This window comes from Sorghum bicolor, chromosome 2 (genome assembly GCF_000003195.3).
Source record: "Sorghum bicolor cultivar BTx623 chromosome 2, Sorghum_bicolor_NCBIv3, whole genome shotgun sequence".
In the NCBI taxonomy this organism is placed as follows: Eukaryota; Viridiplantae; Streptophyta; class Magnoliopsida; order Poales; family Poaceae; genus Sorghum; species Sorghum bicolor.
The window spans coordinates 37,053,729-37,114,676 of record NC_012871.2 but is presented as its reverse complement, the minus strand read 5'-3'; the positions used below and the strand labels follow the sequence as shown (position 1 = coordinate 37,114,676).

The following is a 60,948-nucleotide window of genomic DNA, read 5'->3' as shown; positions in this document are numbered from 1 at the left end:
TTACCTCTTGGAAGATCGGGCCTGACCCTCATCAATTCTGAAAATTTTTTGGTTTTGGATACTGTGACATTTTCGTTTTTATTTGACAATTATTGTCTAACTATAAACTAATAACTATACTTAAAAGATTCATCTTATAATTTACTAATAAATTATATAATTAGTTTTTATTTTTATGTATATTTACTATTTCGATTCGTTGAGAAATCTTCCTAGTGCTTTACACCGACCCGTTGGGGGCAACCAATCACGCCTTACTTCACCTCGTCTTGCTCCACGACGACACGCGCATCCGATACGATTCCTCGCCTTCTCTCCCCGGCGATCACGCCAGCGCCCCCGAAAAACCCTAACTACCCGGAGCCTCTGCAGCGACTGCCTCAGGCGACGGCGCAGCGACCCCAGGCGGAGGCAGACGGCGCAGCGGGTGGCCCCCTGCGGGGGCGGACGGCGCGGCGGAGGTCTTTGCCTTCCCGGCGATGCGAATTGCGGTATGAAGCTCAGGCGGCGACGCGCGATAGAAGTGGTACGTTGCCTTGGCCCCTCGGTTACCCTACTACCACTCGATCCCCGCGATCTATGTGCGGAACGCCTGATCGCGGCGGTTGCGAAGGCGAACGGATTAGGGTATTGCTCACAGGTTTCTTTCTACTGGTGCGGCTTAGCTCGTGGTGTAGATTCTTGTTCCTTTTAGGCGGTTATGAAGTTGCGTGCCAGGGTACTTTTGGTGTTGGTGAGCCGCTAGACTGCCATCGTGGCTTTTGTAGTGTTCTACAATCCTTGCAACAGTAGTTTGTGATTACAAGATGTCTTAGATCTGCAGTTGTCCAAACCTCGTATGTGCGGTAGTTAAACCTGAATTAGGTTATTGTCTGGAGTTCTACTACCTGTGAGATTTACCGCTGGTAGTGGTGATTCCAGTTCCTGGTGATAGTAGGTTTTTCGGGTTTAAGTATGCTACAAGCCCATGGTTTTTTTTTAATTTATTTTCGGGGATCACAGGGTTCTTTGTGTATTATATTCAGTCTCCACAATCCTTGCAACAGTAATGATGTCTTTATGATTACAAGAAGAAACTTTGGACCTCACATGCAGGGGCGGAGCCAGGATTTAGACTGGTGTGTGTGTGTGGAGGGGGAGGGATCATCAAGTGTTTACATAAAAGTATATGGTTCTACCATCAAATCTGATGTCGGTTTAAAATATTATCGACTTTGATGTTGGCTTCAAAAACTACAATAAATCATCTTTAATCTTTTCATCTCAAAAAAAATGCTAAATGTTCAAATTGATGAAAGAAAGGAACATCGTTCTTAGGTTAACAGTTTACATCATATTTACTTTATTTAGACACTTAACATTAGATAGTTAGGAGATTTATTTGAGGAAAACAATTTAGAATTGCCTGAGAAGACATTATTTACTTATAATTTCTAGTGATCACTAGGAAGTAATAATAAGAAGATATATTAATGAAAACACACGCCTCTGCCCTGTTTCTACTTAGATATATGTTTCATATAACACAAACTCATCCAGAAGGCTTCATTTTTCTGAGTATCAAACTGTTTGATGCAATCTTGGTGGGGTTCTTTGCTTTAACGTGTGTCATAGATCTGCAGTTGGCCAAACCTAGCATGCGTAGACCTGGATTTCTCTTCTTTGGTTCTTTTTATGTCTCTTGATGTTTGCAAAATGCATTTAGTTTAACAAATAAAAGCTGTGTAATTAACACCTGTTATGATCAACATTCTAAGACTTTGATGAGAAATGTTTAGAGGCAAAGGTTTTCAAATGAGAATAGTATGAGATGTATTGTGCATTGATCCCTACTAGATCAGGTCCCAACTGATCTTGATGTGGAGTTAGAGACTTAGCTAGCTTTGGTCCCTCCTCCGGTTTTGGACAAAAAATTTAAATTGATAGATTGCACCTTAGAGTCCCCATATTTTGCATTATTGTCTCAGGCCCCTAAACCTTAATAGAACTTGAATTGAACTTTTATATTCATATCAGATATCACCTTGCACCCCAAATTCCAGTTACTGCCTCGTCCCCTCGAATCTGCACGGTTGCCTCACCTCTTCCTTAGTGTTAGGGTGAGACGACCACACAAGTCCAGGGCCTCCGGTGCAATTTTCTCTATTAAAATCAAGTCCCAACTTCTTCCAATGGCACATTGAGATTTGAGTTACTAAATCTAATGGGAGCATGGTTTCTGTTTATAACTCATCTGTTAATGAAACCTAAGCAGAGTGTGATATTATATGAAACAATTGTGTGCACAAGTTGGTTGCATTTGCTTATTGCTTTACATATGATCGTTAATCTAGCATGTAGCAGATCCTTTTTTTCCTATCTTGTACCTTTCACCAATGTATGTTGTTTTGTTTGCAGCCTCCAAATATAAAATCTTTCATCAACAGTGTTACCACCGTTCCTCTTGAGAATGTAGAATTGCCACTGAAGAATTTTGCATGGGAATTCGACAAGGTGTGTACATCAGACTTTTTATGTATAGCATCTTTTGTGGTGATGTTATTAATTCTAATCTCTTGCTACCAAATTGGTGTAGGGGGATTTCCATCACTGGGTAGATCTTTTCAATCACTTTGATTCTTTCTTTGAGAGTTATATCAAATCAAGGAAAGATTTGCATCTTGAAGATAATTTTCTTGATGTGGATCCCCCATTTCCTCGAGAAGCAGTCCTTCAAATTCTCCGAGTATCGAAACTAATATTGGAAAATTGTACAAATAGACACTTCTATATTTTTTTTGAGGTCAGCACTTTATGCATGTCCTGTTTATCTGCAGACCTACTTCTTTTTCCCTTTGTATTTATATTTACTATAAGGGAGCAGCATAACTTTCTGGTTTTATTCATTTCCAGTAATATACTGCTAATTTATGTATTTTTGGTTACAGCAGCATCTGTCTGCCCTTTTAGCATCTACAGATGCGGATATTATCGAAGCAAGCTTGCAGACATTAATGGCTTTTGTGGACAAGTCAGTTGGGAAAAGCTCAATACGCAATGCATCTCTCGCTTCTAAATTATTTGCCTTCTCTCAAGGTTGGGGTGGAAAAGAAGGTGGCCTTGGATTAATAGCATGTTCTCTGCCCAGTGTATCTGATCCAGTTTCCACTGAGGTTGGCTCCACTCTCCATTTTGAGTTCTATCGTGCTGCTGATAAATCAGAGAAATCCCAGTGTCTAGAGAATGAGAACAGGTTGGAAGTAATTCATTTATTGAATGTCAATGCTTGCAAGGAGACAGATCTTGAAATACTAGACAAATTAATCAAGGATTACAGTGTGCCACAAGCTTTAAGGTTCCCTCTTCTTACAAGACTGAGATTCGCAAGGGCATTTGACTCTTTAACATGTCGACACCAGTATATCTGTATCCGCCTGTATGCCTTTATTGTTCTTGTCCAAGCAGGCCATGATTCGGAAGGTCTATCAACATTTTTGAGCAATGAACCCGAATTCATTGATGAGCTGTTGTCACTGCTTAGCTACGAGGATGAGATACCAGAAAAAATTAGGATACTGGGAATCCTTTCATTAGTTGCACTGTGCCAAGATCGATCTCACCAGCCTACTCTATTGTCCTCAGTAACTTCTGGTGGTCATCGTGGTATCCTTCCTAGTCTCATGCAGAAGGCAGTGGACTCTATCATCAATGGTTCTATGAAATGGTCCATAATATTTGCTGAAGCACTCCTCTCGCTTGTATCAATGCTGGTATCATCAACACCAGGTTCTCTAGCTCTACAAGATGCAGGCTTTATACCCACTATTTTGCCTCTTCTCAAAGACACAAAAACACAGCATTTACATTTAGTTGGTACAGCAGTGCATGTCATTGAGAGCTTCCTGGATTATCACAATCCTTCTTCAGCATTGTTCAGAGATCTAGGTGGACTAGATGACACTATTGCTCGTCTTAAGATAGAAGTATCTCAAATTGAGGTTGTTTCAAAAAAAATTGAAGAGTCTCATTCTAACAATAATGGAAAAAAGGTTGAAAGCTGTCCACCTGTGCAAGATGTACAGCCTTCATGTTCTGAGTCCTTGATTTTGTATCATAGAAAGAACTTAATGAAAGTTTTACTACGTACAATATCTCTGGCAACATATGTGCCCGGTAGTTCTGCACGTGTTGATGGTTCAGAAGAGAATGTGTTACCCCCATGTTTATGTAAGATTTTTAAGAGAAGCAAGGACTTTGGTGGTGGTGTTTTCTCACTTGCTGCAAATGTTATGAGTGATCTCATACATAAAGATCCAACATGCTATACTGTTCTTGATGCAGCTGGTTTGCCACAAGCATTTCTTGATGCCATAATGGGTGGTGTACTTTATAACTCTGATGCAGTCTCATGTATACCACAGTGTTTGGATGCATTGTGCCTGAACAGTAATGGTCTTCAATTGGTAAAGGACCGCAATGCTTTAAGATGTTTTGTGAAAATCTTTACCTCTAGATCATATCTGAAAGCTCTTAGTGGTGACACAACGGGAGCCTTATCAAGTGGACTTGATGAATTAATGCGTCATGCATCATCATTACGATCCTCTGGAGTTAGCATGTTTATTGAAATCTTGGACACTATTTCTAAAGTAGGGCATGGTGGAGACTCTATTTCCTGTAATAAAGAATCTGATAATTCCTCTGCAGCTGTTTCCATGGATACTGATGTGGAGGTAGCTACAACACAGAGTGAGGGTGTACCTCCTGAGGTAGGATGCTCAGTCAAAACAGTTGATGCTCCTCTAGATGCTTTGACATCGTCATCCATTGAGTTATTTCTTCCTGAGTGCATATGCAATGTTGCTCGTCTCCTTGAAACTGTTCTGCAAAATACTGATACTTGTAGGCTATTTATTGAGAAAAAAGGCATTGAAGCTGTTCTTCAACTCTTTAAGTTGCCATCAATACCTGTATCTGTTTCAATTGGTCAGAGTATTTCTGTTGCATTCAAGAACTTCTCACCTCAGCATTCTGTTTCTCTTGCACGAGTAGTGTGCTCATTCTTTAGAGACCACCTTAAAATGACCAATGAATTGTTCGGTTCGATCTCTGGAACTAAGCTGCTTGATAGCGAACCTACAAAACAATCAGCTCTTCTGAAGTCACTTTCTACCCTTGAAGGGCTTTTGTCTCTTGCAAATTTTCTCCTGAAGGGAACTGCCATTATGGTCTCAGAACTGGCTTTTGCTGATGCTGAGATATTAAAGGAATTGGGGAAGGTTTATATTGAAGTCACATGGCAGATATCTTTACTCAGTGATTCTAAGGTGGATAAGCAAGAGGCAGATCAGGATGATTTGGCTGGGGATGCTTCCATTTCTGAAAGGGATAGTGACGATGACACAAACACAGCACCATTTTCAAGATATACGAATCCTGTTTCAGCAAGGGCATCTTTATCACCCTGGAGCATGGAGCAAGATTTTGTTTCAACTGTGCGATCCGCTGCCAATATGCACCGCCATGGTCGACACTCATTATCCAGGATAAGTGGGCGCCCAAATGGAGTGTTTGATGCAACAAATACTGATGTGGATGGTCCTTGTTTTCCAGAAGAGACATCAAGGAGTCATGATGCTCTAAAGAAAAGCCCTGATGTTGTTGTTTCTGAACTTCTGACGAAATCTGGCTATACCATGCGTTCCTTCCTTTCTAGCCTTGTCAAAGGATTAGCAGCTCGCCGTCGGGCTGACTCTATCCTTAACCCAGCTTCGAGAAGTCTCGTGACTGCACTAGCACAATTTTTCCTTAGTGCTCTTGGTTTCTCTGGACATTCTACTGCAGGTTTTGAGATGTCTTTATCTGTGAAATGCTGTTACCTTGGAAAGGTCGTGGAAGACATGGCTGTGCTTACATTTGACAGCAGACGTCGCTTATGCAATTCTGCACTCGTTAATAGCTTCTATGTGAACGGAACATTCAAGGAAGTTCTAACGACCTTTGAAGCCACCAGTCAGCTACTATGGACACTTCCTTTCTCTGTCTTGGCTGCTGCCACAGATCAAGGTTCCTCTGTTAGTGAGAAGGTCTCTCACAATTCCTGGCTGCTGGATACGTTACAGAGTTACTTTAAATTTCTAGAATATTGTGTGAACTCTACATTCTTATTGTCTCCATCCTCTTCTCATAATCAGCTTCTTGTCCAGCCTATTGTAACTGAGCTGTCAATTAATCTATTCCCTGTGCCCTCAGATCCAGAATCATTTGCTCGCATGCTCAAGTCTCAAGTTCTTGATGCAGTTCTTCCTGTTTGGAATCATACAATGTTTCCTGAGTGCAGCCCAGCTCTTGTTACCTCCCTGGTGTCAATTATGAACAATATATGCTCTGTTGTTGGAGATATGAAGCAAAACCGCAGTAGTGTTGGAGTTGCCAACCAGCGTGTTACTAGCCCCCCTCTTGATGAATCTGCTATTGCTACAATTGTTGAAATGGGATTTTCAAGGGCTAGGGCAGAAGAATCTCTTAGAAGCATCAGAACTAACAGCGTGGAGATGGCAACAGATTGGTTATTCAGCCATCCAGAGGAATTTGTTCAGGAAGATGTGCAGCTTGCACAAGCGTTAGCCTTGTCACTTGGAAGCTCCATTGAAACACCCAAGGAGGATGGGAGCCATAAGAATGATACAGCCATTGCTGAAGAAAAAAGTGTATTTGTGCTCCCTTTGGATGACATCCTTACTGTATCGACAAAGCTTTTCCGCTCTAATGATTCCACCATGGCTTTCCCATTGACAGACCTTCTAATGACAATATGCAACCGGAATAAGGGTGAATACTGCAAGCGAGTAGTACTGTATCTTTTTGAGCAACTAAGATGTTTTTCGTCAGATACCACGGGTGATATGGGCGCTTTGTATTCTGTTGCTCATTTGTTGGCTTTGCTTTTGAGTGAAGACAGTGGCATACGTGAAATTAGTGCTGAAAATGGTGTCATCTCCCAAGTTCTTAACATGCTAGAAAGTCTTAAATCAAGGACAGACCAGACAGATCAGACTTGGAATTCTATCAGTGCTCTGTTGCTTATATTGGATAACATGCTACAATTTAATCCAAAACTCTATATTGAAACAATGGATGGTATATCCAAGTCAATTTCTGATGCATCCAGTGCTGACAGTAAGGCAAATCCATTACCAACTGCTGAAAATAGAACTGAGATTATTGATTCAGCAGATGATGCAAGTGCTAATGTCTGTAGAAAGGTTTTGGGGAAATCTACTGGCTATTTGAATGATCAAGAGAGCCAGAAAGCACTGGTTTTCTGCTGTGCATTCATTAAGCTATGTGTGCCTGCAACAGTTATGCAAGCTGTGCTTCAGCTCAGTGCTCGCTTGACAAAAACACATGCTCTTGCTGCCCACTTCTTTGAAAGTGGTGGGTTAGCATCTCTTTTAAATCTCCCAGGCACTTGCATCTTTCCTGGCTTTGAGGCCTTAGCATCTGCCATTGTGCGCCACCTCATTGAGGATCCCCAGACCTTGCAGAGTGCCATGGAATTGGAGATACGACAGTCATTAAGTAACCGTGGGAGTCGTACTCCTCGCTCATTTCTGACAATTATGGCACCACTGATATCTAGAGATCCTGTGATCTTCATGAAGGCTGTAACTTCAGTCTGCCAATTGGATTATTCAGGAGGGAGAATGAATGTAGTGTTGTTGAAGGACAAGGAGAAAGACAGGGAGAAACAGAAAGTTCCTGTAACAGAAAGTGGTGTGCCATGTAATGAGCCTGTTCGGTTGACTGCTGAGGTTAAATCAGTTGATACACCAAACAGATGTTCACGGAACCCCAAAAAGGTTCCTGCTTGTCTTTCTCAAGTGATTGATCAGCTTCTTGAGATCATTATGAGCTATCCATCTGCAAGCAAAGAACATCGGTTTGATGGTTACTCCCTGTTGACTCCAATGGATGTTGATGAACCAAATACGAAGGGCAAATCTAAAGTTGATGATGACCAAGAGCTGGATGGTGATGCCCTCTCTGAGAGATCTGCCTTGCTGTCAAAGTTTGCATTTGTCCTTAAGTTGATGAGTGAAATACTCCTCATGTATGTGCATGCAGTAGGGATAATTCTGAGACGGGATACAGAGATATCACAGGCACGAAGTTGCGATCAAGTTGCTGGACACAGTGGTTTACTGCATCATATATTCTATCTGCTACTTCCTCTACCTTCGATCAAAATGGCTGATGCCTCAGATGATTGGATTGGTAAGTTGTCTGAGAGAGCTTCCTGGTTCTTGGTAGCTTTATGCTGCAGATCTGCTGAAGGTCGTAGAAGGGTTGTTTCTGAAATTGTAAAGGCATTTAACTATTTCATTGGTTCAGCAAGCAACACCTCCAAAGGATCTTTAATACCTGACAGAAAAGTTTTGGCTTTATCTGAGCTTGTGAATTCCATATTGTCGCGGAATAGTCAGAGCAACTTGCCTGTTCTTGGTTGCTCACCTGATATTGCAAAACCTATGGTAGATGGTGGAATGGTGCAATCTCTTTCTGGTTTGCTGAAAGTAATTGATCTTGACCACCCAGATGCTGCAAGGGTTGTCAACCTGATATTGAAGGCTTTGGATAGCCTCACTAGGACTGCTTATGCCAGCGATCAAGTCCTCAAGACAGATCGATTTACCAATAACAGATTACCAGGGTCACATGAACAAACACGTGAAGCTGATGACACTGTAATCCATGAACAAACTACAGGCGGCACACACCATCATACTAATGATATCATCCAATCTGCAAGTCAGCAAGCTCAAGAACTGTCTCATATCGGTGGGAACAATAATGAAAACTTTGACCAACCCGCTGAACAAGAAATGGGAGTTGATCTAGCCGACAATAATAATACTTCTAATGGCAATCCTCCAATGAGAGCTGTGCAGTTCATGCGAGAAGAAGCTATTGAAGGTAATGTAATGGCTACTAGTACTGATGTTAGTTTGGCTTTCTCAGTGCAACATCAAGTTGATGATGAAATGGGTGTGGAAGATGAGGATCTTGGGGAGGAAGGTGAGGATGAAGATGATGAGGATGAAGATGATGAGGAAATAGCAGATGAGGGAGCTGGTTTGATGTCCATAGCTGACACAGATATCGAGGACCAGGAGAACAATGCAATTGATGATGAATACAATGATGACCTTATGGATGAAGATGATGACTTTCTTGAGAACCGTGTTATAGAAGTAAGATGGAGGGAGAGCTTAACTGGAATGGATAATCATCTGCGATTTTCCAGAGGTCGTGCAGACTCCAGTGGTTTTATTGATATATCTTCTGAGTCATTTCATGGCGTGGGGACAGATGATTCATTTAACCTGCATCGTTCATTTGGTCTTGAGCGGCGGCGCCAGAGCGGAAGTAGGTCACTTCTTGATCGACCAAGGACTGAGGGGAATGCCTTTCTTCATCCACTGCTTGTCAGGCCAGCACATTCTAGGGAGGGAACTAGTTTAGAGTGGCCCTCTGGGCGGACCTCCTCAAGAGATTTTCACACGCTGTCTTTTGGGAATTCAGACATCCCCTTATACATGTTAGATGCTGGCTTTCCACAAGAAACTTCTCCCGCGGTGTTTGGTGAACGTGTTGTAAGTACTGCTCCGCCACCTTTGATAGATTTCTCACTTGGTTTGGATTCCCTCCGAATTAGGCGGGGCCCTGGAGATAATTTGTGGACTGATGATGGTCACCCACAGGCAGGTAATCATGCAGCTGCTGTTGCTCAGGCAGTTGAGGGTCATTTTGTGTCACAGTTAACTGTGGCTAGTAATTCAAATAATGCTCCTCAGGTGCAGCCTGAACAGACTGGCAATGGTGTGAATGCACAATTAGCATTACCAGACACAGGAAATGCTGAACCTGTAGCAACTGATCCTCTTTGTCAACCAGGCAGCCATCAGCCAGTTTGTACTGTTAACCAAGGACTTGCTCCTGCTAATGATGTCCGCTGTCCTACAGATGTGCATGTAAATCAGCAGCTTGCTGGTTCCATTTATGATAATCGTGTTGAAGAAGAGGTGAGACAAACAGCACCCGATGATCCTAACGCTGCTTTACCTCAGAGTGATGAAATGATGTGTATTGCTGATACACAGCTCGATGGTCATCCTGAAAGAGATTCCTTGTCTGGTAATGAAAGTTATGGTCATATTATGCAAAATGAGATTGAAGCACCTCGACAGGTTCACTTGAGTAATGATCCTAGGGAAGCCCCATCTGATCAGTCAAGCTGCCATGCACTCGTCACTTCTGCAACTGCTGCTCCTGAGCTGAGTGATGCTCATGTGGATTCTGCAGCAGTAGATGCTGATGTTGACATGAACAGTGTTGATATTGCTGAAAATGAAGTTGAGAACTCAGCTCCTGCTTCTGATGGCAATGATTTGTCTTCTAGGAGGCATGAAGAAGCTGAGCCTCAGACAGAGCAACCTAATGCTAATAATGAGGCCTCCAGTGCTAATGAAATTGATCCCACATTTCTTGAAGCATTGCCTGAGGATCTTCGTGCCGAAGTCCTTGCTTCTCAGCAGAACCGTTCTGCCCCAGCTGCTTCCTATACTCCCCCAGCTGCAGAAGAAATAGATCCTGAGTTTTTGGCTGCTCTTCCACCAGACATACAGGCTGAGGTTCTAGCCCAGCAGCGAGCACAGAGGATTGCCCACTCTCAACCAGTTGGACAGCCAGTAGATATGGATAATGCTTCAATTATAGCAACTTTCCCTCCTGATTTACGTGAAGAGGTAATGCTTCAATTTTAGCAAATTTCCAATCCTTACTTGCATGATGGAGAGGTAAGGTTTAATTTACATACCTGTTTAATACTAATACTGGCCTCTTTTACTGGACAGGTGCTTTTGACCTCATCCGAAGCTGTTCTGTCTGCGCTTCCTTCAGCTTTACTTGCTGAAGCTCAAATGCTACGGGACAGAGAGTTGAGTCGCTATCGTGCTAGAGGGAGCCTTTTTGGTGGAAGCTACAGGCTTGGAGGGAGGAGGCTGCCAACTGATAATCAGACAATTATAGACAGAGCTGTTGGTGTTACTGTGGGTAGAAGGGTTATTTCTACTACACCAGGCGGTTCAAAGGGTAAAGATGTGGAGGGGACCCCGCTTCTGGACTCAGAAGCTCTGCGGGCACTTATTCGCCTTCTGCAGCTTGCTCCGGTAATGTTCACACTGTGCATACATGCTCTAGTATCTAGATAACTGTATTTTTTTCTTGAATAGGATGATTTTGGGTATTCTTCTGTAGTTTTTTGATGTAATGTAATATTGCATGCATATATTTAGTTGCATAGTGCAAACCTCACATTGTAAACATGCAATCAGATAATTCTCAAGGGAATAGGGTGGTTTTGGGCATTGTTATATAGTTTTATGATTTAATGTAAGATTGCATGCACATATATTTACTTGCATACTGAAAAACTCACCTTGTAAATTTGTAATGCGCTAGTTTCCAAAATGTTAAATTGAATGATAGAGGCTTGCATGGTGGGGACCTGTTATACACCCCTATAAAATTCTAAAAGCAAACTCAGAGGATTCCTTGGTGTTCATTTTCTCCTCACCGTGGTTACAAGAGCTGAAAGCAGGCAGCTGCAAAAACTTCCTTGCTGAAAGATCTCTTAAATATATTTGGTTGTAAAGCTTTAATGTGTCAAACTGTGTCCATTCACATACACCCTCCGTCCCAAAATAAACATACATTTCGCTTCCCAATGAGTCATCTTTTAAAGTTTATAATCAAATTTATAGAAAAGATATGCTAATATTTGCTCCCTCTGTCCTGCGATACGGTGCATTTTAGGAATTTTAAGACAAATTAAGAGAGAACATAAAAGACACATGTATCCTCTTTTTATTTTCTAGTTAGACACTATCATCAATGTGATTAATGGTGATGGTTGATAAATGGAAAGTATTTAATGCAAAACTGGTTTTTGTCCTCTAGAATGCATTATATTTGAGGACAATTTTAAATACTAGAATGTGCTGTATTACAGCACGGAGGGAGTATGATGTATAATAAGTATCATTAGATTGAGCATGAAATATACTTTTATAATAAACTTACATTGGAGATAAAAATATTGATACTATTTTCTATATTTCTAGTCAAACTTTGCATTTATTTTGGGATGAATGAAGGGAGTTTACATTGGAAATGAACTTGCAAAATTAAATGTTATGGGGATGAGTTTTGCATCTATTATTCCCCCACTCCCACTGTGGAGTCTGCTTTGCTATCTTTTCTCTACATCCTAGTTGCTCAAGGCAATAAGAACAATGAGCAACCATGTCTCTGCTAGATTATTACGTTATGGAAACCTCACCATCTATGAAATAATCTGTTTGTGTGTATAAACCTATATATGTGTCTCATCTATGGACAATAGCATATTATTGGAAGCTATGCATATTTTTGATTGTGTGGACATCCAGGAAGCTCTTAAACTATGTAATACAATAAACCTCAGAAATCTGATGTTTAAATTCTTTTTTAGACTAATAATAAGAGAACTTAATGGATTGGTAATGTTTGTCCTGTTCCTTTATTTTCAATGTAAATTTATTTTTCGATTGTTATGCAAAATCAGTCCCTGGTCAGAATTTTAGTGGGCATGCACAAAAATAGCTTTTGCAAATAAGACATCAATAAAGATGACTTGAAAATGTTGCTAACTGTCACTTGCTTCTCCTTATTATCAATAAAGACGACTTGAAAATGTTGTTATTGTCACATGCTTTTCCTTATTACTAGGTTTTTGCCCATATTTCCTTCAGCTAAACTGCTTAACTATTCCACAATTTTGCAGCCACTCAGCAAAGGCCTTCTTCAAAGGCTTATGTTCAATTTATGCGCACATAGTGTCACACGTGTTACCTTGGTTGGCCATCTGCTCGACATGATTAAACCTGAATCTGAGGGGCTTAGTGTATCTGATTGCATGGCTACATATAGATTACATGGATGTCAGTGGAACATTGTTTACGCACAACCTTACTCTGCAAATGGTAGTATTCTCTCTATTTTATCTCCTTTTGTAATTTGTTTTATAACCTTTGGCTCTCCCTAATACTCTCTGATTATCTTCCTTTTTTCTTCACTGTTGTATTATTCAACAATGTTATTGGGTACTTAAGCCACCTTATATGCTTGCACTTCATCTCTCCAGGTCTACCTCCACTTGTAACACGGCGACTTCTTGAACTCTTGACATATCTTGCTTCTAACCATCCTTCTGTTGCGGATCTTTTGATCCATTTCAGTCCCTCAGCTAGTTCGAACTGTTTGACATTACAGCACAATAAAGAGACATCTCAAGAAAGTCCAACGCCGAACAGGATGCAACCATCTTCAGAGGGTTATACACCTATTCTATTGTTTCTTAAGCTTCTAAATAAACCCTTATTTCTGCGGAGTCGAGTATATCTTGAGCAGGTATTTATCAGCACTTGTTTTAGTGTATGCTAGCTTTTTGTTCACTTAAAATATTTCTCATACCTTTTAATTTTGTGCTCCAGGTGATGTGTTTGCTGGAAGTAGTTGTTAACAATGCTGCATCCCAAATTGATTGTCCACCTCACTCTGCACAGATAACTAACAGTTCAGATATTGAATTAGTTGATGGGACACCATCTCAAACACATGTGGAACCATCTACTCTGGAACAAGGTCATATCCCGGATAATAACCAAAGCAGAGATGTTGAGGTCCCACCAACTTGTGCTAAACAGAATGATAATGTGCATGAAATCCTTACTCAGCTTCCTGATGCTGAGTTACATAATCTGTGCAATATTCTTGCACTTGAGGGGTTAGTGTTTGCCTTACCCTTCTATTTTATTTACTTAATTTTGCATAGCGTGCACAAATGATGATTTACTATAAATGCTTAGAGTTTTCATGTATTTCCTGGTGAATGCTACAGATGCTTTCAACTGATCATTTTCAAGGTGAACCCATGAAAGTATATTTTAGGCTGATAGTCTGTGAGGGCAATGGGTTGGGAAGAAGGTTCACATACCAAAAATTCCTTACAAACTCTCAACTAGGTAGAGTGGAGAGAAGGTTGCCCAATTAGTTAGAATGGAGGTGAACCCAAGGCTGATCAATGCGTAATCAAGATTCGTCACTGTAGATAAGATAATCAAGCATCATAGGAAGTTTGTTACCTTCTGTATATTTGCTCCTTAGCTTTGATGATCCAATTAGAATGTTACTTTAAGGACACATTGTTTTCCTTTCCATCTCTTGTGAAATTTGTTTCTTGTATCCTTAACAGTGGCCACCATTTGTTTTTTTGATTAATGTAATTTGCAACTAATTGATATGCTTTATATTAATTATACCTTTTACTGCTGAAATACTCAGAGCAAAGTTATTGTTTGGGTGTAAATCTGATGTGTGATATGTGGAAAATTCATTCTTAGTTCATAGTTTAGATATTTGAAAAATGTCCTCTTTTCAGAGCTTTAGAAAAATATGCTTATATTTTCTTGTTGAAATATTCAGTCTTCCAGATAAAGTGTACTCACTTGCTGCGGAGGTGGTGAAACAATTGGCTAGTGTTGCAGCATCGCATCGGAAATTCTTTTCCATTGAGTTAGCTGGTGTTGCTCAGAGTTTAAGTTCTTCAGCAGTTGAGGAGCTTCTAACACTGAAGAACACTCAAATGCTTGGGCTCAGTACTTGCTCTATGGCTGGAGCTGCGATCTTGCGGGTACTGCAAGTCCTATCTACACTGACTTCGGGTGTAATGGATAGTAGACATGAAAAAGATTTACTACAGGAAGAGCAGTCTATTTTGTGGGATCTGAATGTCGGTCTTGAACCTTTGTGGCAAGAGTTAAGTGATTGTATAAGTGCCACAGAGGCAAAATTTGTACACAATTCATCACTCGCTTCCCATGCCCCATTGATGGATGCTTTAGAAGTTGGGGCTTCATCCTCTGGTTCATCTTCGCTTCCTCCAGGCACTCAACGCTTGTTGCCGTTCATAGAATCGTTCTTTGTCCTATGCGAGAAGCTTCAAACAAATCAACCAGTTACACTGTCGGATTACAGTGTTACTGCCCCTGAAGTAAAAGAATCTGCTGGAAGTTCATCTTCACCATCATTGAAGACTAGTGGGATCTGCAATGTTACTTTTATAAGGGTTGCAGAAAAGCATCGACGGCTACTCAATGTTTTTATTCGACAAAATCCTAGCTTACTGGAGAAGTCACTTTCTATGATGTTGAAAGTGCCAAGGCTGATAGATTTTGACAACAAACGTGCTTACTTCCGGTCGCGAATCAGACAACAGCATGATCAGCATCTTTCAGCTCCTCTACGCATTAGTGTTCGCAGGGCTTATGTTTTGGAGGATTCATATAATCAGTTGAGATTACGTCGTACCCAGGATCTCAAAGGTCGTTTGACTGTGCAATTTCAAGGGGAAGAGGGCATAGATGCTGGAGGACTAACTAGGGAATGGTACCAACTGCTCTCTAGAGTTATTTTTGACAAAGGAGCTCTTCTCTTCACTACAGTTGGAAACAACGCGACTTTCCAGCCTAATCCTAACTCTGTTTTTCAAACGGAGCACCTTTCTTACTTCAAGTTTGTTGGTCGAGTGGTAATTTCTTGACACTATCCACAATGGTTCAACACTGCTTCATTTGTTTTCCCTTTTTCTGAGACCTAGTTGTTTGCACAGGTTGCTAAAGCATTATTTGATGGCCAATTGTTGGATGTCCACTTTACCCGTTCATTTTACAAACATATCTTAGGTGCTAAAGTAACATATCATGATATAGAGGCTATTGATCCTGATTACTACAAAAATTTGAAGTGGATGCTGGAGGTTTGGGTTCATCTTCTGCATTTTCTTATTTATTAATTTATATATATGTCGATCTATGCAGTTCCTTAATTATGCCTTTTTTGAACAGAATGATGTAAGTGACCTTCCCGATTTAACATTTAGCATGGATCCTGATGAGGAAAAGCATATTCTCTACGAGAAGACTGAGGTATTGAAAAGCCATCATGGTTTTTAGCCAAAACCTTTTCTGCTTGCGTCAGCTATTATCTTAGTTGTGCAGTTTAATAACTTTTCAACTCAGGTTACCGATTATGAGCTAAAACCGGGTGGAAGAAACATCAAGGTTACTGAGGAAACAAAACAAGAATATGTTGACCTTGTAGCGGAACATATACTGACCACTGCAATTCGTCCTCAAATAAATGGTTTCCTTGAAGGCTTCACAGAGTTAGTTCCAAGGGATCTAATATCGTTATTCAATGATAAAGAACTTGAACTGCTGATCAGTGGTCTTCCTGAAATTGACCGTGAGTGGATTTCATCTGTCTGGAGTAATTCATCATCTTATTGCATACGTTATTTATTTCCTTTCGTCTTATTGTGTTTTTTTCCCTTCCAGTGGATGATCTGAAGGTTAACACAGAATATATAGGATATTCAGCTGCATCTCCTGTCATCCAGTGGTTCTGGGAAGTTGTTAAAGCATTCAGCAAGGAAGACATGGCGAGACTACTGCAGTTTGTTACCGGAACATCCAAGGTCAAAAACTGCTTCATTCTTAATTTTGATGCATTTTAAAATAAGACTACAGTGAAACTATAGTTTCATCTAAAAAGTCTCATAAATCTTAAACAGTATATATTGCTCTAAAACTTCAATCAGTAACACACATGGAATTTATTTGTATAGGTACCATTGGAGGGTTTCAAAGCGCTACAAGGTATTTCTGGCCCCCAGAGATTTCAGATTCACAAGGCGTATGGAGCTCCAGACCGACTTCCATCTGCTCATACATGGTATCAATACGTTCGTTTACTGCCTTCCACTTTTGTACCACTTTATGCTACTGTCTGCTCGTTTAGTAATATGATAAGTGCACATTGAATGCACAGCTTTAACCAGTTGGATTTACCGGAATATACCTCAAAGGAGCAATTAGAAGAACGACTGCTTCTTGCCATTCATGAAGCTAGTGAAGGTTTTGGCTTTGGTTGATTGGTTCCTAAGGAGGTTGTAAAGAGTGCATTGTGTCATTGGTTTTCTGTTTGACATGTACAGGTATGGAAGTGATTATTTCTTTGCCACATCTTGTATTAGTCATACGCACTCTGTATGTCAAGGGCGTCGAGCCCCCGGCTGGCTGTACTGCGGCTACGTAGCTCGTAGCTGTCGGCCGTCTTCTCCGGTGAGGTTATCCCCCTCAAGCGCAGGCTTACAGAAAGAGATAGGGAGATTAGGAATATGATTCTTGCCTAATTCTTTGTCACCCGGTTACAAGTTTGTACTATGTTACACGGATACGGATACGCGTATCGGTATCGGAAGGATACGGATACGCGGATACGTCAATTTCCTGAAAAAACCGATACGTGGATACGTTTAATAATTAAAAAAATAAAAATAAATAAATATAATGCAGGTCTAAATTTAAAGCTGATAGCAATAAAGTTGATAGCAATATATGGTCGCAAGTACTATTATTACATAACAATATGTCTCAAATATAGACATATAGTAGTCTCAATTCTCAAATTTAAGAAACTAATAGAAGGCTTCAGGCTTGCAATTTATTCAGCCTACATGCAACATTGCAGCAGCCAGCAAGACAGCAGCAAGCCAGCAAGGTCTTATTCCCTACTCAGTTGTCCCATTGTCATCCACTACATCATGCTGCTCGTGCTCAGCATCCAAACCAAAAGTCATAGCTTGCAATTCTGGTTCATCAAGGGACAGGTCAGCCACTTCAAGAATGCCAATACCACCAAGTGAATCAAAAGAGTCCCCTCCTACATCCCACATCCTTGTCTCTCCTGTCTTGTATGCATCACTTCTTCTAGATAGATGCCTCAGATTTGTGTGCACAAAGACCAGATCTTCAGCACGCTCTGGAGTTAAAGCATTTCTCTTCACACTATGGATAAAGCTGTAGGTGCTCCAATTTCTTTCACAGCAAGAAGATGAGGCTGGTTGACTAAGCAATTTCATGGCCAAACTCATCAACATGGCTGCTCCTTGTCCATGATTTGTCCACCAAGTCATAGGGGAAACAGCCCATCTATCATGGATTGAGTCAGGATCATTAAACTCTTCAGAACAACTAGAGAACTTTGCATACTCATCTTTTACTTTTGCTAAGTCTTCTGGATTGGGAAAGAACTTCTTGAAGCAAACCATCCTCATTTTTGACACCTCAACAGTCCCTCTCTAACTCTGTTGTAACCAGGCATCACATAACCTTGCATGTTTCTGCTGCTAGCAAAGGCAAAAGCTTCTCGAAGATATGGATTTCTCAAAAAATTGAAAGAAACCCCTCCAGAATAAATTGCTCTACTGATCAAAGCATCCAAGTGATTACGGTCTTCCGCTCTCCAAGCTTTTTCCAATGCAGAAGTAGGCCCCCTCTTAGACCTCTTGTTGGTGTCATCGGTATTGCTCGAGGAAGGAGCAGTAGGTAGTGAAACCATTCTGGACCTGGATTTTTCCACCAGATTCTTGCACCTTTCAATTTCCTTTCTCATTGCACTCAGCATTTCATATGTGACATTAGGACATTTACCTATTCCCTTTCCTGAAATCTGCAGCAAATGAGCCTCAACTCTAGTGTAACTACTCAGTTTTTGCATTGGACAGTACTTGCAGCGCCACATAGCATTTCCTCCACCAGCTTTAGGCTTCTCCAGAATAATCACATGATCCCAAAGTGGAGCCTTAATGTCTGTTGGCTGTGTGGCTGCAGATCCTACACTACCAGTACCACTAGCACTAGCACCACTCAAATTGGGAGACGCCATCTACAATAATCAAGCAATAGGAATCACTAACTCTAGCTCCACTACTGAAATAGAACAGATCGAGAATGGGGAAGGGGATTCACTCACTCACTGGAGGTCGACCCCGATCCGGCAGGCTCAGGCTGGAGACTTGGCGTTGGCGATGGCGACTGGCGAGTGGCGAGCAGGGGCGGACGGGCGGACAGTGCTCGCCTGCTCGGACGGGTGCTCGCCTGCTCGGGCGGACAGGGGCGACTGGCGAGTGGCGAGCAGGCTGGAGACGAGCGGACGGGTGCTTTGCCTGCCGGCGGACGGAGAGCACGGAAGCCAGGGAGGGTCGCGCCGTCCCTGAGAGGATGCTCGTCGGATGGGAGCAGGGAAGCCGGCGGATGGGACGGATGCTTGCCTGCTCAGGCGGCTGCTCGTCGCCGGCGAGCGGACGGCGGCGTCGCGGAGGGAGCGCGTGCGAGTCGCGACTCGCGAGCAGAGGAGGCGGCGCGTCGCGGATGGGGGCCGGGGGCGCTTGCGGATGGAGTCGTCCGTCAGGGTAGGGCAAAGCAGTGGATAAGTGTTTGACTGGGCTCTTGTTGGGCTGGGCCGTATCCACCAAAGCAGATACGCGAATCCTGGAACAGATACGTATCGGCCCAGCGTATCCGTTTTTTTTAAAATAATTAAAATTCGGATACTCCGCGGATACGTATCGGTGGCGTATCGGATACGTATCCGTGTCCGATACGTATCGGATACGCGATACGGACATATTCTGAAGTATCCGTGTGAGTTTGTATAGCCAATGGCCCAACTTAAAAGAGGGAGGATATCCCTGATTCTAGGAACTTCCGGAACAACTAAATAATCCAATAGGAAGGATATCACTGATTCTAGGAACTTCTAATCTAAGTTTCCGTCTTTAGCCACTAGGGGCTGGCCCCTGCAGTGCCTAGCCCGCTCAGTCGCGCAGCGAAGGTCGCGGGGGCGTCTGCGCCTGGTGTATGTGCGCCCGCACATGACATCTCCCCCTGCCTTGAAGTCCAGCTCGTCCTCGAGCTGAAATGCAGGAAACGGAGCACGGAGGTCATCTAGATCCTCCTAGGTGGCCGAAGCTGGCGGCTCTCCTTGCCACTCGACGAGCACCTGGCGTACTCCCCGGGCTAGCTGAGCGCGAGTTACTCGGGCGGGGGCAGGCACCACAGCCCCGTGCAAGAGCGGAGGTAACAACGGCGGAACGGTCGACGGAGTGCCGACGAACTTCTTGAGGACGCCGACGTGGAACACATCATGCAGTCGCGCGCCGGGGGGAAGCTGTAGCCGCACTGCCACCTCGTTGATGAGTTCCACCACCTGATACGGCCCGGCGTAGCGCAGCTTGAGCTTCCTTGTTGCCGAACGTGGAAGGGATGCTGCTGCGCAATGCCGAAGGCGAAACAGAGCCCAATTGCCGACCTAGAAGGACACCGGCCGGTGGTGCTGGTCGTAGGCGCGCTTCTGTATCCTTGGCCTGTTCAAAAGCAGACGTTGTCGAGGAAGGTAGCGCGCTCATCCATCTCCTAGGCGACCGCAGCGACACGGGTCTCCTCGGGCTCGTAAGAGCGAATGGTCGGGGTCCCGGCCATACACCACACAAAACGGCATGTCGCGAAGCGAAGATTGAAAGGCGGTGTTGTAGGTGTACTCTGCCCATGGTAGCCAACGAAGCCACTGCCGGGGACGACCGCCGGTGAAGCAGCGCAAGTACATGATGATGACCCGGTTGGCGGCCTCGGTTTGGCCGTCCGTCTGCGGATGAAAGGCGGTCGACATGTAGAGCTTCGTCCCCGTGAGTTGCATGAGCTCCTGCCAGAACGTCGAGTGAACACCGGATCGTGGTTCGAGACGATGGACTGCGGGACGCCATGTAGTCCAACGATGTTGGCGAAGAAGGCGTGCGCGACGGACTCGGCGGTGTAGGGGTGCGCTAAGGGGATGAAATGGCAGTATTTGCTGAAGCGATCCACGACGGAGAGGATGACCGTCTTGCCTTTGGACCTTGGGCAGCGCCTCGATGAAGTCGATGCCGATGTCTGCCCATATGGCGGGCGGGATCGGCAGCGGCTGCAGTAGTCCAGCCAGTCGAAGGTAGTTGGACTTGTACTGCTGATAGGTGATGCAGGCCTTCACGAAATCCTGCACCAAACGACGCATGTTGGGAAAATGAAAATCCTGCCGGAGCCTGTGGAGGGTGCGGTGGATGCCCTCATGGCCGTCGTTGTGGACCGCGGCCAGGATCTCCTGCAGTAGCGGCGATGTTGGGGGGATGTACAGGCGGTCTTCGATGGCGACCATGCCGTCCACCAGCGCCCACGGGGCGGTGCGGGTGCCGGCATGGATCTCGTCGTGGAAGGCGACCAGGGCTGGGTCAGTGGCCTGGGCGTGGTGGAGGCGCTCGATGAAGTCAAAGCAAAATGCCGAAATAGCCATCACCTCCCCTTCGGCATCGTCGCGACGAGAGGGCGTCGGCGACGATGTTCGTGGCGCCCGACCTGTACTCCACTGAAATCGAATCCTAGGAGCTGACCAACCCAATGGTGCTGGGGAATCGTGGCAAGGCAATGATCCAGGAGGTATTTCAGTCTGAAGTGGTCGGTCTTGACGAGGAAGCGCTGCCCCAGAGATACGGGCGCCAGTGCAGTACCGCTTGGACGAGGCCGATGAGCTCGCGCTCGTAGGCGGCCAACGAGCCGTGGCGAGGCGCCACAGGCCTGCAGAAGAAGGCGACCGGATGGCCCTCCTGGACCAGGACCGCACCGAAGCCGAACGTCGACGCGTCGCACTCGACGGTGAACAGCTTGGCGAAGTCGCGCATGGCGAGGATGGGCGCGGACGTGACGGCGGCCTTGAGCGTTGCAAAGGCCACGACCGCAGCGTCGTCCCAGGCGAAGCCCTCCTTGAGGAGGGCCATCAGTGGTGTAGCAATCGCGCCGTAGTTGTGGATGAACTTGCGGTAGTACCCGGCGGGGCTGAGGAACACGCGCACAGCCCGGGGCGAGCATGGCGCCGGCCAATCATGGATCGCCTGCACCTTGGCCGGGTCCATGGCCACCCCTGCCGCAGATATGACATGGCCGAGGTAGGCGATGGAGGAAGCGCTGAAGGAGCACTTGGAGCGCTTGATGAAGAGCTGGTGGCGGCGTAGTTCGTCGAGGACGGCCGGAGGTGGCGAAGATGATCAGCCCACGTCCTGCTGTAAATCAGAATATCGTCAAAGAATACCAGGACGAAGCGGCGCAGGAACGGGCGGAGCACGAGTCGTTCATCAAGGCCTGGAACGTCGCCGGGGCGTTGCACAACCCGAACGCCATCACCAGGAACTCATACAGGCCATCATGTGTGCGGAATGCCGTCTTGTGCACGTCCTCTGGGCGCATGCGCACCTGGTGGTACCCGGACCGGATGTCCAACTTGGTGAAGAACTTGGCGCCATGGAGCTCGTCGACCACCGGAATCGGGAACACGTCCTTGACGGTGAGCGCGTTGAACGCTCGGTAGTCGACGCAGAAGCGCCACAACCCATCGGGCTTCTTGACGAGGAGGACGGGCGACGAGAACGGCGAGTCGCTGCGGCGGACGATCCCTTGCTCAATCATGGCGGCACATTGCTGCTCCAGCTCGTCCTTGTGGGCGGCGGGGTACCGGACGACGACCGGCTGGGCGTTGGGCGCGTTGGGCTTGAGCAGAATGCGGTGGTCATGCGCACGCTTGGGGGGTAGACCGACGGGGTACGCGAAGAGCCCCCCAAATGAGAGCAGCAGTGCCTCCAGGAGCGGGCCGGCCTCTGTTGTTGCGCCTAGGGTCGGCACCGCCGGACTGGCCATGCCGGTCCAAGAGACGGGACGCCCGTGGTGCCGAAAAGACATGCGCCGGCGGCTGAGGTCCCAAACAATGGGCCCTAACGCGCCCAGCCACCGGGTGCTGAGGACGACATCATACCCGACCAGTGGCATGACGTAGAGATCGGCTGGTAACGACTCGCTGTTGACGAGCAGGGGTGCGTTGCGGATGACCCATTTGCAGGTGACCCGCTTGCCGTTGGCGACCAAGGCTGTGAGGAGTGGACGTTGGCGAAGAGGTAGACCGGAGCGCCGTGCTGCCGGAGTCGAGGAGGGCGACGAGGGATGCAGCGCTGAGGGCCACGACGACATGCATAGTGCCCGCCACGGCCTGCAGGGAAAAGCAGGGCGCCTCGGCGTCGTGCTCCGCGTCGCCCGCAACGTCTGCAGCGTCGTCGATCTCCACGCCTTCCCAGAAGATGCGCCGACAGAACCTGTTATGACCACAGGTATACTTTTCATTACAATTGAAACAGAGACCCAGACGGTGTCGTTCCGCCATCTCGTCCGCGGTGAGGCGCATCGGGGTGCCCTCATCGTGGCTGGGTGGCGGCCACCGGGGGAGCAGGGAGCGCCAGCGGCTGCTATGGCGCTGGGAGCACTGGTTGGGGCGCGGGAGCCGGGAGGAGGCCGTGCGGGGGCGCCCGCGGGGGAGGTGGCACCTGCCGGTCGAGCTCCATCAGCTCCACCTGGCGTGCCAGGCTCATGGCGGCTGCGAGCGACTCCGGGTTGTGGATGCGGACGGCGTGGCTCAGCGGTGGTAGGAGTCCGCCGGTGAAGAGCTTGACGCGTTGAGCCTCGTCTAGGCGACCCGCGCGAGGTAGGAGGGCCTGGAAGTGGTTGGAGTACTCCTCCACAGTCCCTGTACGTCGGCACTCGGCGAGCTCGAACAGCGGGGCTGAACGGAGAGGAGGCCCAAACCGCAGGTTCAGGAGCTCCTTGAAGCGCCCCCACGGCGGCGTGCCCTCATCCTCCTGGAGTTGGACGTACCAGAGCTGCGCGACGTCCTCCAAATTGTACGATGCCATCCACACGCGCTCCTCTGCCATGGTGCGCTGTTGGCGAAAATAGGATTCACACTTGTTGATGAAGAGCTTCGGAATTCTTCTTGCCGTCGTAGCGGGGGATGTCCAGCTTTTGGAATTTTGGGGGGCAATCCAGATCGCGGGGCCCCTCCGGGTGGCCGCCGGTACCGCTGTCCGACGACGAGGCCGACTTCTCCTTCATGGCCGCCATGTCGGCCTTCATGGTTGTCATCTCCTCGGAGAGGGATTTCAGCATGGCCACCACATTGGCGATGGTGCTCGCTCATGACTGCTGGCTGCGGTGCGTGCGCGGTGGAGGACTGCGGCGATGGTGGGGGGCTGAGGTGGTGGGCGGCGGCTGTAGAAGAACTGGTGGAGCGGGTGGGAGAGGACCGACGAGACCGTGATACCAGGTTGTCAAGGGCGTCGAGCCCCCGACTGGCTGGACCGCGGCTACGTAGCTCGTAGCCGTCGGCCGTCTTCTCCGGTGAGGTTATCCCCCTCAACAGCAGGCTTACAGAAAGAGATAGGGAGATTAGGAATATGATTCTTGCTTAATTCTTTGTCACCCGATTACAAGTACATATAGCCAATGGCCCAACTTAAAAGAGGGAGGATATCCCTGATTCTAGGAACTTCCAAAACAACTAAATAATCTAATAGGAAGGATATCCCTGATTCTAGGAACTTCTAATCTAAGTTTCCGTCTTTAGCCACTAGGGGCTGGCCCCTGCAGCGCCTGGCCCACGCGCCCGGCCCGCTCAGCCTCGGCCCGCTCAGCCGCGCGGCGAAGGTCGTGGGCGCGTCTGCGCCTGGTGTATGTGCGCCCGCACATGACACTGCATGTCTTATTTCACAACACTTCAAGCTTCTATTTTCAGTATTACAAATCTAACTGGTCCAAATTGATATTGTTTCCTTCAATGCAATTGAAAAACTGCTAAGGATTTTATTTTGCTTTATTTAAAGAGCTGGTATGGAAACCCTGAGTTTACCACATGGTTCTTAGTGGTATTCAGTTTTCTTAAGACTGTTGGTTGTTTATAAAATCCTGGACCAAAAAGAAAAGGATAGTTTTTGTGCTAGATACATGCTAGATACTAGTAATTGGTCAACTTAAGCTTTCATTATTGCAAGGTTTCAAATCCATTAGGAAGCTGGGCCAACAATTTTCTAACAACACAACACATTACTATTGAAATAGCAATGGTAAGATAATATGCTGAATTGACTTGAAACTACCATCTAAATAGTTTGATAGTGTAGCCTCACATCAAAGTAGACCAAATCAATTATCAAACTAGTAACTAAATAGGACTGTTATGTTTACTTGTAGCTGCTAGTCTGCCACACAAACTAGGAGATGATCTGGTTAGTATAAAATTATGAATGTTATTATGAGAGGCAAAGCCAATTCTTTGGCTAACCGCAGCACTTGCTGCAAAGAAAAAAACACGACCAAAAAACCCATCTGGAACCTAAGCAGCTGGTGGCAATGACCTACAAAGGAGCTGTTGTAATGCCTTAGCACCAGCCCAGTAACACAGATTACATTCATAGACTACAAGTACAACCTTTTGAATGCAGGGACTCTCTCTCTCAAAAACAGAGTCATTCCTATGTTTCCACATCTCCCAAGCAACAAAGATAGTTAAGCCCGTTTTTTATCTCCTTTGGAACCGCCTTGATTATCTTGCTCCACCAGCTACTAAAATGGGAGTCTTCTGGTGTTGGTGCAAAAGGAAGCAATCCCAACACAGAAAAGATAGCTATCCAAACCTGCCATGCAAACACACAACCAATCAAGATATGCTGGATTGTTTCATCAGCCGGATCACACAAGGGATCGAAGGCCTTGCTTTGCAGCTGTCCAGCAGCAATTCTTGATCGTGATCCAGATGAAGAATTTGCAATGAAGAGGGGCCCGAGATTTTCAGATTCGCTTCCAAGGTGCAAATTTGATGGTCCCTGTGAAAAATGCCACAGCCTGATCGTGCAAGTCTCCATTGGTGCTGATCGGAAGTGTCCTGTTGAAGAGAAAAATTGTCAATCATGTCCCAGAGTTGCAAGTGTTCCAACAAACTTCAATTTTCATGGCCCCCTTGATGTCAGCCACCCAACTTCTGTTCTGTAAAGCTTGTGCCACTGTACATTGTTTCAAAGCTCTCTTGGGAATGATCTTGATCAGGTTGGGAGCATGCTCTGCAATACGTGGGACTTGCACTGGTAAACCTCCCCAAAGATGTTCCTTGTCAGTCTTCTGTGCCCACAGCCATCTGATACAGAGTGACCAGCCCAAAGTTTCAAGTTTATGAATGCCTAGCCCCCCGAACCTTATTGGGCGTTCAACCTTTTCCCATGAGACTAGACAATTACCTCCATTGGCCACCCTTCCACAAGAAGCCTCGTCTTTTCTACCAATGGCTTTTAACACCCATTTTGGTAAATCCATGGCAACCATAGGATAGATCGGGATAGCAGTGAGTACCACCCATACTGAGATCAGACGACCGGTCTTATTCATGAGTGATGCTTTCCATCCAGGAAGATTAATGACCGGTCTTATTCATGAGTGATGCTTTCTATCCAGGAAGATTATCAGCCACCCTGTTAGTAAGAGGTAACAGGTCAGACTTGCTGGGTTTACGGAGAGTTAATGTTAAGGTAATAGGGTTGGCTTATTGGCCTAGTGAATCTACTCACTCCGGTCACAAATTCTTGACAAATTTGATTTTGCAGAGTCTCCAATGCATATCTTCCACCTCTAACTTCCTCCAGTCTAGTTTGTAAGTGTTAGACAACTGTCATTCCTTGATTAGGCTAACCCTAGGAGGGTAGCAATAGAGAGCATACATGGGCCTCATGGGCTTAGCCACATGGGCCAATACTCAAACCTATACTCCAACACCCCCCCGCAGTCTGAACTACCGGCGCAGCAGAGTTTGCAGACTGGACACGAAAAGAAGAACAACACACAACACACGAGCCCCCCACAGACGCAACTAGCCACTGGTGATGTTGAGGCTGGAGTGGAACTCGGTGAAGGTCGAGGATGGGAGACCCCTGGTGAAGATGTCGACGAACTGGGAGGTGGTTGGGACGTGTAGGACCTGAACATCGCCGATGGCAACCCGATCCTGGACGAAGTGTAGATCGATCTCCACATGCTTGGTCCTCTGGTGCTGGACCGGGTTGGTGGAGAGGTACACCGCACTGACGTTGTCGCAGTAGACCAGCGCGCTCCGGGAGAGAGGGCTATGGAGCTCGGCGAGAAGTTGCCGGAGCCAGGAAGCCTCAGCCACGCCGTTAGCAACAACGCGGTACTCCGCCTCGGCACTGGAGCGGGAGACGACCAGCTGGCGCTTGGACGACCAGGACACCAGGTTGCCGCCTAGGAAGACTGCGTAGCCGGAGGTGGAGCGGCGAGTGTTCGGACACTCGGCCCAGTCGGCGTCAGTGTAGACGACAAGCTCGGTGGAGGAGGACCGACAGTGAAGGAGTAGGCTGAAGTCAACCGTGCCGTGGAGGTAGTGAAGGATCCGCTTGAGAGCAGTGAGGTGTGGCTCCCGGGGATCATGCATATGTGGACATATCTGCTGAACTGCATAGGTGATGTCGGGCCGGGTGAAGGTGAGGTGAGGTACTGAAGTGCACCGGCAAGACTCCGATATGCAGTGGGATCGGTCACTGGGGTGCCCCCGGCCTCTGACAGCTTGCCCTGTGTGTCAACCGGAGTGGAGCAGGGCTTGCAGTTAGTCATCCAGCTCGCTCCAGAATATCAAGAGTGTACTGCCGCTAGTGAAGGAGTAATCCAGCAGGATGAGGCTCAACAGTGACCCGAGGAAGTGATGTAGTGCACCCAGATCCTTCATAGCGAACTCCTGCTGAAGAGAGGCGATGATCCGCCGAAGGAGTGACTCACTGGAGGCTGTGAGGACAATGTCATCAACATAGAGCATTAGGTATGCAGTCTCAGTGCCACGGTGATAGATGAACAAAGAGGTATCTGACTTGGCTTCCACAAACCCTAGAGTCCCCACAACGACCACCGTACAAAGGCTTATCCATCATTCTCCCCCTAAGTCTTGTGCGTCGTCTTGTGGGAAAGTTGAACCATCCCGATCCTGGAGTAGAGCTCAAGGAACTTGACCCTCCCAAGAGGCTTGGTGAGCAGGTCCGCAAGCTGATCCTTGGTGTTGATGTAGCTCGCCTTGATGCTTCCTTCATCCAAACAGCCTCGGATGAAGTGGTACTTCACCCGGATGTGCTTGCTCCGTTCATGGAAAATGGGGTTCTTTGCCAGGGCTAGAGCGGACTTGTTGTCCACCCTGGGCTCCACCGCTTCAGTGCCTCTGCTGAGGAGATCACCAAGCAGTCGAGCGAGCCAGAGCGCTTGAGTCGAAGCGGTGGAATCTGCTATGTACTCGGCCTCGCAGCTAGACAGGGCCACCACCTGCTGCTTGACTGACTGCCAGCTAACGAGGCACTTGCCGAGGAAGAAGAGAATCCCGCTTGTGCTCTTGCTGGTGTAGACATCGCTCGCGTGGTCACTTGTCGCTGTACTCGACGAAGTGTGCCACGCTAGGACACCTCGAGTAGTAGAGGCTGTGGTTGAGAGTCCCCGTAACATAGCGAATGATCCTCTTCACAGCCTGCTGGTGCTCAGTCGTCGGTCGTTGCATGAACCGACTAACGTAGCCGACGGAAAACGCCAAGTCCGATCATGTGTGGGCGAGGTAGCGAAGGCTCCCCACAAGATGTCGATACTGTGTAGCGTCCACCTCCATCGTGCTGTCACGGCTCAGCTTCAGCCTCTCCTCCATTGGAGTGAGAGCTGGGTTGCAGTCGGTGAGCCCAACTAGCTCAACGACGCGCTTGGCGTAGGCCGTTTGTCGAAGCGTGATCCCGGAGTCATCCTGGTGCACCTCGATCCCCAGGTAGAAAGAGAGAGGCCCCATGTCACTCATCTGGAAGGTGGCCTTCATCTCTTCCTTGAATGTCGCCACCTCCGCATCCTTGATGCTGGTGATCACCAAGTCGTCGATGTAGACACCCACCAACAAGGCATTTCCTCCACTGCCCCGCCGGTAGATGGCCGCCTCATGCGGGCTTTGCTCGAAGCCCATCCCCTTTGTTCGCAAAAAAAGAAGCCCATCCCCTTTAGCGTGGAATCCAACTTGACATTCCACGCCCTCGGTGCCTGCCGCAAGCCATAGAGGGCCTTGCGTAGGCGGAGCACCTTGCCCTCCGTGCCGGGAATGGCAAATCCCGGGATGGTTCAACTTTCCCGCAAGACGATGCACAAGACTTAGGGGGAGAATGATGGATAAGTCTTTGTACTGTGGTCGTTGTGGGGCTGATGCACGCTCCTTCAAGTCGACGTTTAGAAACGCCGACTTGACATCCATGTGATGAACACGCCAGCCCTCCTGGGCAGCTAGCGCAACAAGGAGTCACACAGACTCCATCCGTGCCACGGGAGCGAAAACGTCGAAATCGGCCCCCTCTTGCTGCACGAAACCTCGTGCCACCAAGCGAGCCTTGTGCTTGACGACGGCGCCGACTTCATCCCTCTTTAGCTTGAACACCCACTTAAGGGTGATCGCGCGGTGACCACGAGGTTATTCTTCACCGCATCCATCTCCAACTGCATCGCGGCGCGCCAGCCCCGAGAGAGACCTATCGCCTCCTCGATCGACATCGTAGAGAGGTCCAGCAGAGACTCGATCGAGCGAGCCATCTGCTTGTACTTCTCGGGGATGCAGCGAAAGAGCTTCTCGAAAGCTCTCTCCTCGCCGTAGGTGTCGTCGCCGAACTGCACCAATTTCTGCAGCATAGTGTTGAGATGGTGAGCAAAGTCATCAACGTCCTCACCTGGCTTGAAGTCCAGGTTTTACCACTCCTTGCGAAGTGCCTGCAGTGTGGACTTGCAGGCGGGATCGCTGCCGATGCGTGCTGCAGCTATGGCGTCCCAAGCCTCCTTGTCAGTCCGCTTGTTGGAAAGCGAGAACTGCATCTCGGGCAGGACTACAGCAATGAGGCATCCCACGCCCGTCGATCCTGGTCGTAGTCGACGTCGCCGTACCGGACTGCCTCCCACATGTGCCACACCTGGAGCCTCACCTTCATCACCGCAGCCCACTCAACGTAGTTGGTCTTGGTGAGAGTAGGCTACCCACCGCCAGGGCCAACATCCCTGACAACAGCCTGGAACCCGTGGTAACCATGGTTCTGGTCTGGGGAGAGAAAGTCACGCCGCCTGTGAAGGCCGCGCTCTCCATCGACCGATCCGCTGCCGTTATCGTGCGCTCCTCCAGGAGCGCCGCCGCTGTGCGCGCCGCCTCTTGGAGCGCCACCGCCGTGCATGCCTCCTCCAGGGGCGCCGTTAGCGCGACCACGCCTGTCTGGGCTGCCGTCGCGTTCGTGGGTGTGCGCGGCTGCCCACCGCACTGCCCGCTCTTGCGCTGCCTCCCTCGCCAGTGCGTCAAGATCCGTGTCGGCGCTATCGTCAGTAGAGATGGAGCTGCTAACGTTGCCGCGCAGAACCAAGAACTTCGCTACCGCCGCACGCGCTGCATCTGCTGCCGCCGCTGCCAGCCTCGACGCCCTTGCCGCCGCTGCAGCGGTCTCTGCTGCCGCTCGCTCGCGTTTCTCTGCCACGGCGAGCTCGGCCTCCTGCCGACTCCGCGTGCTCGAGGCGACCGAGCGCCGAGACTGCCCTGCGGACATGGCGCGCTATTGGGGGGCTGCTGCATGGAGAGAGGGCTGCTTCAGACGAGCTGCTGCTCGCCTGCGCAGAGGGAGAGGAGTGAGCAGGGACAGCTGGAGCTGCTGCTGCTACCGGCTAGGGCTGCTGCGAGGCTAGGAAAGAAGATGAGCAGGAGATGCTCAGGCTACAGGACAGTATGGCTCTGATACCAGTTGTTAGTCGCTGACACTAGTCGCTGACACTAGGAGTTGGGACAATTTTCTGGTTTATTTCTCACACAATGCCATACCAACCTGAGGGATTGGGGATACATACTTATAGGCTGCTATTCAGCCAAGCATATGCCAAGATGCTAGTCTAAGATGCTGTCCTAGCCTAACTGCTGTCCTAAGATGCTGTCCTAAAGCTAGTCCAAGATGCTGTCCTAGATGGGCAGCAAAGACCACCATGCAGCAGGGTCACAAGGACCATGTGCTGCAGCCCCACAACGACCACAGTACAAAGACTTATCCATCAACACTAGTTTGGTCACCATTCCATTAGAGAATATATAGTGCAGTTAAGGAAGGACTTAATTCCCTGATCATCCTTCTGGAAGCACAGGAAGGAATTCACCCATATGTTCAGAACCTCTTATACAAGGTGCCTGAGGCGGGCAGTTTGTGGTGCACATGACTGGTGCTATGACCGTCCCTCGCGACCTCGTGTGGTCGCTCACCCCTGACCTTGTGGCTTTGGTGTATTTTGAATTTGGAAGCCCTAATTTAGCAGTTGGTTGCTTTGTAACATGTCTGTGGTACAAGAAATAGGCGAAAAAATTAACATATTTCTTGCTGTTACCCTCCCCAGTTGGATTGAATCCTGGTGGCACCAAGGAGATCCCCTCACCGGCAACCCAAAAAATCTCAGTTACTATTTTGATGTTGGTGATGCTACTATAATCTACAAAATGAGATAAATAGTTTATTGCTATTCTCTCTCAAATTGTATCCTGTTTCCTATAACTAGTTTATATGCACGTGCGTGTCAGCATGTGTCTAAAAAAATTCATCACAAGAGATTAAGTACACAATATTTTATTAAATATTTTTTGAAAATAAAAAACAACTAAACAGCTAATAAACAGGATTGATGACAACTTCGGTGAGAGGATTTCAAGAGGTCACAATAACTTATTTGGTATTTATTTTCATATATAGTACAAGTACAATATATATATTTTTTCTTTAGCTAAAACTTATGCTCAACAAAAGCAATGTTGCTACTTGGATTATTGAATAAGGACAATCAATTAATAAAAGTCACAACCAAAAGGAACATACATACATCACTACATGAATGATCATTTCAGTGACATCTTTTGAGCCTGTTTTCTAACATTGCATCCTAATTTGTGCTAGCTTTTCTAACAATACATCCAAATATGAACACTACTTTATTAGCAGACTAAATCTTTGCTAACATAGGATCCTCTAATCTATCTTCCAAGGGATGTAGGAGAAACATTTTCGCGTGAAGATTCTGGTCCTGCATTTTTTTTTTGAAAAATAAGTCCCAACATAAGCTCCACATTATTTGATTTTAAAACAACTGGATAACACCAAAGCCTTTAGTTTGCACTCTGAGAGAGTTGCAAATAGATAGACCACAAAAGAATTTATACAAGATTGATCTTCATTGAAATGATCATGAACACAATCTCATCCAATTTGGTTGAACGAAACAAGCTGACAGATATACTCCGAAATGTAAAAAGGGCCTACCATTAAAGAATAGAAAAAAAAATCATGCATGACTGTTGTCAACAAGCTGGATATGATGGTGTGGCAATCTAATTCGCAGCCAACACCAAAATGATCATGTATATTCGTAGGGTTAAAATAAACGATTGGCCATATATGAACTATTGACTTAAGCTAAAATGGAAAAGCAATGAAGTCACACTTATTTTGTCAGCAAAAAAAAGCAGGTAGCTCACTCGGTTACCATAGTCAATACAGTTAAACGGCTACCTTACAACTCAATCTTGCCATTCACAAAAGAGACATGACTTGCTAGTAAATTTTATTCGAGCCAATTCCCTTAGTGCCATTGGAAATTTTACCTCTTTTTTCACTGCCATTGGAATAATTCACACTTCCCTCATTGCCATTTTCGGTCAAAATCATGTCTGAAACCTAAATAACATACCATTTGGTGTGTTTCATGAATAGTAGTGGTTGCTGTAGCGCACGGGCACCTAGGAGAGAATGCATGTTTCAGTTCTTTTTTTTTCATGCGTAAAGATGTCTAGCTTTACCCCTTAAGAATTAGATTAATTGTTAAACATGATTAAGGTGAGTTTTCTTTCCTAAATCAATTGGTCCATACTTTTAACAATGAGATGAGATTATGTCTAAGGTTGTTGCCGAATCAAGAAACAATTAGCAATCGGTTTATTTGACATCCATTTTTGTGTTCTCTTAAGTAAGATGCAAATCCCCAAATTAAAGAAACCTCGAGTATGATTAGCTGATCCATTGGTTTGGATGCGGGGGGAGTACAGCACACAGGAAGGGGATCGGACTAACACAAAAACCAGAGATGCAAATCTTTTAAAAAAAGAAGAATCCCCAAACCGTATCTCAATTAGCAGCCACGAGATTGGCCGCAGCCATCTGAGATGCGGCTGTGTGAACGTCGCGCCTGCACCATGCACGCATAAGTGGTGCCGCTGTGCTAATCTCCGGTCGCCGCACACGCTCAGGCAGCAGCAGACGCTGCCGCTATGCGCATCAGATCCATGGCCACTGCTGCCATGCTGTGCGTTGTGCATGGCACCGCTGGTGTCTTCTCGCATAAGGGCCTTGGTCGTTGCATACGCATGCACTCTGGCCACTGCGCTGAGCCATCAGGCCATCCTCTCCTCCGCCCCGGGTTGTGTTCGGCCACGCAATGCTTGCTTCGTCCCCTGGCCCTTCTGGATGTGTCGTGCTGGAAGAGAGAACCACACAAGAGGAGGGGAGTTGAGTGTCCAGTGGCCGGCGGCCATGTCAGAGGGCGTGACGTCTTACGGGAGCTGCAATGCTGGAGTGCAGGAAGATGGGATGGAGGGAGCAGTTATGCGAGCGAAGAAAGAAAAGCGGGGGGAGATGGAACGATATGCATCCGTGATCAAGGAAGAGAGAACCACACGAGAGGAAGGGAGCCGTGTGTACACAGCCGGCAGAGGGAGGGTGGATCGGGAAGGGAGATGGGTATGGCAAGTGGGTAAAATTTCTTTTGGTGGAAAAAAAACAGGCGTTGGAAGCCAATGTATGAGACAAATAAGTTGTAAATGTAAAGAGTTTCCGACCGAGTCAGTTGTCAGATCGGTGTGGAAGAGTTAGATGCGTTGGATCCGAGTTTAAAGTAGATCTAGGGACGAGAATTAAGGTGGGTAGGAAATATTTGGGTGAGACTAGCTTGAATTCCTTCGCTAGTAACCAGCCATTCCTTTTGGTATAATGGTTTGTACTTTTTGCCATATGAAATTTTCCCAGTAATACTTTTTCAACCTGCAATGTTTACACATGAAATATTTTGGGAAACTATCAGCATTTGTTTTCCATAGTGAAAACATAGCATTGCAAGATATCTTCTGCATGCTGTTCTTATGAAATAACACGAGCAACTTTATTGGCATAACAGACATAATCCTTTTAATGCCACCTATTTTAAATCTGTTGATATTAAGGTATTCAAATGAGTCGTTGAACCTTTTCATTTTGTAAACCTAGGGGGCAATCTGCATCTTACATGGGACAGACAAAATGTTGACCACACTATTCATGTTAATGCTAGCTTATATTTTTTCATTTGTCATAGCAGCCTGGAAGTTGCGGTGTCATGCTAATTGATAGTTCTAAGCTTATGGGTACTTTCGCATTTTGTATCTGAGCTTGTATCTGCAGCGATTGAAAATTAACAATTGAAAAATATATTGTTTCTTCTGTTTGATATTTCCATGTGTAATTTTTATTCTTATTTATTTATTTATTTATTTATTTATTTATTTATTGCAGATTTAGAAGGCAACTGGGATGCTCACAATGCTATGCATTACATAGATCGGTCAAATGATCTTTTTAGGAATGCTCATGGGGAAGTTGGGAACTTGGGATCTACATTTTCCGGATAGTCGATGAGGATGTCGATTGGGTGGGTACAGTAGTAGAGCTCAGTGCTGATTCCTTGTTGGATGTAAATTCGTTTACTGCTATATTATACCAGATCTGGTGATTTTTGTACTGCCTCCTCCGAGTTTGGAGACCAGTGCAATTTCTGCAAATAAATAAGCCTTCTGGTGAGGCATTGGTTCTTATCGTGCGTGCTCTCTTGAGCAAAAATGTTCAGCAATTCCTCTGTATTTTCTTGGGCAGGAAAGGTTACTAATTCCGTCAAGTTTGAATCACATTTATGGATTTTTGACTATGATTTAACATATCATTTCTTCGGTTAGAGTAGAGACGTGAATTTGAAATTCTTTAGTAGATTCTAAATCTTCATAGATAAAATTTCCCAGCTTAGACACAAATGAACGAATAAGCCAAAAAATACAAAATAACTATAAATTTGTTTTTTCATTTTTACTGATCTCATCATATTTTACTGCAGTATTAGGCTTTGTTTAGTTTCCTTGCAAAAACTTTTCGTGCTATTGTAGTATTTTCGTTTGTATCATTGTATGTGATAGTTATTGTCTAATTATAGATTAAATAGCTTAAAAGATTCGTCTTGTAAATTATAGGTAAACTGTGTAATTAGTTTTTTTTATCTATATTTAATATTTTATGTATATGCTGTAAGATTGTGACGCAGAATTTTGAAAAGTTTTTGACTTTTGGAAGGAAATAAACAAGGCATTAGTGTATTACCTACACTACCTTCTGAAGGAGCCTCAGCTGCTGAAGCCGGATTTCCTATATATTTGAAATTAATCCGCAAAGTGTTAGGGTGGTTCTTTCACGCATCTCGCCAAATTTCTTTATTAGGTAAGATTAGTTGTGGCATGTTTGGCAGTTTTGTCAGGATGAGCAAGATTTCTGGGCAAGCTGTTAGGTAACATTGCTAGGAGCTTGTTTCTGCTGGCAAGATGCTTGATCTATCACTTGCTTCACCCCTACAATACGTTGTTTTGGTTCCTTAACTGATATCCATGTAATCCTTTTTCTGCAAGCATAGGAATAATAAACAATATCCTGTATTCATGCCTTAAACCACCACAAAAAACAAACAGTTTTATCTACTGTGCCCTCTACTATCTCACAATGTATTATGTACTTTTGAAACTCTGCATAACATTGGTGAATAGACTTGTTGCCTTGTCTTAAGCATTCCAATTTCTTACGCAAGTCACGTTTATGAGGAAAAAATTTAATTAAGTCTTTAGGGACAAGATGGTTTTTAAGATAGGTAGCAAGGGGTCCAAAAGACTTTGGGTATAGCTCCACACAAATAGGCATAGGGACATATCACAGGCAATTAATCAGCCTTTGAAAGAACCCATTGTGGTTAGGTTAGCATCACACGTGTAAGCTCTTATTATTTTTTTAAGTAAGAAGGTCCAGTCTTAAGGCAACTTATGAGATAAGCACAACGATCAGGCTTGATAACAACTCATGCACTCACCGAGGACACTAGGATAGGCAACTTGTGATGATACCTATCTAGATAGTAAAGCAACTACACATAAAGACAAGTTTGAGTTCCCAAATCGCTAACAAGATATCACTACAAGTTTGAGTTCCCAAAGGATTAAGGTTTCTGCTTGTCGAGGGTATCAGTAAGGGGTACCCTAACCGGCGCATATAACGAGAGGACCTGTACGTAAATCGAGGCCCCTCACTCGACGCCCCCCGATCGCACGTGCGATTGCCAAAACAAGACGACGACCATAGCCTCGAACACGGAGAGAGCGTCGTGCGAATCGACCAAGGCTCGACCGAACAACGACCGTCGAATACGGAAACTGGCTCGTACGAATCAACAGGCCTCGAACGCAAGGACGCCGTCCGCCGCCTGACGCGGGTACAGGAACCAGGGTATTTAATGCACCTGCCGCGTTCTCACCGAACCCGACAGTCACGGGAAGCGTGATAGGGAGCAAGCACCCATCCAATCGCCCCTTTTTGCAGCCTTGTCCACCAGATGAGCCAGAGCGTGGTAGGGCGCAGCAAGACGGTCGGAACGTCTTGTCACAACCCCCCTCGAGACGCCCAAAGTCAGTGCTCCTATCAGTAGGGCTTTGCGCGGCACTGGACCCTCAAGCGAACGCGTTTCTTCCCTAAGAAGGGTCGGGCGGTGAAAGACAGTACCTCAACCACCCTGACGTGACTGCAGCCATGACGTACAGGTGTGCCCACAGTTAAGCCAACCCAGGACGGCGCGCAGGAGCCGGATTCAGAGGCACGCGTAATCATCATCCAAGTACTGAGTAACAAGATGGTTCGAGGCCACGCCGGTACGGAAGCCTCGAGTAGGTCAGCGTACCATACCCCTATCGACCCCTACTCTATCACCTACGCCATGTATTCTAAGTCTCCCCTTGGAACTATAAAAGGGGAGGCGCAGGAAGGGATAGGGGACACAAGACATACGTAGAAGAGCAACCATACTTCATCTCCATCCATCCACAATACCGACTTGTATTCACCCCTGTACAAGCACTTAGGTGCAAGATAATAGAAACATCTCCCCCCCGCTGGACGTAGGGCCTTCTCTTGCCCGAACCAGGATAAATCTTTGTGTCTTTCTTGCATCACCATCTGGAAAGGGGAACACGCACACAAATTTTACTCATTGGTGTGACCCCCCGGGGGGAAAACACCGACAGTTGGCGCGCCAGGTAGGGGTCCTGCGTGTTTTTTCATCGACTTCCCATCTCTTTCCAGATGGCCACTCTCGTTTCACCGATTCCGCGCTCCACGGTGATTTGGTTCGGGAGCCTCGAGTTCATGTCTACCGGTTTCGGCTACGACATGATCTTGCTCTCGGTCAAAGGACCGGGAGGAGCTCGCGTTGCGCCCGCACGATTGAGGGCTCCAAGACAGCCTCGCCACCACGCCTCCCCGCCGAAAAAGCGGCGTGGACAGCGCCGCCACCACCCCTCTGCCTCCTCACGGTCGTCGGCTCGTGCCAAACGAACGGCGGTGCAGGAGTCGACGGCCCCGCGTGCCGAAGCCGCAGACACTGCGGCCCCACGTCATGATGGCCGCACGGCGACGATGGGTGGCGACGCTCCCCACGTGCTCCCTCCCTCGACAACGCTACTACCGCACGGGTTGTTCGCCCCTAGAAGAACACTCCCGTTCGGTCTAGATAACGCCGCGGCATCGCTCGCCTGGGCGATATGCCTAAACGCCCAGACGTACGTGGAGCGACCAATGGTCCTCCCGCGCGACGCCGGAACATAGCAGCAGGCAGCCGAGCTGCCGGATTTCTCCCAGGTACGAGGCCTCCGACGCCTAGGACCTGGGCGATACACGATCACCTCGCTCAGGCAACGACTGGCGGAAGAAGGACGCGGATGTTTCTACGCCGCAGAGCCAGATCCCGACTCTGAGTCCGACAGCTACGACCCTACGAGGGAATGCTTCAATATCGACGGAGAGGCAGAAACCACAGACGAAACACAAGATGTTGTCGCCGGCGGCCGAGCCCCTGTAGCAAGGGAGGACCCCAGGACACCTGGGAACAACGGTCAGGTCGACCCTCCGCCTCAGGAAGACAAAGCCGCGCAACTTGCGCAGTTACGAGAGCTCAAAGCAATGCTTGATGAAGATCGCGAGCGCCTTGCCCAGCTCGAGCGGGTCCTCGAGCAGGACCAACCATACCCACATGGTGGAGGTGCGCGCGGACGGGCTCGAGAAGTACACCGACAGATTGTCGGGGACGGGAAACCAGAACAACCCATCACCCACTTCCCTCAAGCGGGCCAGAATGTCGTGGCAGCAACCATGCTGCTACGTAACATGCCTGCACCTTCAAACTCCCAAGCATGGCGCATTCGAGATGAAGTGCAGACTCAGCTTCAAGTAGCGGCAGCTCAGCAAGCTGAGAGTTCGGCCTCTCGACGTCGAGGGGCAGCCTCGGAGAAGCATAACGAGCCCGTCCGAAACGAAAGGGGGGTGTCGGTCCATCAGCAACCACCCTCTCGAGGAAAGAAGACAGTGCCTGTCCAAAACCACCCCGTCGATAATCAGCAGCGACACAACGCACGACACGACATCAACGAGTATCATCGCCGTCGACATGGGGATGCGGAGGAGCGCGGTTACAGCGCCCACCGTGGCGGACGATACGACAGCGACGATGACCGGATGGCTCTAGAACCACCGGGCCCTCGCGTGTTCAGCAGAGCAATCCGCAGCACGCTGCTGTCCAGCCTGTTTTGACCCCCGACTAGCATCGCTAAATACAATGGCGAAACCAAGCCAGAGCTATGGCTGGCAGACTTCTGGCTAGCCTGTCAGTTGTTAGGCGCTCGAGGGGACGATCGAGCCATTATCTGACAGCTGCCACTCTTCCCCTCCGACACCGCCCGCAGATGGCTCGAGGAACTCCCTGCCGACTAGATCCACAATTGGACTGATTTAGTCAGGGTGTTCGAGGGCAACTTCAAAGGGACCTACATACGACCCGGCAATTCGTGGGACCTCAGCAAGTGCAAGCAGAAATCAGGAGAAACTCTCCGAGAGTATGCTCAACGCTTCTCGAAGCAGCGCACCGAGCTGCCGCACATCCCCGACCACAACATCATCCTGGCCTTTGTCTCAGGCACCACGTGCCGAGATCTGGTGCGGGAGTTAGGTCGAAATCGCCCACAGACCGTCGACGAGCTAATGGACGTGGTGGCAAACTATGCTGCAGGGGAGGAAGCCGTCGGTGCTTTCTTCAGCTACGAAGGAGGCAAAGGCAAGGTGCCAACCGACGACGATGAGGGTTCTAGTTGAGGGCCCAAGAAAAGCATGAAGAAGAAGAAGAAAGTACGGCCGTTCAAACGAGAGGCCCTCGACGACGATCTCGTTGCCGCCATGGAGCGTAAAAAGCCTCGAGGACCCCCTGAGGGAGCTATCTTCGACAAGATGCTAAAGGAGCCCTGCCCTTACCATAAGGGAGGGGCAAATCACAAGCTTGAAGACTGCCGCATGCTGAAAAGGTACTTCGACAGCCTGGGGCTTAAGAAGGACGACCAGAAGAAAGAGAAGAGCGCCGACAAGGGGGACGACAAAGAAGACGAGGGTTTTCCAGCCGTCCACGACTGCTACATGATTTACGGTGGACCCTCGACGCAGCTAACCGCAAGGCAGCGCAAGAGGGAACGCCGTGAGGTCTTTGCAGTAAGGATGGCGGTACCCCAGTACCTCGACTGGTCGAGCACCCCATCACCTTCAATGACGACGACCATCCCGACAAGGTGGTCGCCCCTAGCGTCTACCTGCTTGTCGTCGACCCCATCATCGTCAACACAAGGCTCTCAAAGGTACTGATGGATGGTGGCAGCAGCCTGAACATCATCTACCTCGAGACTCCTGACTTCCTCGGCATCGAAAGGACACCGCTCCAGCTTCCATGGGGTCGTACCAGGAAAGAAGGCGTTGCTGGTGGGTCGAATCAACCTACCGGTCTGTTTTGGCACGATGGCCAACTTCAAGAAGGAGGTTCTCACCTTTGAAGTGGTGGGATTTCGAGGCACGTACCACGCCATCATCGGATGACCGGGCTACGCCAAATTCATGGCTATCCCCAACTACACCTACTTGAAGCTAAAGATACCTGGGCCCAAGGGGGTCATCACTGTCAGCTCCTCTTACGAGCATGCGTACAGGTGCGACGTCCAGTGCGTCGAGTATGGAGAAGCCGTCGAGAACTCCGTCGAACTCGCCTCGAATCTCGAGGCCCTTGCTGCAGAAGCTCCAGAGCCCAAGCGTCACGCGGGCAGCTTCGAACCAGCAGAAGGCACGAACAAGATCCCGCTCGACCCCAAGGACGCCGACGGCAAGGTGCTGACGATCAGCGCCGACCTCGACCCCAAATAGGAAGCCGTGCTCGTCGACTTTCTCCGCACAAACGCCGACATGTTTGCGTTGTGTCCCTCGGGCATGCCGGGCATACCGAGGGAAGTCGCCGAGCACTCCTTGGAAATTTGAGCCGGTTCCAAAACAACGACTGCGTCGCTTCGACGAGGAGAAACGCAAGATCATTGGGAAGGAGATCCACAAGCTTTTGACGGCCGGATTCATCAAGGAGGTTCACCATCCCGGCTGGTTAGCAAATCCTATATTAGTTAAGAAAAAGAATGGGAAAATGAGGATGTGTGTCGATTACACAAGTCTAAATAAAGCATGTCCGAAAGTTCCTTTCCCTTTACCACACATCGATCAAATTGTTGATTCTACCGCGGGATGTGAAACCCTTTTGTTCCTTGATGCGTATTCTGGTTACCATCAAATAAAAATGAAAGAATCCGACCAGCTCGCGACATCTTTCATTACGCCTTTTGGGATGTATTGTTATGTGACCATGCCGTTCGGGCTCCAAAACGCTGGGGCGACATACCAGCGATGCATGCTCCACGTGTTTGGCGAACATATAGGGTCGATGGTCGAGGCATATGTCGACGACATCATTGTCAAGTCAAAGAAACGAGGCGACCTGATTCAGGACCTCGAAATCGCTTTCGGTTGCTTACGCGCTAATAAGATCAAGCTCAACCCCGAGAAATGCATCTTTGGTGTATCTCGAGGCATGCTCTTGGGTTACATAGTCTCCCAACGCAGCATCGAGGCCAATCCTGAGAAAGTCTCGGCCATTGCAAGAATGGGGCCGATTCGAGATATCAAGGGAGTGCAAAAAGTCACGGGGTGCTTGGCGGCGCTAAGCCGTTTCATCTCGAGGTTAGGAGAAAAGGTGTTGCCACTATATCGGCTCCTGAAAAAGGCCAAGCGTTTCTCCTGGACCTCCGAAGTCGAAGAAGCCCTCGATAGCCTGAAGAAAACATTGACCTCCGCCCCGGTCCTAGTTCCCCCTCAGCCCGCAGAACCTCTGCTCCTGTACGTCGCTGCAACAACCCAGGTGGTCAGTGCGGCTGTGGTGATCGAAAGGTCCGAAGAAGGGCACGCGCTACCTGTCCAAAGACCGGTCTACTTCGTCAGCGAGGTGCTCTCGGAAACCAAGGTACGGTACCCGCAAATCCACAAGTTGATCTACGCAGTGATCCTCGCCCGACGCAAGCTGCAACACTACTTCCTCGGTCACCCTATCACGATGGTCTCATCCTTCCCCCTGGGAGAGATCATCCAGAGTCGAGAGGCCATAGGGAGGATCGCCAAGTGGTCGGTCGAGCTCATGAGTGAGACCCTCACTTACGCGCCCCACAAGGCCATCAAGTCTCAAGCCCTGGTGTATTTCGTCACGGAGTGGACGGATTCCCAGCTCCCCCCAGCTCAAGTTCAAGCAGAGCTGTGGACGATGTACTTCGACGGATCTGTCATGAAGACGGGAGCTGGGGCTGGTCTGCTGTTCGTCTCACCCCTTGGCGTCCACATGAGGTATGTCATTAGAATACATTTCGCCGCATCCAACAATGTTGCGGAATACGAGGCCCTCGTCAACAGGCTAAAAATTGCCATCGAGCTAGGAGTTCGGTGCCTCGATGTTCGAGGCGACTCTCAGCTTGTCATCGACCAAGTGATGAAGGCCTCAAGCTGCCATGACCCAAAAATGGAGGCATACTGCAAGGAGGTCGTATCATCGCCGTCGACATGGGGATGCGGAGGAGCGCGGTTACAGCGTCCACCGTGGCGGACGATACGACAGCGACGAGGACCGTATGGCTCTAGAACCACCGGGCCCTCGCGTGTTCAGCAGAGCAATCTGCAGCACGCCGCTGTCTAGCCCGTTTTGACCCCCGACTAGCATCGCTAAATACAATGGCGAAACCAAGCCAGAGCTGTGGCTGGTAGACTTCTGGCTAGCCTATCAGTTGGGAGGCGCTCGAGGGGACGATCGAGCCATTATCCGACAGCTGCCACTCTTCCCCTCCGACACCGCCCGCAGATGGCTCGAGGAACTCCCTGCCGACTAGATCCACGATTGGACTGATTTAGTCAGGGTGTTCGAGGGCAACTTCAAAGGGACCTACATACGACCCGGCAATTCGTGGGACCTCAGCAAGTGCAAGCAGAAATCAGGAGAAACTCTCCGAGAGTATGCTCGATGCTTCTCGAAGCAGCGCACCGAGCTGCCGCACATCCCCGACCACAACGTCATCCTGGCCTTTGTCTCAGGCACCACCTGCCGAGATCTGGTGCAGGAGTTAGGTCGAAATCGCCCACAGACCGTCGACGAGCTAATGGACGTGGTGGCAACTATGCTGCAGGGGAGGAAGCGGTCGGTGCTTTCCTCAGCTACGAAGGAGGCAAAGGCAAGGCGCCAACCGACGACGATGAGGGTTCCAGTCGAGGGCCCAAGAAAAGCAAGAAGAAGAAGAAAGTACGGCCGTTCAAACGAGAGGCCCTCGACGACGATCTCGTTGCCGCCATAGAGCATAAAAAGCCTCGAGGACCCCCTGAGGGAGCTATATTCGACAATATGCTAAAGGAGCCCTGCCCTTACCATAAGGGAGGGGCAAATCACAAGCTTGAAGACTGCCGCATGCTGAAAAGGTACTTTGACGGCCTGGGGCTTAAGAAGGACGACCAGAAGAAAGAGAAGAGCGCCGACAAGGGGGACGACAAAGAAGACGAGGGTTTCCCAGCCATCCACGACTGCTACATGATTTACGGTGGACCCTCGACGTTGTTGATGCAAAAGTTGGTCTACAAACACAAAGGGCTAATACCCGATTTAAACGTTAAGGAGTGCTAGCCGATTTGACCGTACTATCGGCAATGGTGATAACTCGAATACTTTGGTCTCGACAACAGCGATGCGCCCGGATGTCACGGCCAAGAGGTATTCACGAGGAACTCGAGAATACGCCGAGCTTCAGTCGATGAACTCCTAAGAACTCGTAGTAAAAGGAAAAATATGACGAAGTCGTCGAAAAGTAGATACTGGAATATGAGTAAAAACTTGTGTTTGATTGATTGATAGATTGTCTCATTACAAGGCCCTAGGGTCTACATTTATACTCTGCTCAAAGAGCTACAATCAGACACGACTAGGACTCGAATTCCAAATTAAACTGAATCCGTATACAAAACGATTTAAATAACTAAGGAAAACACAAAACTATTCTCCCGTGACAAACTGGGACACCACCATGGATCATTCGGCAACCTTCACGTTCTCCTTCCGAGTCATCGGCAGACTCCTCATCACAGCCATCGGCAAAGGCTAACGCTGATCATCAGCATGAACGCGTCACCACTTATGGACTTAGCCATATTCAGCTGTCTCTTCATCGGCAATCACCTTCATCGGCAACTCCCCTGCAGACCAGTTATTGTGTCCTATCTTGCCAATCTGTACTCTACCGATCCCTGGGTACGTGTCCAAAAAATGGTGTCAACACATGCCCCCCAATTTTGGAGTATAAAATCATTAATGCTCCGAAATTCTCTACAGTAATGATGCCTTTCCGCAATTAATCCTCTCAATTTGGTAACCGACCGTTGAAGCCGAACAACTCTGGCCCGATTCTTCCACAGATTCCTCGAATTCCTCAACCTCCCAAACTGGACATCTCCATTTTATTCGCCCATCGGCAATATTACCGTTAGAGGGAGCTGCCGATGGACCGACCAGGAAATCCCGCATAGTGAAATATCTCCAGATCATGACCGCTTCTTGTCAAATCACCTGCGCAATCCCTTGATTACCGTGCGAACAGTTACCATATCCTCCTGAGTATCCTCGGATTTCACGGATACGGCGAAGAGATAAGTCAGATTTGCCCTTGCCCGTTTTGTCCTATAAATAGTTCCTTTTTGGGTACTCCTTCTCCATCGCATCATTCTATAGCTCCGACTCTGCTTTTCTGGCGGCAGTACTGTTCGAGAGCTCCAAGAACAAGAACCTCCTCCAACAACCCCCAAGTTCTCAATCTTCTCCCCTACGAGGAGATGGCCATCAACTTTGTCGTTCCTGAGGTTAGCGTACTGCTCTTCTTCCTGCACTTTCATTGTATCCCTGTTGATCCGCAGTCCATCTTACTAAATTCTTTTTCTTTTTGTTCTTCTTTTCGCTCCCAAAAATTTCTAGGATTTGGCCAATAAAATCGTTATTCCTACCGATCAACCACACCTTCAATGCCTTGGTCCACTAGGAAACTTGGATCCCACCGATCTTATAAATGCGGAGACAAACAGAATCCCTTTTAGAGCCGAGAATTTCTCTTTAGATCTATGGAAGGATGCTTTCCGTTCCTAGCCCAATCCTACCACGGGATGGAAGGATTGGTTCCTGAGAGTCAATAATTCAAATGAGGTCCAATGGGGTGAACGAAAACTGGATCAGTGCATCAGATTGTCTCTTGCCGATATGGAGAGAAACGAGTCGCTACTGATAGCTGCTTCATACTTTTGGTCGGACACACTTAATGCTTTTGTTTTCGGCCATGGCCCTGCTTCTCCCACTCTTGCCGATGTGCTTATGCTCACTGGCTTAGATGTATCTACTGCCGATAGTAGTCACATATTTGACACCCAACCTAGCGCTAAGGTGGAAACTCGCTCTATCGGTGGCTGGTCTGGGTACATTCAGAAGTACCGTAGAACAGGGCCTGTCAACATAAAGGAACAGACGACCTTCCTGAACATGTGGTTAGACAAATTTGTATTCTGTGGTCGATCGGCAGGACCAACCTCTGTCTACCTACCGGCAGCAGAGAGATTAGCCAACGGTGGCCGATTTCCCCTCGGCCGATACCTGCTTGGTTCTGCCTATCATCTTCTCCACCAAGTAGCCCAGAAATTACTGCTTGGTCAACCCATCGGCAACTTAGGGTGCCCTTGGTGGTTCATCAACATGTGGCTCAGCCTCCATATGCACAAGCGACTGGAATTCGACCTCTTTGCACAACATTTCCCCAGGTATATAGCAGAGGATTATGAGTTAGATGAAGAAGAATCGGCAATCCGTCCTCCCTTAAACTATGGTGAAGCCATCATAGTTTTGCCTGGTACTGGAGGCAATGGAGATCAAGTCAGCTGATTCTTTCAGACTCTTTACGAGGGTTTGAGCAAAGAACAGCGAGCATGGATGCCTTATGAAGACCCAGACACCAGATTTCCTCTGACCTTTCACCCCTTCGATGATGCTCTCAATAAAGATCGTGATGTGATGATGGCTCTTATCACTCCCAGAGCTATACCAGTAAACTTCTTTGGCAGTGGGAAAGCCTCCAACCAGACCTATGAATTCTACAACCCATCGGCACTAGCCCGTCATCTAGCTTTCGGTCAGCTACCGATTGCACTCTGTTATGCCGATGTGATAAAACCCAGAGAAACCATCATTAGTCTTCTCGAGTGGACCAGAATAGCTCAACTGCCACCAAATGCCGACACAGATGCCGATCTATCAGATTGGATCCCGGCCCTCTTCATTACTCAGGCATACAAACAATGGTGGGAAGAATGGAAAGAGCATTTGTTCTGCAAATCGGCTCTCACGTACCGCGGCATGATCGACCCCCAGTACGAAGTCCCCGATAATATTGTAAGTATTTCTAAACCGATGTTTCAATCCTTTCACTTTTTATTTCCATCGGTAACTCACTTTCTGTGTTATATTACAGGTTGATAACACACCCCCATCGGTTAGCAGGAGTGGTAAGCCGATTGAGCTCCTTCCATCGGGTCCGATTTCTTTGATCGGCAACAACTCTCCATCCCTGGCCGCTATAATGCGTCGGGGTGTACGTCTCAAGAAAGTCACTACCAAGCGGACGAAGGCATCTCCATCGGTAGCTGCCTCTACTTTATCACAAGCCTTCAAGGTAAATTTTCAAATTCTTTTACCCATACCGATTCCATTCTTACATCTGTGACACTTGTACTCACAAATTTTCATTGTTGTATCAGCAAACTGGCGCATCGGCAAAGACCAGAGGTGTGACTACTGATGCCCCCCAGTCCAGCCAACCAAAGAGGAAAAGCTCCAAGAGTACCAGAACCCAGGCGAAGCGCCAGAGAACAGCAATACCCTCTCCTCCCCCAGTGTCTCCAATCCCAGTAGCATCATCCTCCTCTTCTCCAGAAATCCAGACACAGCAGATTCCATCTCCTCCTCAGTCACAAGAAGAACCCCAAGTGGAAGAGCTCCAGCCAGAGGTACCTCAGCCAGAAGAAATACCGGCTGATGTATACGAGCAGACCACCAATCCAGCAAACCTAGTCATAGCATCGGTAGTCTCCTCGATTCAAACAAGCACTGCACCCCCTCAAGGTAACATACTTTTCCATTTACTGCCGATGAACCTGTTTTTCCACTTTATTAATCACTTCTGTCAATCTTTCAGCTGACATAGTTTCATCGGCAGTCTCAGCCGATCAGCCCGTGATTCCATCGGCGTCATCCAGTCAGAGGCGAGAGAGGGCCCTGAAGCAAGTAAGTTACCCAATCTCTATCTGTATTGTTTATCAGTGCTTGATCATAGAATAACTTATTTTATTTTCCTTTTTAGGAACAGGACTCTCCTGACAACTTGTTTTCCTTTGCCATCGACATCTCTGAGGATGAAGGCGAGGACACAAGTCCTTCTCGAGCTATCGGAATCTCATCGGCAGAAATCAGAGCAAAGTTAGAAGAATTGTCGGCCCTCCTTCATCAAGACACGGCCCAATTGGTTGACGATTCTGATCCAGCCAAGGCCTTGTTCAAGACTCTTAGAGGTCAAATCCCTCTCGATGCCGAGGAAGTCCTTTTTTAGGCTGCACACTTAGAGAGTCGTCAGCTGCAGTATCAAATGGCTGCCCAGCGTCTTGCCGATAGAGCTGCTCACGCTCAACTCTCAGAGGAGATGATGAAAGTGAAGCTCCTTGCCGATGAGAAGCATAAGAGCATCAGCATTCTGAAATCCTCAGGAGACGTACTGAAGCAGAAGATTTCTGATCTATCGGCGAGAAGGAAAGCTTTGTTGGCTGAACTCAGACAAGTGGAAGAAGCTCTGTCCCAAGCCCAACAGGAAGAAAGCCAACTGCCTGAAGCAATCAAAACTCTTCAACAAGAGCGAAACATCCAGGCTCGTAAAGCATTGCAGATGAAGAAGAAACTGAAGCCGGTGGAGGGCTTTGCCGATGATGACACGCAGGAGATAGAAGAAGCCAACCAGACCCGTCTGCGCGCCATATCGACGATGCAGGCTTTGCTAAACTTCTGAATTCTTCATCGGCGGCATATTTGCTCTTTTCTTTTGAACACTCCTAATATTTTGCTCTAGCCGATAGGACTGTTATCGGCACCTTTTAAACATTAAGTTCGGCCCCAGATATAGTTTAATCCAGCCGATAGGAATGTTATCGGCACTTAACACTTTCATGCATCGACCCATATGCTTGGGTAATATTTCTTTAGATATTTGCCATTTAATGCCCTAGGAAATTCAACTCCTTCGATAGTTTCTAAGATATAGGCATTGCCAGGAGAAGATCGATTTATCCGATAGGGACCCTCCAAATTAGGAGACCACTTCCCAAATTTTGAACTTTTAGTCCCGATCGGTAAGCTAGCTTCCATACTAAGTCTCCATCGACAAACTCCTTAGCTTTTACCTTCTTATCATACCATCTAGCAACTCTCTTCTTATATTCTTCTATACTCATCAGAGCCCTTAGTCGATGCCCTGCTAGATCATCCAACTCGTCTGTCATCAAAGTAGCATAATCATCGGTAGCCAATTGATCTTGAAAAGATAGCCGCCTAGACCCAGACTTAATTTCCCAAGGTAACACTGCATCATGCCCACACACCAATTGATAAGGCGAAACTTTGGTCGATCCATGACAAGCCATCCGATACGACCATAGAGCTTCATTTAACAACGTGTGCCACCTCCTAGGATTTTCTTCAACCTTCCGTTTAATAAGCTTGATAATTCCTTTGTTAGATGCCTCGGCCTACCCATTAGCTTGAGCATAATAAGGAGAAGAATTTAATACTTTAATTCCCATACCGATTGCAAACTCATCAAACTCCCCTGATGTAAACATAGTACCCTGATCGGTAGTAATTGTTTGAGGAATTCCAAATCGGTACATAATATGTTCTTTCACAAAATCAATCATATTGGCCGATGTAACTTTCTTCAAAGGAATAGCTTCAACCCATTTGGTGAAATAATCGGTGGCAACCAAGATAAACTTATGTCCTTTGCTGGATGGTGGATAAATCTGGCCGATCAAGTCAATAGCCCATCCTCGGAACGGCCAAGGTTTAATAATGGGATTCATGGATGATGCGGGTGCCCTTTGAACATTACCAAACTTCTGACATTCTTGACACCCTTTGAAATACTTAAAGCAATCCTCAAGTATAGTCGGCCAATAATACCCATTTCTTCTGATCATCCACTTCATCTTAAATGCCGACTGATGTGCTCCACACACTCCCTCATGGATCTCCCCCATCAAACTTCTAGCCTCATCATCACCTAAGCACCTGAGAAGAATCCCATCAATAGTTCGATAATATAACTCATCTTTAAGGAGCACATACTTGGTAGCTTGAAACCGAACACGTCTCTCAACTTTTTTAGACGGATCCTTTAAATAATCAATGATTTCTTTTCTCCAATCATCGGCACTGATTGCCGATACTGCGTTTATCATGGGCTGATATCTCGAGGCATGCTGAGCCAACCGATTGGCCTCTTCATTATGCAACCGAGGAACATGCTCTAATTGGAAATCCTTGAATTCCTTTAACAGTTGCATACTCCTTTCGTGATAAGTTATCAGGACTTCGCTTCGGCATTCATAGCTTCCAGCCAATTGATTTATAACCAGCATAGAATCCCCGAAGATTTCAACAGCATCAGCATGAAGTTCCCTTAGTAATTCCAACCCCTTTATCAAAGCTTGATACTCAGGTTGATTATTTGTTGACGTGGCAACAATCGGCAAGGAGAACTCATACTTCCTTCCTTGAGAGGAAATTAACACTATACCGATTCCTGCCCCCCGGTCACACGTGGATCCATCAAAGAAGAGCGTCCAAGGTACAATTTCCAAAGTCTCCACTGTACCACAATGTTGAGTTACAAAATCGGCCATAATCTGTCCTTTAACTGCCTTAGCCGATTCATAACGCAAATCGAATTCCGACAGTGCCAAAATCCATTTACCGATTCTGCCACTCATAATCGGCAAAGACAGCATATATCAGACCACATCATCTTTGCATATGACAGTGCATTCAGCCGATAACAAATAGTGTGTCAACTTAATACATGAGAAATAAAGACACAAACATAACTTTTCAATGGACGAATACCTGATCTCAGCATCAACCAATCTCCTTCTTAAATAGTAAATCACACGTTCCTTCCCTTCAAATTCTTGAATTAAAGCCAAACCGATGACCATCCCATCGGTAGACAAATATAACCTGAAGGGCTTTCCTTGCTGAGGTGGAATCAGAACTAGAGGATTTACCAAATAATTCTTGATTTCATCTAAGGCCAACTGTTGTTCTTTCCCCCAGACGAATTCTTGATCGGCTTTCAACTTAAGTAAAGGACTGAAAGCACGAATTTTACCAGACAAATTAGATATAAACCTCCTGATAAAATTTACCTTGCCGATCAAGGATTGGAGCTCAGTCTTGTTGGTAGGAGCAACTATTTTGTTGATAGCATCAATGGATCTCCGACTAATTTCAATCCCCCTTTGATGCACCATGAAACCAAGAATTGTCCTGCCGATACACCAAATGCACACTTATTGGGATTCATCTTTAAACCATGCTTCCTTGTGCATTTTAACACCTTTCGCAAATCGGCAAGATGCTTTGTGAAGTGTCCAGACTTAACTACCACATCATCAATATAAATTTCCACCAGCTTGCCGATGAACTTATGAAATATAAAATTCATAGCCCTCTGATAAGTAGCACCAGCATTTTTCAAGCAAAAGGTCATGACTATCCATTCAAACAACCCAACATGACCAGGACATCTAAATGCAGTATTTGGAATATCCTCTTCAGCCATGAATATCTGATTGTATCCTGCATTGCCATCCATAAAGCTGATGATCCGATGCCCAGCCGCAGCATCAACTAGTAGATCGGCAACTGGCATTGGGTAACCATCCATCGGCGTAGCTTTATTAAGATTTCTGAAATCAATGCAGACCCGAAGCTTCCCATTTTTCTTGTAAACCGGAACAACATTGGAAATCCACTCGGCATACCGACACTGCCGAATAAATTTAGCTTCAATAAGTTTGGTTATTTCGGCCTTAATATCAGGAAGAATATTAGGATTACATCGGCGAGCTGGCTGTTGATGTGGCCGAAATCCAGACTTGATAGGCAACCGATGTTCAACAATCGATCGGTCCAAACCAGGCATCTCAGTATAATCCCAAGCAAAGCAATCTTTATATTCTTTTAACAAATCGGTTAATTGTTGCTTACACTCAGAATTTAACTTAGCACTAATAAAAGTAGGTCTAGGCTTATCACCACTACCTATATCTACTTCTACCAAATCATCGGCCGATGTGAATCCCTGGCCCAATTTTCCATCATCGGCGAACCTATCCATTAAAAACCTTCATCAGAACCGACTGCTTGGATCGGTGGAATTTCATAATCGGCAACTTTGAGAAAATCCTTCTCCTAAATTTCTCCCGAGATACACCTAGTCCTTTCATAAGTGTCTGCTTCTGCCGATGCAACGACATAAGAAGAATCCCCCGGGACAATCTCAATCTTGTCACCTACCCACTGGACCAAGCACTGGTGTATTGTAGACGGGATGCAACAATTGGCATGAATCCAATCTCTCCCTAACAGCAAGTTATAAGCACCTTTTCCGCTGATCACGAAGAAAGTTGTCGGCAAGGTTTTGCTGCCGATGGTCAACTCGACGCATATTGCCCCCTTAACCGGAGACATGTTTCTCTCGAAGTCCTTTAACATCATATCGGTCTTGGTCAAATCTTGATCCCCTTTTCCAAGCTTCCGATACACTGCATACGACATGATGTTGATAGCGGCTCCACCATCAATTAATATCTTGGTCATTGGCTGACCGTCAACCCTTCCTTTGACAAACAAAGCTTTAAGATGCTGCCTTTCACTGTCGGCAGGCTTTTCAAAGATAGCCGTCATCGGATCCAGAGCCAACTGAGCTATCTGGTCGGAGAATTCCAACTCCTCATCATCGCTGGATGGCGCAAGGAATTCCATCATCAACATAAATACCATGTTTGTTGACGGTCCTTAAGTATCAAATTTAATTATCAAATAAATAAAGAAAAGGATCCAAATGAAATCAAGATCTAGACTTAGGGTTTTATCTGACAGAATTCCACGAGTTTTGGTGTTTGTCTATTTCTGCAAGGGGTTATCAGGAAATATGGAAGAAAGGCCCACATGTCAGGATTACGTAAAGATATTAACGTGCTGCGCAATTGTCTTACATCTAGAAGACTCCAGAAGCCACGAGACTGAAGCGGAGGCGAAACAGGGCCTGACCCTGGGCGGCCGCCCAGTTGGTCAGGGCGCCCGCCCTGCCCCTGTGTCCAATCAGGACTCTGCTTTGCGGGAAATCTCCACCGACCTAAAGGATGAATCTAAACCATACAATCTATGTCGGTTTGATCCAAGGGCCCATATTCACTTGAAGGGACTATAAAACCAGACCCCCTGGCCCCTGGAGGGAGAGCCTCTCAACCCTAATTCATTGTTCCATCAAGGGAGAAGAAGCCTCTGATCAAGATTAGAGCCACCACATCAATTAGATATCTAGATTAGCATAGCTACATAGGATTAGAACTAGAAGGAGTCAATCTTCGATTGGTTTCCGGATCTGTCATGAGGATTCTTTGTAATTCTCTAATTGTGCTTCTAATTGCTTTCTAATTATCTTTGTTCTTCAATATTATGAATATGACTTTGTTCTACTTCAATATATTGCTTATGACTTTGCTCTACTTGTTTATATTCAAGATTATATTGTTCTTAGTTTATCATAGTTATGTACTTGGCTTAGTTAGATACGATCTATATACATGCTTAGGATCGTATAGCGTTTATCCATCGGATCCTTGGGTAAATGATAGATATTGTGTAGGCGTGGTGCTTATACCGTATTTATCTGCGATTGTACCCAATATGCCAGATCGTGGGGTGGTTCGTGATAGTGACAGCTTCATTGATTCTTATATAGTCCCCCTCTCGTGTATTGGGCTGGCAGAGCAACATTATTATAGGGGAGTGATTGCTATGTTTCTCATATTCCTTGCTAATATCACTATGCATGGGCGTAGTCTTGTCTCGCAATGATTGCTAAGTATGCTTGCACTAATTATGATAATGCTAGACTATATAGTTAAGAATAACTTAGGGAATATTCTTGTAGTTCGTTCTAATACCATGCTAATGACTTTCTAGAGTATCTAATTGAGGTGCTTATCATATTTATTATGTGGCTAGATCAGATTAGTTATCCTTGTCACTATTATTATTTCATATATCTTTTATGTGACACTTATCCCTGTATGAAGAGTTAGATATAATGTTCTCAATTATACATGCAATGATAGATGCTCAATCTCATATTCTATTTTGTAATCAATAGTGATGATTGCTAATTCCTTCCTAGTGGTAAAAATATAAATAACGATACCTGGAATACTTCCCGGTTAAAATGCTACATCGGTATTAATCTGTGCGCGCTTGCAGATCCCATTCATTATTTATTTAGAAGAGCAATTACATATTTCAATACCGCGTCTCTTATATCATGCTGGGGATGACAACTTGGCTTAAGTGGTGTGAGGGATAGGTTTGGCATTTTTGGCACCATTACTAGATTTAGAGAACTTAGTCTACTTTTAGTAATGATGTTAAGAATACCCAACAATGTTGACATCTGCCGATGGCCCTTTCCCCTTAGGATCTGATTGTCGCTGATCCCCAGATTGACCAGAGTTCTCGCCCTTGCTTAGCTCTTCTCGTCTTTCGCGCTGCAGTCTTCTTTTCTGTGTTTTAGTCAACCCCTCTGGACACCATGGGGGAAGTGGTGACTGCCTTGCCGATAGACGACGATGTTCCCTTGACTCCATCCGATAAGTGTTCGCGTCCCTGCAAAATACGAACTCGTCGGGAACCCGTGCATTAGCCATCTCCTCAAGCTCTTCCTGGTTCCTGGGAAAATATTCAACACGATCACCAAGTCTATCGTGCACACTAAGCCTGCCCCCTAATCGATCATGAACCGACGCTCTCCACCTAATCGGCCCATTAAATCGCCGATCATCATTGTGATAGCGCCGGTCGGATTTGTCATACCGATCATAACCATTGCACTCAGGGCAATCTCTAACAGTAGGCACCTTGATGTTCTGCTCCCAACAATGGATAAAGAATGGGCAGTTCCAGTGACTTGTGCCGATTCCACTCCTGTCGGCGTCTTTCTTCTTCCCGATGACAGTTTTCTTGCTGGCGCCGATACTGATCCTCATGTTGCTGCCAAGTTTCCCGAGGCCTTCTATGAGTTATCACAATACCAGATCGGGGAGGCCTTCCCGAGTTAGTTCCCTCCTGGATCAAGCCTTTTCCTTTTGCATCGGCAGTAGTGATCTGATGCTGAGGATCCACCGATGCGCTTCTTTCAGCTGCTTCCGATGTCAAGACCTTGGCCTTTCCCTTAGCATCTAGCATATTTGTTGGGAAAGGATGTTGATCAATCTTCATTGGCTTCTGAGTTTTGGAGCTGTCAAATTTGATCCTCCCAGATTCTATAGCCGATTGCAGCTGTTGTCTAAAAACTTTGCACTCATTGGTGCTGTGAGAGGTTGCATTATGCCACTTGCAGTATTTCATCTTCTTTAACTCTTCAGCCGATGGAATCACATGATTGGGCGACAACTTGATCTGGCCTTCTTGAAGTAGAAAGTCAAATATCCTATCAGCACTTAACACTTTCATGCATCGACCCATATGCTCGGGTAATATTTCTTTAGATATTTGTCATTTAATGCCCTGGGAAATTCAACTCCTTCGATAGTTTCTAAGATATAGGCGATGCCAGGAGCAGATCGATTTATCCGATAGGGACCCTCCCAATTAGGAGACCACTTCCCAAATTTTAAACTTTTAGTCCCGATCGGTAAGACTAGCTTCTATACTAAGTCTCCATCGGCAAACTCCTTAGCTTTTACCTTCTTATCATACCATCTAGGAACTCTCTTCTTATATTCTTATATACTCATCAGAGCCCTTAGTCGATGCCCTGCTAGATCATCCAACTCGTCTGTCATCAAAGTAGCATAATCATCGGCAGCCAATTGATCTTGAAAAGATAGCCGCCTAGACCCAGTCTTAATTTCCCAAGGTAACACTGCATCATGCCCACACACCAATTGATAAGGCGAAACTTTGGTCGATCCATGACAAGCCATCCGATACGACCATAAAGCTTCATTTAACAACGTGTGCCACCTCCTAGGATTTTCTTCAACCTTCCGTTTAATAAGCTTGATAATTCCTTTGTTAGATGCCTCGGCCTACCCATTAGCTTGAGCATAATAAGGCGAAGAATTTAATACTTTAATTCCCATACCGATTGCAAACTCATCCAACTCCCCTGATGTAAACATAGTACCCTGATCGGTAGTAATTGTTTGAGGAATTCCAAATCGGTATATAATATGCTCTTTCACAAAATCAATCATATTGGCCGATGTAACTTTCTTCAAAGGAATAGCTTCAACCCATTTGGTGAAATAATCGGTGGCAACCAAGATAAACTTATGTCCTTTGCTGGATGGTGGATAAATCTAGCCGATCAAGTCAATAGCCCATCCTCGGAACGGCCAAGGTTTAATAATGGGATTCATGGCCGATGCGGGTGCCCTTTGAACATTACCAAACTTCTGACATCCTAGACACCCTTTGAAATACTTAAAGCAATCCTCAAGTATAGTCGACCAATAATACCCATTTCTTCTGATCATCCACTTCATCTTAAATGCCGACTGATGTGCTCCACATACTCCCTCATGGATCTCCCCCATTAAACTTCTAGCCTCATCATCACCTAAGCACCTGAGAAGAATCCCATCAATAGTTCGATAATATAACTCATCTTCAAGGAGCACATACTTGGTAGCTTGAAACCGAACACGTCTCTCAACTTTTTTGGACGGATCCTTTAAATAATCAATGATTTCTTTTCTCCAATCATCGGCATTGATTGCCGATACTGCGTTTATCATGGGCTGATATCTCGAGGCATGCTGAGCCTACCGATTGGCCTCTTCATTATGCAACCGAGGAACATGCTCTAATCGGAAATCCTTGAACTCCTTTAACAGTTGCATACTCCTTTCGTGATAAGTTATCAGGACTTCGCTTTGGCATTCATAGCTTCCAGCCAATTGATTTATAACCAGCATAGAATCCCCGAAGATTTCAACAGCATCAGCATGAACTTCCCTTAGTAATTCCAACCCCTTTATCAAAGCGTGATACTCAGCTTGATTATTTGTTGACGTGGCAACAATCGGCAAGGAGAACTCATACTTCCTTCCCCGAGGGGAAATTAACACTATACCGATTCCTGCCCCCCGGTCACACGTGGATCCATCAAAGAAGAGTGTCCAAGGTACAATTTCCAATGTCTCCACTGTACCGTAATGTTGAGTTACAAAATCGGCCATAATCTATCCTTTAACCGCCTTAGCCGATTCATAACGCAAATCGAATTCCGACAGTGCCAAAATCCATTTACCGATTCTGCCACTCATAATCGGCATAGACAGCATATATCGGACCACATCATCTTTGCATATGGCAGTGCATTCAGCCGATAACAAATAGTGTCTCAACTTAATACATGAGAAATAAAGACACAAACATAACTTTTCAATGGCCGAATACCTGGTCTCAGCATCAACCAATCTCCTGCTTAAATAGTAAATCACACGTTCCTTTCCTTCAAATTCTTGAATTAAAGCCGAACCGATGACCATCCCATCGGTAGACAAATATAACCTGAAGGGCTTTCCTTGCTGAGGTGGAATCAGAACTAGAGGATTTACCAAATAATTCTTGATTTCATCTAAGGCCAACTGTTGTTCTTTCCCCAGACGAATTCTTGATCGGCTTTCAACTTAAGTAAAGGACTTGAAGCACGAATTTTACCAGACAAATTAGATATAAACCTCCTGATAAAATTTTCCTTGCCGATCAAGGATTGGAGCTCAGTCTTGTTGGTAGGAGCAACTATTTTGTTGATAGCATCAATGGATCTCCGACTAAGTTCAATCCCCCTTTGATGCACCATGAAACCAAGGAATTGTCCTTCCGATACACCAAATGCACACTTATTGGGACTCATCTTTGAACCATGCTTCCTTGTGCATTCTAACACCTTTCGCAAATCGGCAAGATGCTTTGTGAAGTCTCCAGACTTAACTACCACATCATCAATATAAATTTCCACCAGCTTGCTGATGAACTCATGAAATATAAAATTCATAGCCCTCTGATAAGTAGCACCAGCATTTTTCAAGCCAAAGTCATGACTATCCATTCAAACAACCCAACATGACCAGGACATCTAAATGCAGTATTTGGAATATCCTCTTCAGCCATGATTATCTGATTGTATCCTGCATTGCCATCCATAAAGCTGATGATCCGATGCCCAGCCGCAGCATCAACTAGTAGATCGGCAACTAGCAATGGGTAACCATCCATCGGCGTAGCTTTATTAAGATTTCTGAAATCAATGCAGACCCGAAGCTTCCCATTTTTCTTGTAAACCAGAACAACATTGGAAATCCACTCGGCATACCGACACTGCCGAATAAATTTAGCTTCAATAAGTTTGGTTATTCCGGCCTTAATATTAGGAAGAATATTAGGATTACATCGGCGTGCTGGCTGTTGATGTGGCCGAAATCCAGACTTGATAGGCAACCGATGTTCAACAATCGATCGGTCCAAACCAGGCATCTCAGTATAATACCAAGCAAAGCAATCTTTATATTCTTTTAACAAATCAGTTAATTGCTGCTTACACTCAGAATTTAACTTAGCACTAATAAAAATAGGTCTAGGCTTATCACCACTACCTATATCTACTTCTACCAAATCATCGGCCGATGTGAATCCCTGGCCCAGTTTTCCATCATCGGCGAACCTATCCATTAAAAACCTTCATCAGAACCGACTGCTTGGATCGGTGGAATTTCATAATCGGCAACTTTGAGAAAATCCTTCTCCCAAATTTCTTCCGAGATACACCTAGTCCTTTCATAAGTGTCTGGTTCTGCCGATGCAACGACATAAGAAGAATCCCCCGGGACAATCTCAATCTTGTCACCTACCCACTGGACCAAGCACTGATGTATTGTAGACGGGATGCAACAATTGGCATGAATCCAATCTCTCCCTAATAGCAAGTTATAAGCACCTTTTCCGCTGATCACGAAGAAAGTTGTCGGCAAGGTTTTGCTGCCGATGGTCAACTCGACGTTTCCCAAGTCCTTTAACATCATATCGGTCTTGGTCAAATCTTGATCCCCTTTTCCAAGCTTCAGATACACTGCATACGGCATGATGTTGATAGCGGCTCCACCATCAATTAATATCTTGGTCATTGGCTGACCATCAACCCTTCCTTTGACAAACAAAGCTTTAAGATGCTGCCTTTCATTGTCGGCAGGCTTTTCAAAGATAGCCATCATCGGATCCAGAGCCAACTGAGCTATCTGGTCGGAGAATTCCAACTCCTCATCATCGCTGGACGGCGCAAGGAATTCCATCATCAACATAAATACCATGTTGACATCTGCCGATGGCCCTTTCCCCTTAGGATCTGATTGTCGCTGATCCCCAGATTGACCAGAGTTCTCGCCCTTGCTTAGCTCTTCTCGTCTTTCGCGCTGCAGTCTTCTTTTCTGTGTTTTAGTCAACCCCTCTAGACACCATGGGGGAAGTGGTGACTGCCTTGGTGATGGACGACGATGTTCCCTTGACTCCATCCGATAAGTATTGGCGTCCCTGCAAAATACGAACTCATCGGGAACCCGTGCATTAGCCATCTCCTCAAGCTCTTCCTGGTTCCTGGGAAAATATTCAACACGATCACCAAGTCTATCATGCACATTGAGCCTACCCCCTAATCGATCATGAACCGACGCTCTCCCCCTAATCGGCCCATTAAATCGCCGATCATCATTGTGATAGCGCCGATCGGATTTGTCATACCGATCATAACCATTGCACTCAGGGCAATCTCTAACAGTAGGCAGCTTGATGTTCTGCTCCCAGCAATGGATAAAGAATGGGCAGTTCCAGTGATCCTTGTGCCGATTCCACTCCTATCGGCGTCTTTCTTCTTCCCGATGATAGTTTTCTTGCTGGCGCCGATACCGATCCTCACGTTGCTGCCAAGTTTCCCGAGGCAGTAGTGATCTGATGCTGAGGATCCACCGATGCACTTCTTTCAGCTACTTCCGATGTCAAGACCTTGGCCTTTCCCTTAGCATCCAGCATATTTGTTGGGAAAGGATGTTGATCAATCTTCATTGGCTTCTGAGTTTTGGAGCTGTCAAATTTGATCCTCCCAGATTCTATAGCCGATTGCAGCTGTTGTCTAAAAACTTTGCACTCATTGGTGCTGTGAGAGGTTGCATTATGCCACTTGCAGTATTTCATCTTCTTTAACTCTTCAGCCGATGGAATCACATGATTGGGCGACAACTTGATCTGGCCTTCTTGAAGTAGAAAGTCAAATATCCTATCGGCCTTGGTGATATCAAATGCAAACTTCTCTGGCTCCATATGCCCGAAAGGGCAAGACATCGGCTTCTTATTCTTTACCCATTCTGCCAAGCCGATGACTGGTTCTTCATCAGAATCTGAGCTTGCTTCCTCATCAACAATTGACACCTTTTTGTTTCAAGCCCTCTTAGGTTCAAACGGCTTAATATCCTGGTCGGAAATCCTCTGGACCAAGTGACCCAGGCCCTCGAACTCTTGAGAAGCATATTTGTCCCTGATATGTGGCAACAAACCCTAGAAAGCCAAATCGGCTAGCTTCCGATCATCTAAAACTAGACTATAGCATTTATTCTTGACCTCCCGCAACCTCTGCACAAAACCTTCAACCGATTCATCATTACGCTGTTTTAATCTGACCAAATCGGTAATCTTCTCATCGACTCCAGAAAAGAAGTACTTGTGGAACTGCTTCTCTAGATCGGCCCAAGTAATCATCGAGTTGGGAGGTAACGAAATAAACCAGGTAAAAGCCGATCCAGACAAAGACGATGAAAACAAACGAACCCTCAATTCATCCCTGTTAGCAGCTTCTCCACATTGGATGATAAACCTATTGACATGCTCCATGGTTGACGTATCATCCTGTCCAGAAAATTTAGTGAAATCCGGTACCTTGTACCGATTTGGAAGTGGAATCAAATCATACGCAGGAGGATACGGTGTCCGATAAGAGTAAGTGTTGACTTTGGGTTTTATCCCAAATTGGTCCCTCATTACTTCAGCTATCTTATCGGCCCAATAGGCATCGACATCTTGCCGATGGGGTGGTTGTGGATCCAGTGCCTGCTGATACACTTCCACGTGTCGCTGAGGCGCACGATCTGCATGGAACATGGGGTTGATTGTCTGACCACCAAACTGTTGTCCAAGATTCATCGGCTGGTTGGGCAACCCTTGATTGTGGAACCCGGGGTAGATCTGGCCTTGCTGGAACCCTGAAGCTTGATGATTCTGTTGGGGTATTTGCGAAAAGACTTGCTGCCCAGGCCATGGCATTCATCGGCATAGGTCCTGCTGATGACTGGTAATTGGGCATCATCATTGAATTGACATACCCTAGCTGAGTCATAAACCTCTGCTGCGTCGGTATTGAATCTGCCGATGCGTTAGGCATCTGGAACGTTGGAGCTTGAGAATTCCCAGTGTAAGGTCTTGCAGTAGTAGTTGTAGTATACTGGGGACTCTGATTCAACGGCATATTTGGAGGTGTCGATGCCATAGGAGCCTTGCCTCTCATATCAGCCGTTTGAGATGTACTAGGTGTCTTCAACATGAACTCTGGAGGCATACCAAAACCCCACCAGTTAGGAGGAACAGATCCCGACATTGCCGATGCCAATAGGTCTGTGCCGATGCTAGTTGTATTGGCCGGCATTGGCGTGGATTGCGCGTTAGGGACTCCTAACGTGCTTGGAGGAACAGCTGTTTCTGCGCCCGCAGCGGCTGTCGCAGCCGATGGAGCTGTGACAACTGGTGACCCCAGCTGATGATGAGAAGGACCAAC

The 60,948-nt window shown here is 46.7% G+C and overlaps 3 protein-coding genes across 5 annotated transcripts; 1 reads left to right on the top strand and 2 right to left on the bottom strand.

Moving 5' to 3' along the window:
- On the top strand, positions 232-34,871 carry LOC110432934 (E3 ubiquitin-protein ligase UPL1-like). 3 transcript variants are annotated; one of them, XM_021454200.1, is made up of 17 exons: positions 232-526; positions 2,398-2,493; positions 2,576-2,782; positions 2,928-9,635; positions 9,744-10,787; positions 10,896-11,210; positions 12,866-13,064; positions 13,226-13,491; positions 13,575-13,867; positions 14,566-15,670; positions 15,752-15,898; positions 15,987-16,067; positions 16,161-16,386; positions 16,479-16,618; positions 16,769-16,875; positions 16,972-17,137; positions 34,496-34,871. In XM_021454200.1, exons 1-16 carry the CDS (start codon positions 494-496, stop codon positions 17,072-17,074), a joined length of 11,070 nt encoding a protein of 3,689 aa, XP_021309875.1. In that variant the 5' UTR covers positions 232-493; the 3' UTR covers positions 17,075-17,137; positions 34,496-34,871. The 3 variants fall into 3 exon arrangements, with proteins under 3 accessions (XP_021309875.1, XP_021309874.1, XP_021309873.1); XM_021454199.1 differs by having other exon boundaries at positions 2,931-10,787; XM_021454198.1 differs by having other exon boundaries at positions 2,928-10,787.
- On the bottom strand, positions 17,360-19,612 carry LOC110432676 (protein transport protein sec31-like). Its single transcript, XM_021453457.1, has 2 exons — positions 18,958-19,612; positions 17,360-17,432 (listed from the first exon to the last, which is right to left on the bottom strand). The coding sequence occupies exons 1-2, from the start codon at positions 19,610-19,612 to the stop codon at positions 17,425-17,427; spliced, it is 663 nt and encodes a 220-aa protein (XP_021309132.1). The 3' UTR covers positions 17,360-17,424.
- On the bottom strand, positions 28,465-28,869 carry LOC110432675 (uncharacterized mitochondrial protein AtMg00810-like). The gene has a single exon (XM_021453456.1). It carries the CDS (start codon positions 28,867-28,869, stop codon positions 28,465-28,467), a length of 405 nt encoding a protein of 134 aa, XP_021309131.1.

Coding starts and splice junctions, on each gene's coding strand:
- LOC110432934 (XM_021454198.1), top strand. CDS start 494: ATGAAGCTCAGGCGGCGACGCGCGATAGAAGTG. Junction 11,211..12,865: donor GCCTTCTGCAGCTTGCTCCG/GTAATGTTCACA, acceptor ACAATTTTGCAG/CCACTCAGCAAAGGCCTTCT. Junction 16,387..16,478: donor TGGTCTTCCTGAAATTGACC/GTGAGTGGATTT, acceptor TTTCCCTTCCAG/TGGATGATCTGAAGGTTAAC.
- LOC110432676 (XM_021453457.1), bottom strand. CDS start 19,612: ATGTCCGTATCGCGTATCCGATACGTATCGGACACGGATACGTATCCG.
- LOC110432675 (XM_021453456.1), bottom strand. CDS start 28,869: ATGGGCTTCGAGCAAAGCCCGCATGAGGCGGCCATCTACCGGCGGGGC.